Genomic DNA, 70969 nt, shown 5'->3' on the forward strand with positions numbered 1-70969 from the left:
TTTGCTAAAATCTTTCTGTCCACGCCAAGTAGTGTCAGGGGACGCCAGTTTTTTAATTCCTTTTTGTCCCCTTTTTTGAACAACAGGGAGATTGTGCCTTCTCTCAGGGATGGTGGTAATTTACCCGCGAGGAGGCTCTCATTGTACATTTTCAATAGGGGGACCTGCAATTCTGTCCAAAAGGTTATGTAAAATTATTTTGGCAACCCATCGGCACCGGGGGCCTTGTTTTTCTTCATGCTCTCAATTGCTCTGGTCAATTCATTTACAGTTAATCTACTTTCCAGCATAGCTTCATGGTCATTAATCTTTTTGTTTACTTTTGATAGAAGATTAGCCAAAGCTGCTTCGTCTAGATCTTCACCTTTATAGAGGTCTGAGTAAAAGCTGTGTACACTGGCGAGTATGTTATCTATATCAGTCTGCTCTTTCCCATTTTTATCTTTTATTGCGTCCATAACATTTCGCGGCCGGGCTAGTTTTCGAAAGAAGTATCTTGTACATTTTTCGTTGTTTTCCATATGATGTACTCTGCTACGTGTAAGTAGTCCACAGCTTGCCTCTGTAGTAAGATGTGACATGTCTCTCTTAAGCCTCGCTATCTCTTCTGCTACATCTAAACCTGCATAGGCCATTGTGTAAAGTCGTTGTAGTTTTGCTTGTTGGATTTTGAATTTATAGCGTTTTTTCCTTGCTTCTTTTTTACCTTCCTCAATGAAAAAGCTCTTAGTACGCACTTTAAAATCTTCCCACCAGTCCCCCACAGAGTCAAAAACAATCTCAAGAGAGGACCACATATAGATTTTTTCCTTAAATCTCCTTACAATACTGGGATTTTCCAGAAGGGATGTATTCATCTTAAATGAGCCTCTACCTCTTATAACCTTTTCCTTAAAACCAAATAAACAGTCAATTTTGGCGTGATCAGAGAAGAATACTGGTTTGACAGATGCATTAATGACCTGTAATCCCTTTGAGGTCAGAAGAAAGTCTATTCTTGAGTGTGTTTTACCATTTGACCAAGTGTAGCCTGGCAAATCAGCGTTTTTGGCACGATATGTATCTGTAAGTCTAAAGTCCTTAATTAGGTTTTTTAGGGCTTCTGAGCTGGAGTCCAGCTTTACAAGGGATGTTGTTAAACGATCATTTTTTGCCAACAGGCAGTTAAAATCTCCACCCAATATGATCTCCCTTCCACATAAAAGGAGTGGCTGGATTGCTTTTAGTGTTTCTAGGCGTTCTTGAAGATCAACAGGGCAATACACATTGATGATTCTCAGATTGGCATCACCCCACCCAACATCTACACAGAGAATTCTACCATCTGATATGCGTTGTACCCTCTGAATGTCAAAATGATTCCCTTTAAATAAGATTGCAACCCCAGAAGACCGGTTTTTGTTATCGCCCGACCACACTGATTGTCCATGGCTCCATCTGTCCTCAAACATCTTGTAATTGTCCCTATAATTTATATTACCTTCCTGGAGTAGGCAGATGTCATGATTTTCTGAATGTAGAAACGTGAAGGCTGATTGACATTTTACAGGATCATTTAGGCCTCTTGTGTTGAGAGATGCAATGGAAATGGGGGGCATACGGAGCAAATGGGAGAAAGCAGGGCGGCATGGTTTTCAAAGTGTCACCATTGGGGCGTTTTCTTTGATCTCTTTTTCTTGGATTTTATAGCCCTTTCCTTATCCAGATAGATATTTTTTATGGATGTAGCCGAAGGGGCGGCAACTACATCCTCGGGCTCAAGTAAGGGATTTGAGGTTGGGGAGGGAGAGTCCCCGTAGGGGGGGGAGGGTTCATCTGACTGTGGTGACTCCTGCGGGCGTTTCTGTGATGGTGAATCCCTTGCTTCTTTTGTCTGGTTGATGGCAATAGGTAGGACCAAAGGGACACTTGCCTGTGCTTTATCAGGGGGGTCCTCCCTGAGTACTTCCTCCCCCTGGGGTTGAGGAATGGTGAGGTTTGTCATTATGGAATCTAGTGTATTCTCGGCATCTTGAAGGGTCCCTGGGTTCCTCCCGTTTCTGGTACCTGGGTCGTGGTTGGGCAGTGGATCTGCCTTCTGGACTGTAGCGTGGACCATAGGGAGGGGGATGTAGGTCGTGCCTATGATGTCTTCCACTGTGTTATCGCTCCAGTCGATGATCGATTCACCTCCTATTGTCTCCTCTTGGTCTTGAATGGGCTCTTGTATTGGCTGCTGAGAGACATTGTTTGATGGTTCTTGGTTGGTGTCTGAGCGGGAAGTCTGACTGAGTTCTAGTTCCTCATTTGCGTGTTCCTCCTCTCTGGCTTCAGGGGTTTCAAAAAGTGAAAGTTTCACCCGGTTGGAGTAAGCATGCGGGCAGTCTTTGAAGCGATGGTTTTCGGAGGAGCAGAGGTTGCACTTGACAGGGGTTGGGCAATTTGCTGATGAGTGGTCTGTTGCTTTGCAGATCCTGCAGATATTCCGGCTACAGTCTGCTGCAAGGTGGTCTAGACTGCCACACTTCCTGCATTCTTTTGGCTGCCCATAGTAGAAGACAGAACCCCTGAAGGCTCCCAACTGTATGGTGTTGGGAATGTGTCTCAGCACCCCATCCTGTCGTTGGAGACGGACCTGGAAACGTCTAGACCCGGTTTTTATTCCATCAATGTCCATCACCTCTATTGCATTTTGTACTTCACCGTATCTTGTCATCCAAGTCCAGACATCCTGGTTCCTGACTTTTTCTGAAAATATCATCACATAAACAGTTTTCAGGTCCCTTTCGGCAAGTGGTGTCATGCTGATCTTATCAAAGCCTGATCCTGACGTTTTCTTCTTTTCAAATCTTTCCAGGCAGTTTTGGAAGTGTTGGCTGGTTGTGAAGATGACCTCAAATATCTTTTTCCCAGGGTAAGCAAAGATGTATTCCAGATGGTTTGATGAAATATCAAGCTCTTTCTGCAGGATGTGTCGGCTGAACTGCAAGCGGTCCATCTGTAGATCTTCCAGAAGGTCAAAACGAACAGCGTTCCGGCGATTGGTCTGGTTTGAAGCCATGGTGAACCCACTGGTCTTGGGTTACCACAGATACTTTATTGCGCCCCTTACACCGCACGACAGCAACAAAGCCAAAGGAGACCCACCACCTTGGTGATCATGGTATCTCCCCTGCCAGGTAAGTATGAGTTGGACGGGTCAGAGGCAGGGCAGTTTTGCAACGACAAAGGACACGGCGTGGCGGTTCCTGCCTCTGAGCCGGCCAAAGCAGCCCATCAACCACATTTAACCCTTAAAGACAGATAAGGCTTGAAATAGACATAGGTTCCAATCGGGGGCACAAAGTGCAGCACAGCAGCAGGGGTCTTTTTTGGACTCAATGCCAAAGAAGCCAAAGGCGAGAGCCACGAACCATGCTAGCGCAGCTTCTGTCTGCAGTTTTCGGCCCATGTAAACCCAGTGTTTTGCTCCCTTTGAGCTCTATGTGTTCTGCTACCATAATACAAAGTTGACCTTGCTCAGAGACCTGGGAATATCCCCCAGATGCAGGGAGATATTGTGTTACTTCGATAGCACATATAATAAAATTGGTACGATACAGAGAAGATTAGCATGGCCCCTGCGCAAGGATGACACGCAAATTCGTGAAGCGTTCCTCATTGCCAATTTGTAATGATTTTTCCAACATAAATCCCGATTCCTATCAAGCAGAGGTGGAAGAAGTACTCAGAACTTCCAGTTAAGTAAAAGTGAGGTTGCTTCTCTTGTGAAACCTGTCCATTTCATCCACATTTGACTCGTGAAATGTACAGCAGAGTCACTGCTGTAAGCAGGGTCCCACACTCACAGGCAGAGATCCAGGGTGATGCACATGGCTTTCTTACCTGGGAATGAGTGTGTGTGAAAGCTGGGTAAAAGTGATGTGAATACAGGGGTGGAGAGAGCAGCAGCAGCAGGCTGTGACCCAGACAGCTCCTTCCAGCATCTCGCTCTCTCCCACCCAGAGGACAGGCTGCTTCGCAGCACTATGTAACCCAGGTATGTAACAGCATGAAACCTGTCCATTTCATCCACATTTGACTCGTGAAATGTACAGCAGAGTCACTGCTGTAAGCAGGGTCCCACACTCACAGGCAGAGATCCAGGGTGATGCACATGGCTTTCTTACCCGGGAATGAGTGTGTGTGTGAAAGCTGGGTAAAAGTGATGTGAATACAGGGGGGGGAGAGAGCAGCAGCAGCAGGCTGTGACCCAGAGAGCTCCTTCCAGCAGCTGGCTCAATCCCACCCAGAGGACAGGCTGCTGCTTACAGAGTCACTGGTCCCACACTCACAGGCAGAGATCCAGGGTGATGCACATGGCTTTCTTACCCGGGAATGAGTGTGTGTGTGAAAGCTGGGTAAAAGTGATGTGAATACAGGGGGGGAGAGAGCCGCAGCAGCAGGCTGTGACCCAGAGAGCTCCTTCCAGCAGCTGGCTCAATCCCACCCAGAGGACAGGCTGCTGCTTACAGAGTCACTGGTCCCACACTCACAGGCAGAGATCCAGGGTGATGTACATGGGTCAGAAAAAGTCTAAGTTAACTTTTGGAAGAACCATATAAAAGGGTGAAAATGGATAAAAATGTACCCCAAAATAGTGACTCTTAAGGCGGATATAGTCCCCTGACAACTCCCGTTACATTCCTCCAGAGTCAGAAAAAGTCTAAGTTAACTTTTGGAAGAACCAGAAAAAAGGGGTGAAAATGGATAAATTGTACCCCAAAATAGTGTCTCTTAAGGCGGGTAAAAGGTATGTGAATATGGGGTGACGTATATGGACACTTGAGCACCAGCAAGACCCCCACCTCCATAACCTTGTGCACCAGACGAACCTGTGTACCCACACTTAAGCACTCCCCCACGGACTAAACCAAGAGGGAACACCGGTCAGAAGTTCGTGCCCCTGGTAACACTGAATAACAAAAGAATATGGGGGCATGCCATTAAAACTGCTATGCATTGAGGATTTTAGTCCGAGATGAGTGCTTATCTGCGGGTATCTTGTGTCAGCTTCGTGGACCTCAATTTAGCAGGAGATGTCCATGATATTGACAAACATATTTATATACAGAATGATGATTATTTTACCCTCAGACACATGCATAGAGAACCCCCAAGTGTTGCATGTGTGTAGGCATAGTTGGTCAAATGTGTCTTGCCGGTGGCAGGGAATTTGCATTGGTAGTTGACATCACATTTCCATTGTGCGGACCTCAGTACATTTGAAGGACAAGTCCCATGTTAACTCTGTCCATAAGACAGACATTTTCCTTACAGTGATTTGATGTCGAGCATCTCACCGAGTTCTCAAATCAATGGGAGTCGGCACGGAGAACATCCCTCTTTACTTGTACACTCCAAAGACCTGTGTGTTTGCTGTTGCAGAGTCCAAGTGGTGTAGGCATTATACTTTATTTTCAGACAACAATAGAACTGTCTATTGCATTGGCCGGGAATCGGACCCGGGTCTCCCACGTGGCAGGTGAGAATTCTACCACTGAACCACCAATGCTGAATTATAATGCCAAACCACCATACGGCAGTTGAGGCGAAAAGTTCAGCCAACAAAGACTGTTTTTCAAGCAACCACGCCTCTATATTTCATTATAAGATCTATATCCGTAAAGACATTCTAGTGTTCCTCCCTTAAATGGATTTGATGTTTAGCATCAAACTAGTGTTTTCTAATGCCGCGGAGTCAGCACGTATAACATGCCACACAACTCAAGCGTATTACTAAAGAGATAGGTTCCAATCGGGGGCACAAAGTGCAGCACAAAGTGCAGCACAGCAGCAGGGGTCTTTTTTGGACTCAATTCCAAAGAAGCCACAGGTGAGAGCCACGAACCATGCTAGCGCAGCTGGGGGAAAGGGTGTGGCCTGGGATGTGGAAGTGCCAAGTGAGGGTCACCGCGAGGGCTTGGACTGGGACAACTATGGTGGTGTCTGTTCTCGAGGACAGCCTCCACAATTACTCTGGTTTCTCTTCAAAGCGTATAAGTCTTTCGCCTTTTACTAAAGACTTCCGTGGAGAGGAACACCTACGAGTTCAACCTATTTTTGGTAGGCTTGGCCATTTGGCTGAGCATTCTGAGTTTGAGAAAGACAAGAACAGTCGTTAGCACCTGGGCGATCCAAGCTACTCAGCGCCTCGGTTACGCCAGGTCAAAAGAGCCGCACCAAGACCTGCGGCGACTGCGCAACGAGTCCGTCTCCCGCAGCAAACGTTAAGGGTCATCGCTTCTCGGCCTTTTGGCTAAGATCAAGTGTAGTATCTGTTCTTATCAGTTTAATATCTGATACGTCCCCTATACGGGGACTATATATTAAATGGATTTTTAGCACTGGGAGCTGAAAGAGGGACTTGCCCCGTTCACTCCACGCATCGACCCGGTATTGCAGCGCCTCCGGGAACGGTGCACCCATCTCCTGCCTTGTGGAAAAACAAACAAAGACGCATCTCTAAACCAAAACAGATGGTTTCAATTGAGGGCAGAAACTGCAGCACATCAGCAGCGGATCTTTTTTTGACTCAATGCCAAAGGTGACACATTGAACTTGCCTTGGCTCTGGAGCGTGGCACGCAGAGTGAGGCTCACTGCAAGGGACAGAGATATTTCGAGCCCAAAGCAAGGACACGCTCTGGGGAGGACATTGGCACCAGAAAGTCTTTCCTGGAGCAAAGAAGCCGCCACACATGCAAGCTGTAGCCAGGTTGTCTTTGACCTTTTCTTCAACACTATAATCAGGGGAGAGCGCGAACGCAGTCCCCCACTACCACAAATTATGCAGTCGAGATTCCCACATTTGGGGAATTCGCAGCGGTCAGCATAGCCGGGGTGCAATGGCCGAGCCTCGCCCTGGGTGAACCACCTTGGTGATCATGGTATCTCCCCTGCCAGGTAAGTATGAGTTGGACGGGTCAGAGGCAGGGCAGTTTTGCAACGACAAAGGACACGGCGTGGCGGTTCCTGCCTCTGAGCCGGCCAAAGCAGCCCATCAACCACATTTAACCCTTAAAGACAGATAAGGCTTGAAATAGACATAGGTTCCAATCGGGGGCACAAAGTGCAGCACAGCAGCAGGGGTCTTTTTTGGACTCAATGCCAAAGAAGCCAAAGGCGAGAGCCACGAACCATGCTAGCGCAGCTTCTGTCTGCAGTTTTCGGCCCATGTAAACCCAGTGTTTTGCTCCCTTTGAGCTCTATGTGTTCTGCTACCATAATACAAAGTTGACCTTGCTCAGAGACCTGGGAATATCCCCCAGATGCAGGGAGATATTGTGTTACTTCGATAGCACATATAATAAAATTGGTACGATACAGAGAAGATTAGCATGGCCCCTGCGCAAGGATGACACGCAAATTCGTGAAGCGTTCCTCATTGCCAATTTGTAATGATTTTTCCAACATAAATCCCGATTCCTATCAAGCAGAGGTGGAAGAAGTACTCAGAACTTCCAGTTAAGTAAAAGTGAGGTTGCTTCTCTTGTGAAACCTGACCATTTCATCCACATTTGACTCGTGAAATGTACAGCAGAGTCACTGCTGTAAGCAGGGTCCCACACTCACAGGCAGAGATCCAGGGTGATGCACATGGCTTTCTTACCTGGGAATGAGTGTGTGTGAAAGCTGGGTAAAAGTGATGTGAATACAGGGGTGGAGAGAGCAGCAGCAGCAGGCTGTGACCCAGACAGCTCCTTCCAGCACCTCGCTCTCTCCCACCCAGAGGACAGGCTGCTTCACAGCACTATGTAACCCAGGTATGTAACAGCATGAAACCTGTCCATTTCATCCACATTTGACTCGTGAAATGTACAGCAGAGTCACTGCTGTAAGCAGGGTCCCACACTCACAGGCAGAGATCCAGGGTGATGCACATGGCTTTCTTACCCGGGAATGAGTGTGTGTGAAAGCTGGGTAAAAGTGATGTGAATACAGGGGGGGGAGAGAGCAGCAGCAGCAGGCTGTGACCCAGAGAGCTCCTTCCAGCAGCTGGCTCAATCCCACCCAGAGGACAGGCTGCTGCTTACAGAGTCACTGGTCCCACACTCACAGGCAGAGATCCAGGGTGATGCACATGGCTTTCTTACCCGGGAATGAGTGTGCGTGTGAAAGCTGGGTAAAAGTGATGTGAATACAGGGGGGGAGAGAGCCGCAGCAGCAGGCTGTGACCCAGAGAGCTCCTTCCAGCAGCTGGCTCAATCCCACCCAGAGGACAGGCTGCTGCTTACAGAGTCACTGGTCCCACACTCACAGGCAGAGATCCAGGGTGATGTACATGGGTCAGAAAAAGTCTAAGTTAACTTTTGGAAGAACCATATAAAAGGGTGAAAATGGATAAAAATGTACCCCAAAATAGTGACTCTTAAGGCGGATATAGTCCCCTGACAACTCCCGTTACATTCCTCCAGAGTCAGAAAAAGTCTAAGTTAACTTTTGGAAGAACCAGAAAAAAGGGGTGAAAATGGATAAATTGTACCCCAAAATAGTGTCTCTTAAGGCGGGTAAAAGGTATGTGAATATGGGGTGACGTATATGGACACTTGAGCACCAGCAAGACCCCCACCTCCATAACCTTGTGCACCAGACGAACCTGTGTACCCACACTTAAGCACTCCCCCACGGACTAAACCAAGAGGGAACACCGGTCAGAAGTTCGTGCCCCTGGTAACACTGAATAACAAAAGAATATGGGGGCATGCCATTAAAACTGCTATGCATTGAGGATTTTAGTCCGAGATGAGTGCTTATCTGCGGGTATCTTGTGTCAGCTTCGTGGACCTCAATTTAGCAGGAGATGTCCATGATATTGACAAACATATTTATATACAGAATGATGATTATTTTACCCTCAGACACATGCATAGAGAACCCCCAAGTGTTGCATGTGTGTAGGCATAGTTGGTCAAATGTGTCTTGCCGGTGGCAGGGAATTTGCATTGGTAGTTGACATCACATTTCCATTGTGCGGACCTCAGTACATTTGAAGGACAAGTCCCATGTTAACTCTGTCCATAAGACAGACATTTTCCTTACAGTGATTTGATGTCGAGCATCTCACCGAGTTCTCAAATCAATGGGAGTCGGCACGGAGAACATCCCTCTTTACTTGTACACTCCAAAGACCTGTGTGTTTGCTGTTGCAGAGTCCAAGTGGTGTAGGCATTATACTTTATTTTCAGACAACAAAGAACTGTCTATTGCATTGGCCGGGAATCGGACCCGGGTCTCCCACGTGGCAGGTGAGAATTCTACCACTGAACCACCAATGCTGAATTATAATGCCAAACCACCATACGGCAGTTGAGGCGAAAAGTTCAGCCAACAAAGACTGTTTTTCAAGCAACCACGCCTCTATATTTCATTATAAGATCTATATCCGTAAAGACATTCTAGTGTTCCTCCCTTAAATGGATTTGATGTTTAGCATCAAACTAGTGTTTTCTAATGCCGCGGAGTCAGCACGTATAACATGCCACACAACTCAAGCGTATTACTAAAGAGATAGGTTCCAATCGGGGGCACAAAGTGCAGCACAAAGTGCAGCACAGCAGCAGGGGTCTTTTTTGGACTCAATTCCAAAGAAGCCACAGGTGAGAGCCACGAACCATGCTAGCGCAGCTGGGGGAAAGGGTGTGGCCTGGGATGTGGAAGTGCCAAGTGAGGGTCACCGCGAGGGCTTGGACTGGGACAACTATGGTGGTGTCTGTTCTCGAGGACAGCCTCCACAATTACTCTGGTTTCTCTTCAAAGCGTATAAGTCTTTCGCCTTTTACTAAAGACTTCCGTGGAGAGGAACACCTACGAGTTCAACCTATTTTTGGTAGGCTTGGCCATTTGGCTGAGCATTCTGAGTTTGAGAAAGACAAGAACAGTCGTTAGCACCTGGGCGATCCAAGCTACTCAGCGCCTCGGTTACGCCAGGTCAAAAGAGCCGCACCAAGACCTGCGGCGACTGCGCAACGAGTCCGTCTCCCGCAGCAAACGTTAAGGCTCATCGCTTCTCGGCCTTTTGGCTAAGATCAAGTGGAGTATCTGTTCTTATCATTTTTTCCAGGAAGGACATTTGGAAGCACGAGGAGAAAGGAGCGATGGCCGGGAGGGCCAACTATGGTCAGCCGATCCCAAGAGTCGGGCTGAGATTCACACTGCGTTTTCAGGCAGTTGATGCGGCGGAAGATGTCGTGTCGAGGACGTGGTTCTGCAGGAAAGTCATCATGGAGCAGCTAAATCTGAAGGTCGATGCCATCTACTGCCTACAATGGAACCAGCAGGAGAAGGCTTTTGACCTCACCCTGAAGGACGAGCAGGTATACACGAAAGTTGCAAAGGACTGTGTTGCTGCTGCTATGCTAAAGCCGCTAGCCTGCTACAAGGTTTTAAATTTGGACAGACCAAATTTCAGGACAATCACGGTCCACATGTTTAATCCCTTTGTGACTGACAATGCGCTGGCTGATTTTTTGAGGCTGTATGGGGAAGTGCTAACTACAGCAAGGCATGTCAAGGACACCATGGGGATCTGGACAGGTCGAAGGCAGTTCCAGGTGCTACTTAAATCTGAACCAGAGAGTTTTGGCGGCCTCATGCACCCGCCTGCCTCTTTCAGCCTTGGAGCAGATCGAGGGTACCTATTCTACCCGCGCCAGCCAGCTTTCTGCAGGCGATGCAGGCAATCAGGCCATGTGGATGGAGGGTGCAGCGGCGACAGCTGCCGGTTTTGTGGCCAAAGGGGACATGAGGCCAAAGACTGTACAGTGCCAAAGGCCTGCCATGGCTGCGGTGGGAAGGACCATCTATACCGAAGCTGTCCCGAGCGCAGGAGGACGTTTGCGGAGGTAGCCGGGGACAAAAACCGGAAGGGAAATTAGTTCGAGGACCTTCTGGAAGGGCTTTTCCAGTGCCAGAAGGCTATGTTTCCAGAGAGCACGGGGGAGACCGTGACAGTGGAGCAGGGACCAGGCGGCGGCTCGGGGTCTGACAGCGTGGACAAAGGCCCCGCGGGGAATACAGACTCAACTGTAGCAGCCGATGTGGGTGTCAAGACTGGGGCACGTAAAATAGCGGAGGCTTTCGGAACAGAGGCTTCAGCAGACAATGGGGACTGCTCGCAGGTCGGAGACAACAAAAGGTCAAAGACTGAGGGATCGAGGAGGAAGGTGCAGGCCAAAGAGGTGGTGGCGGCGGTGGGTAAACGAGATGGGCAGCAGAAGAGGGAGGGACCAGTGAAGGACAGCGACCAGGGGAGGGGCAAAGTGGACGAAGGCCATGGTTTGGGTGGAGGGACGATGGAGGAGGACCCAGGGGTTGTAGGGGCTGTGCTCCCATCAGGGTTGCCACTGGTCCGGGAGCTACCTGCTGAACCACTGCTGCAACCGCCTCACTTGGGGGATGACACACAAGGAGGCACGTTGTGTCCCTCCACCTCTTCAAGTATGCTTCCCGTGTTATGGGCCGACCAGATGGACAGTGACGACCCCTATGCAACGTGAACATTGAGTGGGTAATTATTCCATTGCTAATGACAAGTTTTTTTGATGTTCTCACTTTGAATGTGAGAGGAATGAGGAACACTGTTAAAAGAAGGACTGTTTTTGATTTGTTTAGGCACTTTGCATGTAGCCATAGTTTTTTTGCAAGAGGTCCATCTGAGAGACATGGGGGATGTGGGAATGTTTTCAAGGGAGTGGACGAAAGGGGACTCGATTTGGAGTGTAGGGGGGGTTCACTCCACGGGGGTTGGGATTTTGTTTTGTTTTAAGGAAATAAGGGTGGAGGATGTTTTTGTTATTGACCAGGGCAGGGCAATAGGGGCAGACATCGTATGGGGAATAAGGAAGCTGCGGGTCATTGTGGTATATGGACCACAGTCGCCAGCAGAGCGGGCTAATCTGTTTAAATCAGTGGAGCCTTTCCTTATTACCAATAGACAGGTAATTATAGGGGGGGATTTTAACGTTGAGCTGGGGAGGGGAGGAGATGCCAGCGACCAGTATATTTCACAACTCATGGTTAGATGTGGGTTGGTAGATGGGGGTAAGGGGGTCAAGCCACACATAGACAGCCCAACGTGGCGTAACTCAAGAGGGGTGGCAAAACGTTTGGACTATTTGTTTTTTTCCAGGTCTTTAAACCTGATCAAAGGTAGGACCATCCCTGTTTTCTTTTCTGACCACGATGGCCTGCTGTTTCGAGTAGATTTGGATGCACAAACTTTTGGGCCTGGTTACTGGCGCCTAAATGTCAGTGTTTTGGAGGGAAAAGCTTTTCAACCAACAGTTCCCTTTGTTTTTTAAGGGAGTGTTGGGCCTCAAACCGCTGTGTCAGAGGATACTAGAGTGGTGGGAGGTAGCCAAGGACAGAATTAAGACCTTCTGTTTAGGTTATTGCAAAAGGAAGGCAAGACAGTCAAAGAGGGAGGTGTCTCATCTGCAGCGACTCCTAGAGCGTGAGTACGCAAAGGGGAACTGTGGTTCCACTATAAATCAAGATGCATGCGATTCTTTGAAGGCAAGGCTCAGACATGTCTCTGAAGGCAAGGCCCGGGCTTTCCTGGCGAGATCACGGTCGGAGTTCATTGAGCAGTCAGAAACATGTTCTGCTGCTTTTTTCAGCTCGGTACGGGAAAAAAAAGCAAGGCAGGTGGTGACAGGGTTTAGGGACAGGCAGGGTATTGTTGTGACAGAAAAGGGCCAGGTGGTGAGGGTTGCCACAGATCATTTCAGGGACAGTTTCAAGGAGAAAGATGTGGGAAGAGGGGATGATTTCCTGGAACTGCTTGAGCGCCAGGTTCCAGGGGACATAGTGCAGGCTTTAGAGCTCCCACTAACGGTTAGCGAATTGGAGGGTGCGCTCAACAGAATGAACAAGGGTAAGGTGCCAGGAATTGATGGCTTACCTGTAGAATTGTATGCAAAGTTCTGGAGCATACTAGGGCCAGTATTGTTGGAGGTTCTGACAGAGGTGCTGCAGGCAGGAGAAATGAGCGGGACTTTAGCCACCGGGGTGATCTCCCTCCTGTATAAGAAGGGAGATCGCACTGAAATAGGCAACTGGCGACCTTTGACCATGCTATGTGTGGACTATAAACTTCTGGCAAAAGTTCTCACTGATAGGCTAGGCGAAGCAATGCCCCATTTGGTTCATGTTGACCAGACATGTGCAGTGCCAGGGCGCTCAACAAGATGGAACCTGCAGCTCCTAAGGGATGCGATAGCATGGGCAGAGGACAGAAACCTGCCACTCATGCTGGTTGCTCTTGACCAAACCAAGGCGTTCGACAGGGTGCAGTGGAAATTTATGTTCAGCATATTGGAGAGGCTAGGTTTTGGTAAAGTCTTTATAAGGTGGTTGCGCACATTATACATGGACGTGGGGAGTAGGGTAGTAGTGAACGGATACCTAGGCGATGTTTTCCGGTTACAATCAGGTGTGAGACAAGGGTGCCCTCTCTCACCACTGCTATATGTGCTCTATATGGAGCCTTTGGCGGCAGCCATCAGGGCCGACACAGGGGTCAGAGGTTTTCTAGTGCCTGGCAGTGGAGGGTTACGGGTGAAACTGTCCCAGTATGCAGATGACACCACTTTGCTGCTGGATAGGGATGAGTGCCTTATTCGTTCGCTGCAAATCATGGAGGACTTCGGCAGGGCATCCGGTTCCAAGCTTAATTGTGCAAAGTCCTCTGTGAAGTTTTTTGGGAAATGGAGAGAAAGGATGGATGTGCCAGGGGGTCTTGCTTTCTGCCCAGGGCCTATAAAAGTTCTGGGGGTCAGTTTTGAGTCTACTAAAAGTGCTTCCCTGAGTTGGGCAAGACGGCTTGAGGTCGTAGAGAGGAAAGTGTCACTCTGGAAGAGTAGGCAGTTGACCTTCATAGGGAAGGTATTAGTGCTGAAGGTAGATATATTGCCATCCCTCGTATATCTCGCATACATATATCCGTTGCCGGTCAGCATGAGGAGGCCTCTCATGCGCCTCTTGTTTGGCTTCATATGGGGTGGGAGATATGAGTATGTGGCAAGAGGCCGCATGCTGGCTGGGGTCGAAGCAGGGGGGAGAGATGTACCGCATTTAACTCTGAAGATGGACTGCATTTTTGTTTCAACCTTATGTAGGGAAGTATCAGGCCCAGTAGTACATCCTTCTGGTTTTTTTATCCGCCTTTTCTTTTCTTATCAAGCAAGAGAGCTTATGGCCTGGAGCAACTTGGGGCCCAGGGCGGAACAGCAGCCATGGCACTACCGCCATGCAGCAAAGTGGCTTCGGGCTCACCCGGAGGCTGCCGGGCCAGAGGTGAAACTCAATCACAGAACCCTATATAAAGAAGCCAGAGAGAAAACTAATGTTGGTCCTGTTATTGGAATACCATCCAAAGTGTGGAGGAGGATCCAGCCGAAGGGACTGGACAATAGGCTAAAGGACCTTAACTGGCTGTGCCTGCTCAGGTGCTTACCAGTGCGGAAAATCCTGCACCGTCATGGACTGGCAAGGTCTCCGGTGTGCCCTAGGCCAGATTGTAAGGATGAAGAGACCATCAGACATGTCATGTGGGACTGTCCATTCGCACAGGGAGCATGGAAAAGAGTGGAAGGGTGGTTAGGACAGAGTTTTCCTGGGTTTAAAATTACATGGGATGGGATCGAAAGGGGCTCGGGTCCTGGTGAATTTTGGGCAAGTTTCCCCATTTGGCTAGTGGTAAGCCTGCTCAAGAGGAATCTTTGGCTGGCTAGGCAGGATGTTGCAAAGAACAAATGCTGCAGCAGCATAAGGGGGATAATAGGAAAAGTAAGGGCAGATATGAAGGGGAGAATGGAGAGGGACATTCTGAAATGGGGACAACACGCCGCTTTGGAAAGATGGAAGGGGGGTTTAGGGCTGGTGGGGTGAAGACCAGATCACCTAACTGTATTTGCATGTATGAAAAGTAAAAGTGTTATAAGTGTTGTATTGAATGTCAAGTGTTTACCTGTTTGTAAACTGTGTATATGAATGAAGTAAATTGAAGATTTGTTATAATAAAAAAAAAATAATAAAAAAAAAATCTGTTCTTATCAGTTTAATATCTGATACGTCCCCTATACGGGGACTATATATTAAATGGATTTTTAGCACTGGGAGCTGAAAGAGGGACTTGCCCCGTTCACTCCACGCATCGACCCGGTATTGCAGCGCCTCCGGGAACGGTGCACCCATCTCCTGCCTTGTGGAAAAACAAACAAAGACGCATCTCTAAACCAAAACAGATGGTTTCAATTGAGGGCAGAAACTGCAGCACATCAGCAGCGGATCTTTTTTTGACTCAATGCCAAAGGTGACACATTGAACTTGCCTTGGCTCTGGAGCGTGGCACGCAGAGTGAGGCTCACTGCAAGGGACAGAGATATTTCGAGCCCAAAGCAAGGACACGCTCTGGGGAGGACATTGGCACCAGAAAGTCTTTCCTGGAGCAAAGAAGCCGCCACACATGCAAGCTGTAGCCAGGTTGTCTTTGACCTTTTCTTCAACACTATAATCAGGGGAGAGCGCGAACGCAGTCCCCCACTACCACAAATTATGCAGTCGAGATTCCCACATTTGGGGAATTCGCAGCGGTCAGCATAGCCGGGGTGCAATGGCCGAGCCTCGCCCTGGGTGAACCACCTTGGTGATCATGGTATCTCCCCTGCCAGGTAAGTATGAGTTGGACGGGTCAGAGGCAGGGCAGTTTTGCAACGACAAAGGACACGGCGTGGCGGTTCCTGCCTCTGAGCCGGCCAAAGCAGCCCATCAACCACATTTAACCCTTAAAGACAGATAAGGCTTGAAATAGACATAGGTTCCAATCGGGGGCACAAAGTGCAGCACAGCAGCAGGGGTCTTTTTTGGACTCAATGCCAAAGAAGCCAAAGGCGAGAGCCACGAACCATGCTAGCGCAGCTTCTGTCTGCAGTTTTCGGCCCATGTAAACCCAGTGTTTTGCTCCCTTTGAGCTCTATGTGTTCTGCTACCATAATACAAAGTTGACCTTGCTCAGAGACCTGGGAATATCCCCCAGATGCAGGGAGATATTGTGTTACTTCGATAGCACATATAATAAAATTGGTACGATACAGAGAAGATTAGCATGGCCCCTGCGCAAGGATGACACGCAAATTCGTGAAGCGTTCCTCATTGCCAATTTGTAATGATTTTTCCAACATAAATCCCGATTCCTATCAAGCAGAGGTGGAAGAAGTACTCAGAACTTCCAGTTAAGTAAAAGTGAGGTTGCTTCTCTTGTGAAACCTGTCCATTTCATCCACATTTGACTCGTGAAATGTACAGCAGAGTCACTGCTGTAAGCAGGGTCCCACACTCACAGGCAGAGATCCAGGGTGATGCACATGGCTTTCTTACCTGGGAATGAGTGTGTGTGAAAGCTGGGTAAAAGTGATGTGAATACAGGGGTGGAGAGAGCAGCAGCAGCAGGCTGTGACCCAGACAGCTCCTTCCAGCACCTCGCTCTCTCCCACCCAGAGGACAGGCTGCTTCGCAGCACTATGTAACCCAGGTATGTAACAGCATGAAACCTGTCCATTTCATCCATATTTGACTCGTGAAATGTACAGCAGAGTCACTGCTGTAAGCAGGGTCCCACACTCACAGGCAGAGATCCAGGGTGATGCACATGGCTTTCTTACCCGGGAATGAGTGTGTGTGAAAGCTGGGTAAAAGTGATGTGAATACAGGGGGGGGAGAGAGCAGCAGCAGCAGGCTGTGACCCAGAGAGCTCCTTCCAGCAGCTGGCTCAATCCCACCCAGAGGACAGGCTGCTGCTTACAGAGTCACTGGTCCCACACTCACAGGCAGAGATCCAGGGTGATGCACATGGCTTTCTTACCCGGGAATGAGTGTGTGTGTGTGAAAGCTGGGTAAAAGTGATGTGAATACAGGGGGGGAGAGAGCCGCAGCAGCAGGCTGTGACCCAGAGAGCTCCTTCCAGCAGCTGGCTCAATCCCACCCAGAGGACAGGCTGCTGCTTACAGAGTCACTGGTCCCACACTCACAGGCAGAGATCCAGGGTGATGTACATGGGTCAGAAAAAGTCTAAGTTAACTTTTGGAAGAACCATATGTAGAGGAAACTTCTGTGTAGCATGCAATGGAGTCACCGACTCAGGAAGGAGACACGGGAAGAGTCGGAGCTTTGATGTCAAACCACTGTGATTTATTTGGAGTTGGTACCAGAGTATTCACATCACAAATCCAAGAGTCAGAGGTTCTGACTCCACGGTAGAGTTGCCACGTCAATTCTGGAGAGCCTCTCTCTTGCCAGCCCATCTAACTGGTTTCGCAGAGAGTAAACAACATATTTGAGGAGATAGCCTAAACAGTGTGGGAACACAGAGCTACTTGCCTCGGACACTTATGACCTCGAAGATTTTACCTTGGAGTCCACAAATACAGAGAAGGAAGTGTCCCAGTGTACCCACAACACAGACCATCTGTATCCCAGTATTGACCGGTCACAGAATGGGAACAATAACATTATTGGCTAAGCCGCCTGTGTCCTTAAAGAAGGTAAACAGACATCGAGGTTTGTCCTGTATGTTACTAATTGGCGTCTTATGATAATTATTTCCACAACAGTCCTCTCTTTTTATCATTTATGATAACCTAAAAACATTAGTCTAATAATAATTTGGTCAATAATTAACTCAATAGGCGTCTCCAGGTTCGAGTGTGGTCTCACCTTACATCAATTATATCACAAAGTGGAATAAGATTGAAACATTCAATCACAATGATTGATACAGCCAATCATAATAGGAAAAATCATCTCTCATCAGTGTTTGATCATCTTTTGTCAAAAGCATAATAATGAACACACATAAAACACAGGTGCACAATGGCTAAATATTAGTTTTCAACTAATATCTTTTATCATTTACCATTAGTTAATTTCATTCATCAAACTATAAAATCAAAACCAGCTTGCCGCTTTAAAGATTTACTTGAAGGCAATCACTAGTCAAAAGCATAATAAAACTCAGGATCGTAAGAGACCCTGCTAAAATTCACAGTTAGAGTATAGAATTCACACTGGTGATTTGATCAATCTGTGATCTGCAAAATTGCAGTGTCCTCAATTTTAGGATTATCTTAAGAGTCAGGCACTTAATTTTAGTAATATCAATACATTCAAAATCTGAAAAGGAAAAGTCAGACATGTATTGTGTAGTGTAACAACCTGAAAAGGAAAAAATCAACTTTAATCAGTTTTAATTAATTGGCCATTCATTGTAAGGGGGAACCCATGGTTCGGGTGCCACGGTAGAGACCCACGGGTCGGGAAGCTCGACGTCGTACATCATCACGGTGTCATCAATGGTGTCGTACCCCACCAGTGTCTGTGGGGCCTGGAGGGCGGTTTTGACAACCTTTTGCATGACCAGCTTAACAACAGTGACTAGGCACACTATCAGGATTAGTACAGCTAAGATAAACAGTGAAATGGTAATGGCAAGTTTACCCAATCCCGCTCCCCATGACCCAAATATTCCAGATAAATCCCCAAATGCAAACCCATGAGTTTCGTGCAATTATTTTATTCCCCTAGCAGTATCATGAGCCATATCCATGACCTCAGGTGTAGCATCAGAGATGAAAGAACAACACTCAGAGCCAATCACCTTGCACGTGCCCCCCTGTGCTGCTAGCAGAAGATCCAGTGCCATGCGATTCTGTAATGCCACTGTTCTAACTTCCTGCAGTTCTTTGTGTTCAGCCAACATGGCTCTGTTGGATACATTGAGGTGGTTTTCCACTATTTTGGAGAGAGCTATGATTTCCTGCTGGGAAACATAAATGCCGTACCAGGGCAGGACAGCGCTAGCCAGCTGCTGACCTGTTGTGATGGTCCTACGATTTCTGTGTAGGGAGGGGAGTATTGCTGCAATCTCATCAATCTCTACTTTACGGATCAAAGGGATTAGATAGGCTAGATAACAGGTGCCATCAAAAGTGTCATAAGGCATGCAACTGTAGGCTCTGTCTCCACAGACCAAGTAAACTCTCTCTGGGAGGGGAGTACTGGTTAGTTTGACCTTTATTACGGTGTTACAGTCGCTGTGGCCCACATCGTGAGAGGGTAGAAACCCTCCTCCGTTCTGAAAGCAGATAGACACATTCTTCCACTCATGCACCACAACTGGGGGAATATAAACTGAACAGTCACGTGTAGGGGACTTACCTAGGGGTAATGGCAGCGAGCAGTCATGTATTTTAACTTTAATCGAGTCCACTGTTCGGGACCCAAACCAGGGTACCACTGTTACTAAGGCTTCAACCAACAAAGATGGTGTGTGTGGTTGAGGTGAACATGTTGGTCCCGTATAGTTAATTGAACAATTAGTCTGGACTAGAGCTAATTGGAATCTGTATTCAAAAACTAGGTTTAAGTACTTCTTCACATATATAATTTTTAGGACCATTACTCGCTTGAAACCGTCTGGTAGGTAATCCTTATTTATTGTGTCAACAATGAGCGAGATTAAGCCCTTGTACCTTAAAGGTTGCTTGGAGTCTATGGGGTAAGAAGGGATGTAACAATCATCGGTCTCATCGCTAATTCGGGATGCTATATCATTCCAGCTAACTAAACTGTAGTCAGGTTTTGTGAAAGGAATTGGGCTGAACATGGGAGAGTGCATGGACTCTGGCATATTTTGGCACAGCCAACAGTTGCTAACATTGCGTTCATGTGCATAATCTATCATTAGATGTATTGCAGAATTAGAATGGGTTTTAGTTTGTTTAGGTGGAGTGATATGGGCACTCTTTAAATAATCTACATCACTTCCTGGTGACTTAATTACAGCTGGACCTGGTTCCATATTTGAGCATCTAGTGACCCCTGTACTGGGATCTCTGTAATTGGGTGTCCATGTGGTACACATAGGATCATTCTTTAACTGTTCTTTAGTGAAACACCACATTTCTGGGGGTACATTTGCAATGGTGTTGAGTGTTATTCTTACCATCCGCTGCGAGACCTGGAACCGCTGGTACCCCGTCTCTGGATAGACGTTCCACGCCCATAAGCCTTTGCTTGAAAACACAGGAAACACAACAACACAGTCATGTGAGTTACAGTGTGTAGTCGGACATTCAAAGGAAATATTCTGTAATCCTGTTTTGGGAATGTCAAGAGCAGGGAGAGGGAGTAGCCTTATCTCGGGGCCCACTTTCCTCTTTTTTCTCCCTCTTTTTCTAAATGTTTGTGTGATGGTGGGAAACAACCTGATTTTGTTGCTAGGCAATGGTGTGCCCGTTGATGTGGTTTGGCCTTCAGGGTCTGGGCCCCGAATAGCCAAACTGCCTGCGCCCTTGGATAAGAGCACCTTATATTCACCTTCTGAGGGGCGGGAGCCCTCGCCACCTGTCATCGGGATTGGTTCCGCCTCCTCTGGCGGGGTTTCCTTGGCCAGGTATAGTAGACCCAGACCAAGGAGTATGAGGACATTCATCACACGCCAGCACCCTGACCCTCCCCTCTGATCGGCGGAGGAGACAGGCGGCATCGAGAAGCGTGGATCCACTCTGTCCTGCCTTGAACCTTTAGGGCTGTTCTGGTCACTATTAACACCTGGAAAGGACCTTTCCACCTGGGAGACAGAGCATCTTTTTCAAGAGACTTGATTAGCACATTATCACCAATCTCAAAAGGGTGGGTTGGCTCCTCTCCAGGTTGAGGGAGCCTGTCAGCCACCTGTCTGTGAAACTTTCTCAACATGTCAGTCAAATATTTTACATAGTTAGTCATGTAATCATCTGTCCATAACAGAGTAAGCTTATGGGGTGTCACTGGGGGACTGGACCCTGTGGACATTACCCTTCCCATCAATACTTCGTGGGGGCTAAGCCCTGTCGTGGCATTCGGTGTGTTTCTGATGGAACACAGGACTAGTGGTAGTGCATCTACCCATTTCAATCCTGTGGTCAACATTGTCTTGGTGAGTTTCTCCTTTATGGTCAAGTTCATTCTCTCAACCTGGCCTGAGCTCTGTGGGTGATAGGGAACGTGCAACTGCCATCTGAACCCTAACACTGTAGCTAGACTCTGGGTTATCTTAGAGACGAATGCTGGACCTCTGTCACTGTTAATCCCTGCTGGAACACCAAATCTAGGGATAACATCTTTGAGAAGACACTTTACAACTGTTCTAGCGTCTTCTTTTCTGGTTGGGTAAGCCTCTACCCATTTGGAGAACTGGCACACTATTACCAAGAGATACTTGCAACCTTGGCATGGTGGCATGTGTGAGAAGTCGATTTGCATATTTACAAAGGGCCCCGACAGGGGTACCAAGTGTTCGTGTTGGACTGGGCCACTTTTCTTTCTTGTCTGCTGGCATGTCATGCATCTATCTACTAGGGCCTGTGTCGCTAGTGTGATGCCTGGGGCAAACCATTGTGATTGGATAATCCCATTCATCCCTCCTTTTCCTACATGTGTAGAGCCATGAGCAACATGTGCCAAAACATGGAGGAACGAGCGGGGGCAGACCATTCTGCCATCTGGGTGGAGCCACAAGCGGGACTCTGCGTCAAGTGTACAACTTCTGCGCAGCCATAAGTCTTTCTCCCTAGCATCAGCGCGGGCTTGCATGTCCGCGACATCATTAAAGGAAGGCAAACAAATGGGTTCTGCAGGTTGTGTGGAGGGACATTGGAGCACCATGGAGGAAGAGGAAATGGCCGCTTGTTTAGCCGCGGTGTCGGCTAACGCATTTCCGCGTGCAATAGGATCATCAGAATTTGTGTGAGCAGCACATTTAACTACTGCTAGCTGTGCAGGGAGCAAGATAGCGTCTAACAGTTGAGCCACTAACGCATGATGTTGAATAGGCTTACCAGCCGATGTTAAGAAACCGCGCATTTTCCACAGGACTCCAAAATCGTGGCATACCCCGAAAGCATACCTGGAGTCTGTGAAAATGGTCGCAACTTTATCTTTAGCCAAAATGCACGCTCTAAGTAGAGCATACAACTCTGCCGCCTGAGCCGACGTGCCATTGGGCAACGCTCGGCTTTCTAAGACTTCCCAGTCGTTCACAACAGCATAGCCAGCTAAGCGTAATGTGTCAGACGGTCTGCAGGCAGACCCGTCTGTGTACAGAATCATATCTGAATTTGGGATTGGAGTTTGCAACATATCAGTTCTGGGCGAAGAAGACAGATCAATGGTTGTGATGCAGTCATGTGTTAGATCAAAGTCTGGTATTGGGACCAGTGTGGCTGGGTTCAGAGGAGGGGAGCGCCTGAGAGTGATGTGCGGGCTTGAAAGAATGACCGCCTCATAACCAGAGCGCCTTGCTGCTGTCATATGCTGAGTAGCAGAGGTGTTCAGAATATGCAAAACTGCATGTGGGACATGTACTACACAGTCACTGGCCAGTACAATGGGAGAGGATTGCTTGATAAACATTGCAACTGCGGCCACTGCTCGCAGGCATGAAGGCATACCAAGTACCACAGGGGAAAGTCGAGACGAATAATACGCCACAGGCCGAAAATTAGAGCCATGCTTCTGTACCAAGATGCCCGTTGCAAAGCCCCCCCTTTCATGGACGTGTAGATGAAAAGGTTGATGGTAATCAGGGAGACCCAGGGCCGGAGCCGATGTGAGGGCCTGCTTTAAGTCCTGAAAAGCTGTGTGCATGTCCTCAGACCAGTGAACAATGTTCGGGGCGGCCTGCAGAGTGGCAGCACGCAGGACGGAGTCCATAGCAGCGTACTCGTATATCCAATGTCTGCAGTAGTTTGCCATGCCCAAGAAGGAAAGCATCTCCTTCTTTGTGCGCGGTGGTGGCACTTTGTTCAAAAGGCAGACTCTCGCAGGTGAGAGGAGGCGGTGTCCATCTCTCAGAATGTGACCCAAATACGTGACCTCAGTCTGGCAGTATTGCAACTTGGCCAGGGATGCTCTGTGTCCGCATTCAGAAAGTCTTTTCATGAGCAAAATGGAGTCGATGCGACAGGCGTCTTTGTTAGGGGATGCTATCAACAGGTCATCAGCATACTGAAGGAGGGTGCTACCCCCTGTAAGGACCAAAGTGTCCAGGTCTCTTTTAACAGCTGCGGCGTACACAGTGGGTGATTCAACAAACCCCTGTAATGCCCAAAATGGCTTTTTGGGGTAAGTTGTACTGTCTGATCGCTGGCAATCTGGCATTGGCTTTAAGTGTCACTCTGTGAGGGGGTGCAGACTTTACAAACCCCACATGGTTCTTGTGTTTCGCCCATAAGGTGGCTGGGACCTCTGAGAAATCTGAAGGGGGGCCATACTCTGTGGGGAGGGGTGGTTGAAAGTGAGAAAATGTGCTTTGGGGGAGACACATGGGCTTAGGGAGACGTAGCATGTAATGTTCCTCCCCTAGGTTGATCAGATTAGGTGTGTGTGTGCGTGGCAGAGAAGCTGTTGCAACTTCTAGCCGGGCCTGGCAGTGGGCTGCCATGACCCCCACCTCCTCAGGACTACTGCCTGTAGTGACAGCTAGTGTGACGTGTGGGGCAGTTTCTACAACATAAAAGCCCTGTTGTAAGGGTGTGAGCCTAATAGGCAATGCGCACCCCTGTGGACCTATAAATAGAAACTGTTCACATTCCAACCGAGCTGAGCTATTGCAATAACTCCTCACTGACAGTGCATACTCATTTGATGGGTTAAATGCAGCTGTGCAGTGACAATGTAACACAGGCCTCATAGATGACATCATAGAGGCACATGCTGGGGAAATGCTAGCAATGTTTTGAATTCCCTCTGTGGAAAAAATGGAAAGCATTTGGAAATCTGGAAATGTCCAACAATAAAGATTGTTTAGAGATGATTGTATGAATTGAACAGCCTGATATACTCTGCTGTCTGGTATTGTCAAATACAGTCCGTCTGGTGTGCAATGTATGGTTGCTTGTAGCTTACACAGTAGGTCTCTGCCCATCAGGTTAATTGGGCTGCCCTCTGAGATAATGAAAGAGTGTTGCACCTGTGATCCATCAACGGAAATATTAGTTCTCTCTGAAATAGGCTCTGCTATTGGAACGCCGGAAACGCCTACAGTGGTAACAAAACTGTTAGTTCCTTTACACACCTTCTCTTTTGTTCGTACAGCTGATAATGTTGCACCACTGTCAACCAAAATGTCAACAGTTGTGCCATTAACCTCAACCGGCATCATTGGATCTTCGCGGGGGTTAGTGGAGAGGCGAATAGTTGCTGCTTGAATGTGGATTTTTTGTGTTATTGACCCTATTCCTCCATGGCCTCCCTATTGTTCATTATAGCCACCCTGTGCTGCTGCATACTGCCCCTGCTGGGCCTGCCTGTCATAGGGTGGAAAGTGGCTGCTGGACATAGGTGGGGGAGGCGGCAGTGTGGGCTGCAGGGGTGGGGGCAGAGCAGGCAAATTGTGTGTGTGCTGCTGTGCCCCCCACCTCTTAGGACATTTCCCTGCCCAGTGCTCAGTGCTGCCGCATACGTGGCAGTGCATTGGTTTTTTTTTGGTTTTTGTTTTGCTGCTGCCTGTTCTTGTTTTGATAACCTTGTGACTGTCATTGGTTCTGATATTGTGGTGTGCTGTTTTGTCCCTGAGTCTGCTGGTAGTTACTCTGACCTTGATAAGCCTGTGTGCTTCCCTGTTGCAGCACCTGTGCCGTTCGGGGAATCAGAAAAATCTGGCTTCTGTGTAGGGCCCGCATGGTGGCAATAGTAACTTTCCAGGTTTTCATCTGCCAATCGGGGGTGGCTAACATGTAAGCTTGAGCTGTCTCCGGGATAAGGTTATGCAATAAGCTCTGTACTGCAAACAAATCATTGATCTCTCTTTTAATGCCTGCATTGTTGTCCCACACCGTTATGAATCTCTGGATAAAGTCTTGCACTGTTTCTGTAGGGCTCTGGATGCAAGCCATCACTTGGGAAAAGTCAGTGTGAGTTTTAGCACAAGCTTTGATAGCCCTAGCTCCGTCAGTTTCTAACCACTGAGTGAGGGACTGTGTTACAGGCCAATCTCCTGCGTTTGTGCACACTGGAAATTTAAACTCATCTTTGCATGTTGGCCATTCGGCTTTGTATGTGAGGACGATCAGCTGTTTAACATCATGCACCAAACAGTTATAGACCATACACACATTAGTCAGCCATGACAGATATTCATCTGGGCTTTTAGTGGGGTTGGGCGCGTGTCTTGTGACATCGATAACCTCTGAGGGAGTCCATGGTTTAAATACCGGGACTTCTCCTATCAGGGTTTTCGGGGCATTGTGTGTTTCACTGGCGGCTGCGGCTTGTTGTGCTTCCTGCGCTGTATTATGTACCTCTTGCTCTTGCGCAGCCTGTGACGCCTTTCTTGTGATCATTTTTCCCCTGAGTGCCGCTATCTCCTTAGCTGTGAATTGGCGCGGTGTGTGCTCTAAACTGAGCGGAGGAGGAGGGGGAGGAGAAGGAGGAGGGGGAGGAGGAGAAGAAGAAGAAGAAGGGGGAGGGGGGCTTTGCTCTGGAACTGTCCCTGTCTCTGCTGAAGACTGGCCACCTGAATAACCAGAAGTATCACCTCCGCCCCTGTAATCTGCCATTTCCTGTAAACCTGCGTTTCGCTGTGTGTGCGTCATGTATTTCTTGCTCCCTTTCCCTCTTCACTTCTATCTGTCTGATGTTTATGATAGCTGCAACTGCCTCCAACAAGTCGTTATCTGAGTTTCTGGCAATATGATTTATTTCTTTTGTCTCTGTGGTGGGGATTACTTTGGGGCAGAGAGTTACAGTGTGCTCCTTGATAATGCTCTGTGTTAGTTGGACCCCTGCGTCTGTCAAGATGCTAATCACTTGGGACGGGAGGGGCTCTTTCCCTTGGCGCCTAACCCAGTCTGACATTATAGCTTTAGCTACGGCCGCTACATCGTTGCCATGTCTCTCTTTTATTCTGGACATGATATCTGCTCTGACGTCAAAAGCGGTTTGTAAACTGAGTAAGTGACAACCTGCAACACATTTGGAAACATTATCAAGCAGTCTTCTGAGTTCACTAGAGCCCCATTCACATCCACCTTCACTTTCACTCCTTTTTCCCACAGACATCCACGCTTTCACGCTTTTTTTCATGTACCCTTTGTCCCAAGCTGGGTTAGGATCATCATCAATAATCTGAGAAGCCTGTCGCAGCACACTCATATCAAAAGTGCCTGTGTATGGCCAGTCAAACGGGATTCTCCCTCTCTGGTTGTTCTGTTGTGAAAATTCGCACATCAATGCCGTAAAAGGCATCACATGATTCCAGCCTACAGCTCTGCCGACCATCCCAGACGGCATATTTGGGGAAAACATGTGTGTGTAGTTCTGTTTGTCTGTTGCGAATTTTGGTAGGTGTGATGTTTGTTTATCGTATGTTTGAGTTTTAGTTTTAACCACCGGCTCAGGTGTGGACAGATGATTACCCATGTTTGTGGTTAGTATTTGAAGATCAACACTGCAATTTGGACAAACAAACATGAGCTCACTAATAAACGCCAGGGCGACAGCAAAGCTCTTCAACTCAATATTAGTCCGGTTTTAAGAGAGATCTTAGAGGGGGTGAGGAATTATCTCCGGTGGACGTCTGCTCACGTCTACCCTTGTATACAAGTGATTTATCGGTGCTTGAAAGCCGTCCAAGAGCGATAACTAAGCTTATCCTCTTGTGACAACCACTAGGCTATCTGTTTCTAGTGGCGCTGTGCCCCCCCGATCGGAGCCCACAGACTTTTTCCCTGCCCTTTCTCTCCAAACAACAGCTCAGTTGACTGTAGTCCGTACGACCAGCCTATATCTACTCGCCATCGAGTTCACCTCAAGGTGAAACACAGTTTGCCTATGCTTGCTTGCCACTACACACCTCTGATCAATTAGCCTATAATTGTATGTATGCACTCCTGACCGCCACCTGCTCCAGAGAGCCGTAGCGTATCGGGTGATGCACGCACTTCGCGCTGGCCCGTCTAACCATGAGAAAAACGGTCCTAAACAACGAGTGCTTTTAGACCGTCCCGTTTGAAGGACGGCGGTGCCGTGAGTTAAAACCTAGACAAGAACTGTGATTTTCTTCCTCTCAGCCTGCACTGCTCCAGCCCCACACACACACGGTGAGGTTTTTACACACACACACGCAAGGCTGCAGCTGGAGCCGTGTTTCTACAGAGAGGTGATAGCAGTAAATATCTCTGGCTGCTTATTTTCAACTGCTATGTTCGGCCGCTAAGACCCTCAAAATCCGGCGATTTGTCCAGTACAAATCTTTTGCATTGCTTTCTATTCACACAGAAGCTCCACCTCACTGATGCCCTTTCTTTAAGGTCTCTTTAAACATGAGCTGTGCATGCTTGTATGGCACTTCCGTCCCTAATCAGCATACACAGAGGAAGCCAGCCAGGACTGAGTCCCCAGACACTGATTCCCTAGGTTTAACTATCCCCAAATGTTCATTAACCAAAAGGAAACGCAGCCGATCAGTTTCACAGGTAATTTTAGGATACCGTCAATCACAGATTCTGGTAAGGCAATGTCCAAATGTGGATTTGAAATTACACTTACCAGTTCTGAAGATCTGTTGGCATCCTGCCGACAACGCCAATTTGTAGAGGAAACTTCTGTGTAGCATGCAATGGAGTCACCGACTCAGGAAGGAGACACGGGAAGAGTCGGAGCTTTGATGTCAAACCACTGTGATTTATTTGGAGTTGGTACCAGAGTATTCACATCACAAATCCAAGAGTCAGAGGTTCTGACTCCACGGTAGAGTTGCCACGTCAATTCTGGAGAGCCTCTCTCTTGCCAGCCCATCTAACTGGTTTCGCAGAGAGTAAACAACATATTTGAGGAGATAGCCTAAATAGTGTGGGAACACAGAGCTACTTGCCTCGGACACTTATGACCTCGAAGATTTTACCTTGGAGTCCACAAATACAGAGAAGGAAGTGTCCCAGTGTACCCACAACACAGACCATCTGTATCCCAGTATTGACCGGTCACAGAATGGGAACAATAACATTATTGGCTAAGCCGCCTGTGTCCTTAAAGAAGGTAAACAGACATCGAGGTTTGTCCTGTATGTTACTAATTGGCGTCTTATGATAATTATTTCCACAACACCATATAAAAGGGTGAAAATGGATAAAAATGTACCCCAAAATAGTGACTCTTAAGGCGGATATAGTCCCCTGACAACTCCCGTTACATTCCTCCAGAGTCAGAAAAAGTCTAAGTTAACTTTTGGAAGAACCAGAAAAAAGGGGTGAAAATGGATAAATTGTACCCCAAAATAGTGTCTCTTAAGGCGGGTAAAAGGTATGTGAATATGGGGTGACGTATATGGACACTTGAGCACCAGCAAGACCCCCACCTCCATAACCTTGTGCACCAGACGAACCTGTGTACCCACACTTAAGCACTCCCCCACGGACTAAACCAAGAGGGAACACCGGTCAGAAGTTCGTGCCCCTGGTAACACTGAATAACAAAATAATATGGGGGCATGCCATTAAAACAGCTATGCATTGAGGATTTTAGTCCGAGATGAGTGCTTATCTGCGGGTATCTTGTGTCAGCTTCGTGGACCTCAATTTAGCAGGAGATGTCCATGATATTGACAAACATATTTATATACAGAATGATGATTATTTTACCCTCAGACACATGCATAGAGAACCCCCAAGTGTTGCATGTGTGTAGGCATAGTTGGTCAAATGTGTCTTGCCGGTGGCAGGGAATTTGCATTGGTAGTTGACATCACATTTCCATTGTGCGGACCTCAGTACATTTGAAGGACAAGTCCCATGTTAACTCTGTCCATAAGACAGACATTTTCCTTACAGTGATTTGATGTCGAGCATCTCACCGAGTTCTCAAATCAATGGGAGTCGGCACGGAGAACATCCCTCTTTACTTGTACACTCCAAAGACCTGTGTGTTTGCTGTTGCAGAGTCCAAGTGGTGTAGGCATTATACTTTATTTTCAGACAACAAAGAACTGTCTATTGCATTGGCCGGGAATCGGACCCGGGTCTCCCACGTGGCAGGTGAGAATTCTACCACTGAACCACCAATGCTGAATTATAATGCCAAACCACCATACGGCAGTTGAGGCGAAAAGTTCAGCCAACAAAGACTGTTTTTCAAGCAACCACGCCTCTATATTTCATTATAAGATCTATATCCGTAAAGACATTCTAGTGTTCCTCCCTTAAATGGATTTGATGTTTAGCATCAAACTAGTGTTTTCTAATGCCGCGGAGTCAGCACGTATAACATGCCACACAACTCAAGCGTATTACTAAAGAGATAGGTTCCAATCGGGGGCACAAAGTGCAGCACAGCAGCAGGGGTCTTTTTTGGACTCAATTCCAAAGAAGCCACAGGTGAGAGCCACGAACCATGCAGCTGGGGGAAAAGGTGTGGCCTGGGATGTGGAAGTGCCAAGTGAGGGTCACCGCGAGGGCTTGGACTGGGACAACTATGGTGGTGTCTGTTCTCGAGGACAGCCTCCACAATTACTCTGGTTTCTCTTCAAAGCGTATAAGTCTTTCGCCTTTTACTAAAGACTTCCGTGGAGAGGAACACCTACGAGTTCAACCTATTTTTGGTAGGCTTGGCCATTTGGCTGAGCATTCTGAGTTTGAGAAAGACAAGAACAGTCGTTAGCACCTGGGCGATCCAAGCTACTCAGCGCCTCGGTTACGCCAGGTCAAAAGAGCCGCACCAAGACCTGCGGCGACTGCGCAACGAGTCCGTCTCCCGCAGCAAACGTTAAGGCTCATCGCTTCTCGGCCTTTTGGCTAAGATCAAGTGGAGTATCTGGTCTTATCATTTTTTCCAGGAAGGACATTTGGAAGCACGAGGAGAAAGGAGCGATGGCCGGGAGGGCCAACTATGGTCAGCCGATCCCAAGAGTCGGGCTGAGATTCACACTGCGTTTTCAGGCAGTTGATGCGGCGGAAGATGTCGTGTCGAGGACGTGGTTCTGCAGGAAAGTCATCATGGAGCAGCTAAATCTGAAGGTCGATGCCATCTACTGCCTACAATGGAACCAGCAGGAGAAGGCTTTTGACGTCACCCTGAAGGACGAGCAGGTATACACGAAAGTTGCAAAGGACTGTGTTGCTGCTGCTATGCTAAAGCCGCTAGCCTGCTACAAGGTTTTAAATTTGGACAGACCAAATTTCAGGACAATCACGGTCCACATGTTTAATCCCTTTGTGACTGACAATGCGCTGGCTGATTTTTTGAGGCTGTATGGGGAAGTGCTAACTACAGCAAGGCATGTCAAGGACACCATGGGGATCTGGACAGGTCGAAGGCAGTTCCAGGTGCTACTTAAATCTGAACCAGAGAGTTTTGGCGGCCTCATGCACCCGCCTGCCTCTTTCAGCCTTGGAGCAGATCGAGGGTACCTATTCTACCCGCGCCAGCCAGCTTTCTGCAGGCGATGCAGGCAATCAGGCCATGTGGATGGAGGGTGCAGCGGCGACAGCTGCCGGTTTTGTGGCCAAAGGGGACATGAGGCCAAAGACTGTACAGTGCCAAAGGCCTGCCATGGCTGCGGTGGGAAGGACCATCTATACCGAAGCTGTCCCGAGCGCAGGAGGACGTTTGCGGAGGTAGCCGGGGACAAAAACCGGAAGGGAAATGAGTTCGAGGACCTTCTGGAAGGGCTTTTCCAGTGCCAGAAGGCTATGTTTCCAGAGAGCACGGGGGAGACCGTGACAGTGGAGCAGGGACCAGGCGGCGGCTCGGGGTCTGACAGCGTGGACAAAGGCCCCGCGGGGAATACAGACTCAACTGTAGCAGCCGATGTGGGTGTCAAGACTGGGGCACGTAAAATAGCGGAGGCTTTCGGAACAGAGGCTTCGCAGACAATGGGGACTGCTCGCAGGTCGGAGACAACAAAAGGTCAAAGACTGAGGGATCGAGGAGGAAGGTGCAGGCCAAAGAGGTGGTGGCGGCGGTGGGTAAACGAGATGGGCAGCAGAAGAGGGAGGGACCAGTGAAGGACAGCGACCAGGGGAGGGGCAAAGTGGACGAAGGCCATGGTTTGGGTGGAGGGACGATGGAGGAGGACCCAGGGGTTGTAGGGGCTGTGCTCCCATCAGGGTTGCCACTGGTCCGGGAGCTACCTGCTGAACCACTGCTGCAACCGCCTCACTTGGGGGATGACACACAAGGAGGCACGTTGTGTCCCTCCACCTCTTCAAGTATGCTTCCCGTGTTATGGGCCGACCAGATGGACAGTGACGACCCCTATGCAACGTGAACATTGAGTGGGTAATTATTCCATTGCTAATGACAAGTTTTTTTGATGTTCTCACTTTGAATGTGAGAGGAATGAGGAACACTGTTAAAAGAAGGACTGTTTTTGATTTTTTAGGCACTTTGCATGTAGCCATAGTTTTTTTGCAAGAGGTCCATCTGAGAGACATGGGGGATGTGGGAATGTTTTCAAGGGAGTGGACGAAAGGGGACTCGATTTGGAGTGTAGGGGGGGTTCACTCCACGGGGGTTGGGATTTTGTTTTGTTTTAAGGAAATAAGGGTGGAGGATGTTTTTGTTATTGACCAGGGCAGGGCAATAGGGGCAGACATCGTATGGGGAATAAGGAAGCTGCGGGTCATTGTGGTATATGGACCACAGTCGCCAGCAGAGCGGGCTAATCTGTTTAAATCAGTGGAGCCTTTCCTTATTACCAATAGACAGGTAATTATAGGGGGGATTAACGTTGAGCTGGGGAGGGAGGAGATGCCAGCGACCAGTATATTTCACAACTCATGGTTAGATGTGGGTTGGTAGATGGGGGTAAGGGGGTCAAGCCACACATAGACAGCCCAACGTGGCGTAACTCAAGAGGGGTGGCAAAACGTTTGGACTATTTGTTTTTTTCCAGGTCTTTAAACCTGATCAAAGGTAGGACCATCCCTGTTTTCTTTTCTGACCACGATGGCCTGCTGTTTCGAGTAGATTTGGATGCACAAACTTTTGGGCCTGGTTACTGGCGCCTAAATGTCAGTGTTTTGGAGGGAAAGCTTTTCAACCAACAGTTCCCTTTGTTTTTTAAGGGAGTGTTGGGCCTCAAACCGCTGTGTCAGGGGATACTAGAGTGGTGGGAGGTAGCCAAGGACAGAATTAAGACCTTCTGTTTAGGTTATTGCAAAAGGAAGGCAAGACAGTCAAAGAGGGAGGTGTCTCATCTGCAGCGACTCCTAGAGCGTGAGTACGCAAAGGGGAACTGTGGTTCCACTATAAATCAAGATGCATGCGATTCTTTGAAGGCAAGGCTCAGACATGTCTCTGAAGGCAAGGCCCGGGCTTTCCTGGCGAGATCACGGTCGGAGTTCATTGAGCAGTCAGAAACATGTTCTGCTGCTTTTTTCAGCTCGGTACGGGAAAAAAAAGCAAGGCAGGTGGTGACAGGGTTTAGGGACATGCAGGGTATTGTTGTGACAGAAAAGGGCCAGGTGGTGAGGGTTGCCACAGATCATTTCAGGGACAGTTTCAAGGAGAAAGATGTGGGAAGAGGGGATGATTTCCTGGAACTGCTTGAGCGCCAGGTTCCAGGGGACATAGTGCAGGCTTTAGAGCTCCCACTAACGGTTAGCGAATTGGAGGGTGCGCTCAACAGAATGAACAAGGGTAAGGTGCCAGGAATTGATGGCTTACCTGTAGAATTGTATGCAAAGTTCTGGAGCATACTAGGGCCAGTATTGTTGGAGGTTCTGACAGAAGTGCTGCAGGCAGGAGAAATGAGCGGGACTTTAGCCACCGGGGTTATCTCCCTCCTGTATAAGAAGGGAGATCGCACTGAAATAGGCAACTGGCGACCTTTGACCATGCTATGTGTGGACTATAAACTTCTGGCAAAAGTTCTCACTGATAGGCTAGGCGAAGCAATGCCCCATTTGGTTCATGTTGACCAGACATGTGCAGTGCCAGGGCGCTCAACAAGATGGAACCTGCAGCTCCTAAGGGATGCGATAGCATGGGCAGAGGACAGAAACCTGCCACTCATGCTGGTTGCTCTTGACCAAACCAAGGCGTTCGACAGGGTGCAGTGGAAATTTATGTTCAGCATATTGGAGAGGCTAGGTTTTGGTAAAGTCTTTATAAGGTGGTTGCGCACATTATACATGGACGTGGGGAGTAGGGTAGTAGTGAACGGATACCTAGGCGATGTTTTCCGGTTACAATCAGGTGTGAGACAAGGGTGCCCTCTCTCACCACTGCTATATGTGCTCTATATGGAGCCTTTGGCGGCAGCCATCAGGGCCGACACAGGGGTCAGAGGTTTTCTAGTGCCTGGCAGTGGAGGGTTACGGGTGAAACTGTCCCAGTATGCAGATGACACCACTTTGCTGCTGGATAGGGATGAGTGCCTTATTCGTTCGCTGCAAATCATGGAGGATTTCGGCAGGGCATCCGGTTCCAAGCTTAATTGTGCAAAGTTCTCTGTGAAGTTTTTTGGGAAATGGAGAGAAAGGATGGATGTGCCAGGGGGTCTTGCTTTCTGCCCAGGGCCTATAAAAGTTCTGGGGGTCAGTTTTGAGTCTACTAAAAGTGCTTCCCTGAGTTGGGCAAGACGGCTTGAGGTCGTAGAGAGGAAAGTGTCACTCTGGAAGAGTAGGCAGTTGACCTTCATAGGGAAGGTATTAGTGCTGAAGGTAGATATATTGCCATCCCTCGTATATCTCGCATACATATATCCGTTGCCGGTCAGCATGAGGAGGCCTCTCATGCGCCTCTTGTTTGGCTTCATATGGGGTGGGAGATATGAGTATGTGGCAAGAGGCCGCATGCTGGCTGGGGTCGAAGCAGGGGGGAGAGATGTACCGCATTTAACTCTGAAGATGGACTGCATTTTTGTTTCAACCTTATGTAGGGAAGTATCAGGCCCAGTAGTACATCCTTCTGGTTTTTTTATCCGCCTTTTCTTTTCTTATCAAGCAAGAGAGCTTATGGCCTGGAGCAACTTGGGGCCCAGGGCGGAACAGCAGCCATGGCACTACCGCCATGCAGCAAAGTGGCTTCGGGCTCACCCGGAGGCTGCCGGGCCAGAGGTGAAACTCAATCACAGAACCCTATATAAAGAAGCCAGAGAGAAAACTAATGTTGGTCCTGTTATTGGAATACCATCCAAAGTGTGGAGGAGGATCCAGCCGAAGGGACTGGACAATAGGCTAAAGGACCTTAACTGGCTGTGCCTGCTCAGGTGCTTACCAGTGCGGAAAATCCTGCACCGTCATGGACTGGCAAGGTCTCCGGTGTGCCCTAGGCCAGATTGTAAGGATGAAGAGACCATCAGACATGTCATGTGGGACTGTCCATTCGCACAGGGAGCATGGAAAATAGTGGAAGGGTGGTTAGGACAGAGTTTTCCTGGGTTTAAAATTACATGGGATGGGATCGAAAGGGGCTCGGGTCCTGGTGAATTTTGGGCAAGTTTCCCCATTTGGCTAGTGGTAAGCCTGCTCAAGAGGAATCTTTGGCTGGCTAGGCAGGATGTTGCAAAGAACAAATGCTGCAGCAGCATAAGGGGGATAATAGGAAAAGTAAGGGCAGATATGAAGGGGAGAATGGAGAGGGACATTCTGAAATGGGGACAACACGCCGCTTTGGAAAGATGGAAGGGGGGTTTAGGGCTGGTGGGGTGAAGACCAGATCACCTAACTGTATTTGCATGTATGAAAAGTAAAAGTGTTATAAGTGTTGTATTGAATGTCAAGTGTTTACCTGTTTGTAAACTGTGTATATGAATGAAGTAAATTGAAGATTTGTTATAATAAAAAAAAAAATAATAAAAAAAAAATCTGTTCTTATCAGTTTAATATCTGATACGTCCCCTATACGGGGACTATATATTAAATGGATTTTTAGCACTGGGAGCTGAAAGAGGGGCTTGCCCCGTTCACTCCACGCATCGACCCGGTATTGCAGCGCCTCCGGGAACGGTGCACCCATCTCCTGCCTTGTGGAAAAACAAACAAAGACGCATCTCGAAACCAAAACAGATGGTTTCAATTGAGGGCAGAAACTGCAGCACATCAGCAGCGGATCTTTTTTTGACTCAATGCCAAAGGTGACACATTGAACTTGCCTTGGCTCTGGAGCGTGGCACGCAGAGTGAGGCTCACTGCAAGGGACAGAGATATTTCGAGCCCAAAGCAAGGACACGCTCTGGGGAGGACATTGGCACCAGAAAGTCTTTCCTGGAGCAAAGAAGCCGCCACACATGCAAGCTGTAGCCAGGTTGTCTTTGACCTTTTCTTCAACACTATAATCAGGGGAGAGCGCGAACGCAGTCCCCCACTACCACAAATTATGCAGTCGAGATTCCCACATTTGGGGAATTCGCAGCGGTCAGCATAGCCGGGGTGCAATGGCCGAGCCTCGCCCTGGGTGAACCACCTTGGTGATCATGGTATCTCCCCTGCCAGGTAAGTATGAGTTGGACGGGTCAGAGGCAGGGCAGTTTTGCAACGACAAAGGACACGGCGTGGCGGTTCCTGCCTCTGAGCCGACCAAAGCAGCCCATCAACCACATTTAACCCTTAAAGACAGATAAGGCTTGAAATAGACATAGGTTCCAATCGGGGGCACAAAGTGCAGCACAGCAGCAGGGGTCTTTTTTGGACTCAATGCCAAAGAAGCCAAAGGCGAGAGCCACGAACCATGCTAGCGCAGCTTCTGTCTGCAGTTTTCGGCACATGTAAACCCAGTGTTTTGCTCCCTTTGAGCTCTATGTGTTCTGCTACCATAATACAAAGTTGACCTTGCTCAGAGACCTGGGAATATCCCCCAGATGCAGGGAGATATTGTGTTACTTCGATAGCACATATAATAAAATTGGTACGATACAGAGAAGATTAGCATGGCCCCTGCGCAAAAGACCCCTTTGGATCTTCTGGGTTGAGAAAAGCTCAATTGAGGGTCCGGGGCCTGTCAGCCAATCAGATCAGAGCACCTGAGATCAATTCAAACCACCCAGATCCCCCCCACGGCAAATACTCTCTGACGCTGGCTGCATCTGCTGGCTGCATGCTTGATATGACAGTAACACACCACAACACAGACTATAACACCCCTTGCTGCTAAATACAAACCAACTTTGTGCAATATGTGCAATAAATATATGCCATTAATAACTGTGTCATTTATACCTGGCTGCTAAATCAATATATATGCCATTAATAACTGTGTCATTTATACCTGGCTGCTAAATCAATATATATGCCATTAATAACTGTGTCATTTATACCTGGCTGCTCAATCAATATATATGCCATTAATAACTGTGTCATTTATACCTGGCTGCTAAATCAATATATATGCCATTAATAACTGTGTCATTTATACCTGGCTGCTCAACCCTTGTTACTGTTACATCTTGTATTTTGTAAATTGTGTAAGTTGCTGCGGTTAAATACCGTCAAACTATGTGCAATATATACGTTATATACATATGACATCTTTAATAACTGTAATATATACCGGGCTGCTAAACCCTAAGAACTGCTACAGGATTTGATTTGCTTTTGATCTGTATTTTTGAAAATTATGTAATTTTTTTTAGCATATTGTTCATTATATTATAACTTAGTACTTTTTTAGCATATTGTTGTGTTGTTTGTTTATTATATTATAACTTAGTACTTTTTTAAAGCATGTAAGATATTCAACACTAAGCTGTCTGTGGCTCTTTCCTACTAAAGGTATTCTGATTCTGATTCATTTATGTACTATGTGTATTTCCAATGCAGTGTTTTTATATGTATTGTTCAAACTATTTAAAATAAAGTTTTCTAAAAAGGCAAAAGGACATCTCCTTCATTCATTGTCAAAAGCAAGGAATAAGCAGTCAGAGATATTGAAGTTTAAAAATACCTTTTTATTTATTTACAAATTAAAATTCGGAATTCAGGGTTGCGGCCTTCTTCTTCTTCCTGTTGACTCTCTGTCGGTCCCTCAGCATTTCCTTTTCTGTTCTCCCTCCCCTCAACTCAGTGAGCCACTGCTCCACTGTGCGGTTCTGGGGGTCAGAAACCTGGCAGAAACTCTGCCTCGTCGGGCGGTGCATGCTATGCCCCGTGGCCCGGGTCGTTCTCTGGCTGCATAGCGTGCAGGTCCGCTCACGCCTGGGAGGGAACACACCGGCTGCAGCAGAGGCCATCTTTATCTGCAACCTCCACCCTGTGGTCTTCGGGACGTTGACCTTCAGCCACTGATCCAGGGTCATTCCTGAAGTGGCTCGACAGAAGGTCAAGCCTAGGAGGGAGAGGTGCTCAATCACTGAGATGTCCTTTGAGCAGCCAGGACACATGCGTGGGGGATCTACAACACACACACACACACACACACACAGACACACACACACACACACACACACACACACACACACACACACACACACACACACACACACACACACACACACACACACACACACACACACACACACACAGGTTTAATGAAAGTGCAGTCAACATCAAACAATATAAAAATATATAAAATAATGTAATCAGCACCTTCATGCTCTGATTTTGAGATAGTTGTGTTAACAGAGTGTGTCTACATGTGTTCTGGTGATTTCCTAACCTTCTCTCTTCTTCTTGTTCTTGATTTTCTTCTTCTTCTTCTTCTTCTTCTTTTTCTTCTTCTTCTTGTTCTTCTTCTGTAGAAGAGTTTTCTGAGCAGCCCGTTCTGCATGAGGAGCAAAAAGGAAGACATGGTTTTAAGTTAACAGTACATTATCACCACCTTCATACACTGAAAGTGAGATGTTTTTCTCAGAGAAATTAGGGACATTTTGTTTAGATCGTAAACAAATAAATAAAAGAAACGTAATAACCGTGTTTACTTTTTGAAAGCACTGGGGGCCAGAACAGGTGCACGAGAGAGAAACACAGATAGTACACAGGATGAAATAAAGAGGGATGATAAGAATAACAAGTTAATAACAGAATATGAAATGAGAAAAAACATGTAGTAACAGTCTGAATAGAAATAAGGAAAATAACACGAGTAAAAGCTGGTTCTGATTGAAAGATAATGCCAACACTTTTCCATCAGCTCAACATTAACCTCAGAGGTCTGACTTTAAATGAATGATACTTATTATATAATAATAATAATATTCGCCCTATGGTAGCCTTCATATACATGTTAACTTTAGTACACTACCACATAGTAAATACAAATTACCATGAGCATTAACTTCATGAACATTTACGTTAGTGCAAAGTAAAAAAGCATAACGTGTTTTGCACCTAGCAAAGTGCAGGAGAAGTGCATGTTGTTGCCGTAGTTCTACTGTTAAGACTGTAAATGGCGGATTGGCAACTTTTAATCACGAATTGTGCATACAGATGTTAACTTCATAAACGTTAGCACATAGCAATAAACATTAAATGACAAGTATTTACGGATTTAAAAGGCCGGAAAGCTCCGGTGTGTTTCTGCTTTAGCGGCAACTTGTTACCAATGCTAATATGCGCGAACGTTAAAAGACAACACATTGGCATTCATCTATATTACATTATAACGGACTGTCTTGATAAGAGTAATAGCAGAGGACAACAACCACATTGGCATTCATCTGTTATATTACATTATAACGGACCGTCGTGTTAAGAGTAATAGCGGAGTTTATGTTACCTTTTCAAAAGCCTGTCAGTTATGATGGCTGTTCATTTACAGTGAAGAGAAGACGCTGCCCGCTCAATGAGACGTCATCCAATCAGTGGACGAGAACTAAGTGAGCCGACCAATGGGTGGACACAAGATGTAAACGATAATGCCATAGAAATGAACGGGAGGGGCGGGACTCTAAATGAGACTTTTTGAGCCTGAGCAGGCCCGATTATCCTCGCCCCCTAGGCGCAAGGATGACACGCAAATTCGTGAAGCGTTCCTCATTGCCAATTTGTAATGATTTTTCCAACATAAATCCCGATTCCTATCAAGCAGAGGTGGAAGAAGTACTCAGAACTTCCAGTTAAGTAAAAGTGAGGTTGCTTCTCTTGTGAAACCTGTCCATTTCATCCACATTTGACTCGTGAAATGTACAGCAGAGTCACTGCTGTAAGCAGGGTCCCACACTCACAGGCAGAGATCCAGGGTGATGCACATGGCTTTCTTACCCGGGAATGAGTGTGTGAAAGCTGGGTAAAAGTTATGTGAATACAGGGGCGGAGAGAGCAGCAGCAGCAGGCTGTGACCCAGACAGCTCCTTCCAGCACCTCGCTCTCTCCCACCCAGAGGACAGGCTGCTGCTTACAGAGTCACTGGTCCCACACTTACAGGCAGAGATCCAGGGTGATGTACATGGGTCAGAAAAAGTCTAAGTTAACTTTTGGAAGAACCAGAAAAAAGGGGTGAAAATGGATAAATTGTACCCCAAAATAGTGTCTCTTAAGGCGGATATAGTCCCCTGACAACTCCCGTTACATTCCTCCAGAGTCAGAAAAAGTCTAAGTTAACTTTTGGAAGAACCAGAAAAAAGGGGTGAAAATGGATAAATTGTACCCCAAAATAGTGTCTCTTAAGGCGGATATAGTCCCCTGACAACTCCCGTTACATTCCTCCAGAGTCAGAAAAAGTCTAAGTTAACTTTTGGAAGAACCATATAAAAGGGTGAAAATGGATAAAATGTACCCCAAAATAGTGTCTCTTAAGGCGGATATAGACCCCTGACAACTCCCGTTACATTCCTCCAGAGTCAGAAAAAGTCTAAGTTAACTTTTGGAAGAACCAGAAAAAAGGGGTGAAAATGGATAAATTGTACCCCAAAATAGTGTCTCTTAAGGCGGATATAGTCCCCTGACAACTCCCGTTACATTCCTCCAGAGTCAGAAAAAGTCTAAGTTAACTTTTGGAAGAACCAGAAAAAAGGGGTGAAAATGGATAAATTGTACCCCAAAATAGTGTCTCTTAAGGCGGATATAGTCCCCTGACAACTCCCGTTACATTCCTCCAGAGTCAGAAAAAGTCTAAGTTAACTTTTGGAAGAACCATATAAAAGGGTGAAAATGGATAAAATGTACCCCAAAATAGTGTCTCTTAAGGCGGATATAGACCCCTGACAACTCCCGTTACATTCCTCCAGAGTCAGAAAAAATCTAAGTTAACTTTTGGAAGAACCAGAAAAAAGGGGTGAAAATGGATAAATTGTACCCCAAAATAGTGTCTCTTAAGGCGGATATAGTCCCCTGACAACTCCCGTTACATTCCTCCAGAGTCAGAAAAAGTCTAAGTTAACTTTTGGAAGAACCAGAAAAAAGGGGTGAAAATGGATAAATTGTACCACAAAAAAACATATATTCTCCTTTTACATACATACATTTTCACTCTCACACAGGTATATATTTACACTCACACATTCATACATTTTGCTCTCATATTATCATATTTCAATGCACACATTCATATATTGTCACTCACACATTCATGCATTTTGTTCTCATATTCATATAATGTAATGCTCATATTTATACATTTTGCTATCATGCGAAATCTACTAAAACAAAGTACGTCATGGTAGTGGTCAGCTGTTAAACACAAAAGTGTATCTTAAGGGCTGTAAATATAATAAGGCTGTTGTCAATTTTAGACACAGGCTTATTATATTTACAGCCCTTAATAACATTCATTTTCTGGACTCAATGTGTGTCTTGGCCGTTTTCTTTGTTCCAAGCAAACGAGTGCTTTTTGTTTTGAAATCACTTCCGTGAGTTTCGCGGGCCTCCCCCCTCGCTCCACTGACCATTAGACCATTTAGTAAGGTAACAAGCAAAAGGGCAAAAACGCCTCTCAGACGCTCTTCCGTTAACTTTTTTAATAAAGAAAAACAAATGGTCCGTAGATACACGGACTCATATAGCCTATGTATGTATACTGTAAGGAGAATGTATGTGCGTGAGAGGACCAGTATGAATTACGGGATAGAAATATGCAAACACAAACCTACAGACTGGGGGATGGGAGATCACAGGAGTGGGGGGGGGGGAGAGCTGTGGAATGTGACCCTTGGGAGAATTCCTCCACACATTCCGATGGCCAATTTGTTTTAAACAAAGAGTTCGCAACACAGGACAGCATGGGCAACATGGGGGGTGGGGGCTGGTGAACGGTCTGGTCAATGTTTGTAAACACAATCCCCAGGATGTGTCCTAATCAGGAGCCGGGTAAATGAGAGACTGAGGAGCCCCTGAAAAACAGATCCCAAAATAGCTCGTCCTCGTTTCCGCAGCAGATAGGCCTACAGTATGGTGTCTGTTATGTCAGTTATTTTAAATAAAACGTTGAAAACTGAACTTGAAAATGGTTTCCTCTTTTTATTTTATTTATCATTTTCGGGACGGGGAGACGTGTGTGATTAAAAATTAATTTGCAGAAATGTAAAGTGATCTAACTAAGTTCTATTCATATTCTTGACGGGAAGAGCAGTGTAAATGCAGTGTATATGCATTTGAAAAACAATATAAATCACACAGTTATTATACAATAGGCTATAAAAGCACCATCGATAACCATTACCTTTATCCAATTCAAACTTTGGACGGGAAAAAAGGAAGGTGTACATGGTTGGGCTATACTGTAGGCCCAGGGGCGGCGGGTGCTGTAGGCTGTAAATATTGTGTAACTGCATCCTGGTAAAATAAAAATATAATGTCTTTGACATTAGCGCTGCTATGCAGCCACCTGTGCCCTGTACCACGAAGCCAGTTCAACATACCCTGGATATGCTTGAGTTATCTTAACTAACCCTAACAAACGCGATCTCGCTAAGCGGTCCTACGGCGCTGGTTATCAACTCGGTAAATCAAGCCAGGGTTTCTCTCTCCAGCTGAGAACGCGTTCACGTGAAAGGGGCGGGGTTAGCTACATTTGACCAATCACAAACAGGGACAAGTGTACTGACAGCGCAACATCATACTTCATTAATGAAAAGTAAACTAATATTAGACAAATATGAACTTTAAACATCCATGATGACTTAAACATATAATCCAGGATACAAGCCACATAGTTGCACCTGCAAGGAGAATACAGAACAACTCGTTAAAAAATAAACTACCGAGTGTTTGAAAGCTTACAACAGTTTTATGATACTGCCCCATCTAAAACACGAGGGGATCTGACTTTATTACATTTGAGTTGAGTGTTTCGTCAACTTAATGTGTTGCTTAAAATAATACGTCTGCATACAGTATATGTGACAATGTAACTAAGTGTTGCACGGCCAGATACGGCTCGAGAAGCTGACTCAGATAAGGACATATTGTGATATCGATGTGAGATCGATGATCTGATTGATGATGTGATGTCAGTGTGATATGAATGATAAGTGCGACACGTCGGCGTCTTCTCTGCATACGGCAGTTTAAACTGCATTTCCTTTTTCCTGTAATATGACTTGATAGATTTAAACTCCGCACACTGAGCTCTGATCGGTCAGCAGGCGGTGCTTTCACTAAGTTGATCTCTTTTCTATAGATGCCGGAGGTGGGCAGCGTAAGATGAAAAAAAAAGTTATTTAGCCTTCCAAAACCTGAGCCTCACGCGCCGCCTATGTGTAGGCCTACTGTATACATACAAAGGCCATTCAAGCTAGAGTTTTTCTGGAAATGTTCACATCAGGCACCTTCAAGTTAAACAATACTAAACAATTAACACAGTAAATTATGTGGATTAAACCACATTTATTTCGTTAAAAAGAAACGAAATATGATTTTGTATGAATGATTAAATGTAGGGTGAATTGCCCTAATGTGGGACATTTTTGCATTTCAGACTTCGGGAATATATTGCGATATGAAGCCGATACAATCAATCAAAATCCAGTAGGCTACCATTCTGAAATCCCCAGTAATATTAGACACTAATAATACAGTAAACTATTAACACTGTACATATTATTGTTTGCCCGTGGGATTAGGATGATCGGTAGTGAGACCCGTGCTGCATTTTCCTCCGGTCGGATGTGATATAAAAACAAAGCGATTATTTTTGTTGTTGTAAACTCACGTGGATTACATTTAGTGCATTAATTTCAACTCGCGAACATATGATACATTAAATGATCGTGAGGATGATGATTGAAAATCGTTTGTTTGAGCCTGGATGCATTTCCTGATCTAAAAACATAGCGATGGTTTTGTACTTACGCCAACGTGAATTAAACATTATTTTGTTAAATAAAAACATGGTGATGTTTAGTAAATGATTAAATGTCTCTTATTTAGCACAGAATATGATCCTATCCGTGATATATGGATCTTAACAAATATCCGCTATATCAGATACCTGTAGATCAGCTGTCCTGCGGGGGGGTTTTCCTTTTCAGCAGGGGCCCACCGCGTGCCGATCACGGACCCGCACGGGTAGGCGTCTGAAATGGAGCGCTCCATCTGTAAGAGTGAAAATGTATGTATGTAAAAGGAGAATATATGTGTGTAAGAGTGAAAATGTATGTATGTAAAAGGAGAATATATGTGTGTAAGAGTGAAAATGTATGTATGTAAATGGGGAATATATGTGTGTAAGAGTGAAAATATGCTGCATTTTGAATGTCCGATAGTCCACCATTTCCACCGTAAATATCAAACATTTAATAAAAGTGAAAAACAATGAACAAGACTTAACGTATTCATCATAATTAATTATATTTATTTCGTTTGGATGTAGGATTTTTGACTTTGTTTAGAGCAGTGATCTTCTACTATATGAACATTTTGGACCCAAAATCACAAAAAAAAACGTAAAAACAGATTTTGAAAATGATATTATTTTTCATATGTAACACAAACATACACAACGAAACCATTTAAAAGCTGGAAATATATACATGGGATGTCACTATGATAATGTGAAAGTTTGATTGAGGTAGCATGGGATTTCATTCTGATAAGGCAAAAGTGTTATTATAAATATAATACAAATATATATATACACATTATGTACAAAAATCAGTTTTTTCTGTCTTTATCTGTGCCACGCTTCAAAGCGGTTTCTGTCAATACAACACAGAGGGCAACATCACAGGTTCCTCCTCCTCCATGTCAAAAAACAAGCTTAAAGCTTGACTCACGTTCAGAGTTCTCTTCATCATAGTTGAATCTTCAAAACTCTAAATCTATCTAACTATATCTAAATTCTCAATGTTTGTCTGTCACTTTACTTCAATCCAGTCTCCCGCCGCCTGTCTTCGTATATCTTCGTCTCTCTCATTTCCCGCCGTCTTTCTTCGGTTCCCGCCGTCCCTCTTCGTCTCTTTTCGTCTCGTTTCGTATCACTCCGTTTACCTGATTACCTCACCCCCTCCCTGGTAAATACATCCTGTTGAGCAGAATCTACAGTTTCCAGTATTTTCCGTTTCGTAAAATTATCAAATACGGCGAAGATATTAAAATATGTGCTTCCATTATTCATACTTCTGAAATATATCTGTATTAACTTTATATCATCGTATGTCCGTGTTTATTTTTGTCTGTTTATTGGGTCTTTTTGCATGAAACAAAGACTGGCATATAGTTTCAAGCCAGTACTTTCGACAGAAATACACATATACATCCTGTTGAGCAGGATCTACAGTTTCCAGTATTTTCCGTTTCGTAAAATGATCAAATGCGGCGAATATATTCAAATATGTGCTTCCATTTTTCATACTTTTGAAATGTATTAACTTTATATCATCGTCTCTCCGTGTTTACTGGGTCTTTTTGCATGAAACAAAGACTGGGATATACAGAAACACCCAGCAATGTTGTCCGGACTGTTGTTATTATGCGGCACAGGTCATGTGATCTGATCACGCCGGCGTGACGGTTGACTCCAAAGGGTTAATATTAAATACATATAAGTATTTTTACAACTTGTATTTAGAAATACTCTGTTGTAATTATTGATGCATAAATGTGTTCATCCATTCAATGTGGCATCTACTATAATGGGGTTAATGTATGATATTACTTAATAATACAATACATTATAATACATGATATGATAATTATATTTTAGTTTTATTCATTTCTTATTTCATAGTTTCTCATTATTATTATTTGTATCGCTCATCTTATTTTTGATTGTATTAATCTGTGTGAATCTGTGCTGTCCTGTTTTTCACTCTCATCCTGTTGCTGTTTGAACTACTGAATTTCCCCACGGGATTAATAAAGGTCCATCTTATCTTATCTTAATCTATAAATTGATTTACTTCAATCTACTGTACTGTGTAAAAACACCCCAACAATATTACAAGAAATATACTGCATAAAGCAAACTATATACTTTATTTGATCTAAAATATTGATGTTTTTTCATTATAGTAGCTTGTGAAAACCATACAGTAACAAATAAGTGATTAAATGCTACAGTATTCAGCAAACACAACTGCAGAGCTGCAAAAATTGCAAACAGGCTAAGTTCATCAACACCCAGTTGTCTTTGTGTATTTTGTGAATGAAGCGCCATCTCATGGTTAAATCCTGTAATTGAACAAATGGGGAAATTGGGCAACGCCCTCTAGCCATTTGGGAACACCCCCAGCCACTGGCATCCGCTGGGCTTTTGACTGGGACACACCCACCTGAGTCTGATCTGATCTGATCTCTACTTTAAAGAGTCCTCTCCTGCTGATATTCAGGTGTATATCAGTATGTAGTGTCTCTACTTTAAAGAGTCCTCTCCTGCTGATATGCAGGTGTATATATCAGTATGTAGTGTCTCTACTTTAAAGAGTCCTCTACTGCTGATGTTCAGGTGTATATCAGTATGTAGTGTTCTTCTTTTGTTGAGGATTCCTCACTCAATTGATTAGGTATCACTCGGAGAGGACGCCTGGCGTTGCTCTGTTCGCCGCTTCTCCGTCTGCGTTTTAACTTATTTGTAGCCTTAATTTAGTTTTATTCTCTTTTCTGTACTCTCTTAAAACTGTGTTTTAACACTTTGTCTCGTTTAGCTTCGTTGTTTTTATCCCTTTTTTTTGTTTGTTTGTTTTTAACCTGTGGCTGAAGTCTCCATACCTGCTACGCTGTAGCTAGCCACCTACGGTCATCGCCTCCGCGGATTTTCTGTCCAGTTCTTCAACCTCTGAGACACTGTTGGATTCCCCTGCCTCCACCAAGCATCTCCTGGGGACTTCCCGGACAGTCCAGCCTCGCTGTCCCGGGTTGAATAGCCTCTGCCTGGTCCGCTGCTTCTTAGCCAGCTAGCCAGCTAGCCCGCACCCGGCTCCCGGCTGGGCCGCCTGGTCTTCATTGGCATGGAAATAAAACACAACATATCCTCGAAACTCCTCACCTACAACTGTCATGAATTTCCTGGACATTCTGTGGCCAAAAAAGGACATGATTTAATATCTCGCCCGCGTTACATCCACAGAAGCTCACGGCGAAAGTTTGTGTACTTTGGGAGCACCGGCTGCATCCCGTCGCTTGTGACTGAGGGACGCACTGGCGCATCTCGGGTGCGTCATCGGAACGCTGCCGCTCATGGGACTTGTAGTGCAATGTCACCATCTGCTTCGCGCTGTGGACAATCGTCCATAAACGATCGTTTACTCCATCCTCTTCAAAAACATGTGGTAGCCTCTGCCTCTACAACCCCTGTACACATTGTACTTTTTAATACACAGTCTCTCTCTAAGAAATCTGCTCTGATGCATGATTTTATCGACGACAATGGCTCAGACTTGATATTTTTAACTGAAACCTGGGATAAAGAGGGAGTTTTCTTCCACCTAAATGAAGCATCCCCTCCTGGATACAACTACATTGAAAAAGCCTGTGCCCATGGTAACGGGCTTGCTGGCATTGCTGTTCTGCACAAAAAAACTATTATTCTCCAACCACTGACTATTCCCCATACTCAGTCCTTTGAGTGCCTTGCTTTTAAATGTTTTCCACCCAAATCCCTGACAGTTATACTAGTTGTACTAGTCTACCGTCCTCCAAAATCCAACTCAACCTTCATCGCAGAATTTTTTAACTTCATCACCTCAGTATGTCCCACTCTCTCCAACATTGTGATACTTGGCGATTTTAATATACACGTGGACTCCCCCAAATGCTCCATGGCTGCCGACTTCCTGTCCTACCTCGACTCACTAAATCTGACACAACATGTACATGGGTCCACCCACAATCATGGTCACACACTTGACCTCATCATCACCGGAAACATACCTGCATCAGACCTAAACATCTCTGATCTTGGAGTGTCTGACCATAAGGCTATCTCCCTAACGCTGACAATCCCATCCTCCAACCAGCCACCCCCCACTGAGAGAGTCATGAAGTACCGAAACATCAATCATTTGGACACTCCACTTTTTCTCAAAACCATAACAGCAAACCTTTCAACTGACCTCCGTTCGCTTTGCCCAGACGACATGATTGAGCTCTACAACGACACCATGACCACCACGCTCAACATCCTGGCTCCGGAAAAAAAGAGGAAAGCCACTTTCCAACGGTCCTCTCCCTGGTTCACGGACGCCCTCCGCCGCATGAAAACCTGCGGTCGACAGCTGGAGAGACTATGGAGGAAGCAGGCTCTCGCCGTCCACCTACTGGCCTTCAGAGAACACCAAAGTGCCTATGCTACTGCTCTAAAAAACGCCCGCTCTGCATACTACTCGTCAATAATAGACAACGGCAAAAGCAATCCTAGAACCTTATTCTCCACTATCAACCGCCTTCTCAACTCCACCAACACAGGCCCCCCAGCTGCCTCTCCAGAACTCTGCAATGACTTCTCTGCTTTCTTTAAAAACAAGATTGCAGATATCAGAGCAACCATTACAGCCTCAACAGTAGCTCGGACCCCACCCACCTGCTCTCCCTTCATCAACGGAATCACCCTCTGCAGCTTCAACGAGGTGACGTCATCTGCACTGCTAGCCATCATAGGCAAATCAAAGCCTACCAGCTGCTCCCTCGACCCCATACCCACCCCGCTGCTAAAAGCCTGTTCGCCAACCCTGGTTAATTTCCTGACAACACTCATCAACAAGTCACTACAGACTGGTGAGGTGCCTGTCCATTTCAAAACAGCAGTTGTCACCCCACTTTTAAAAAAAACAAATATCGACCGAGAACTCCTCTCCAACTACAGACCTATCTCCAACCTCCCGTTCCTTGCCAAAGTGCTTGACATTACATTACATTACATCGCATTTAGCTGACGCTTTTATCCAAAGCGACTTACAATAAGTACATTCGACCAGGAAGACACAACCTTGAAGAAAACAGAATCATATAAGTACATCAGGTTTCATAGAGCCAAACATTTCAAGTGCTACTCAACTGGCTTTAGGTAAGCCAGTCCTTTATTAGTATAAAAGTGCTTCGTTAATAGTTCTAACGCTTGAGAAGGTCGTGGCCGCACAGCTCCAGTCTCATCTGTCTGACAATGCCATGTATGAGACCTTCCAATCAGGTTTCCGCCCTGCACACAGTACAGAAACAGCCCTAATAAAAGTAGCCAACGACCTACTGATGGCAGCCGACTCTGGGTCACCCAGCATCCTGGTCCTTCTTGACCTGAGTGCGGCTTTCGACACAGTGGACCATACCATCCTCCTCCACCGCCTCGAGACCTACACCAGGGTGACGGACACGGCTCTGAAGTGGTTCTCAAGCTACCTCATCAACCGGAAGTACCACGTGTCTCTGGGGGGTTCCAGGTCTGACGACACCGCAGTGACATGCGGGGTCCCACAGGGCTCAGTGCTGGGGCTGATCCTGTTTTTAATCTATCTATTACCTCTGGGTCATATCATCAGACAACATAACATCAACTTCCACTGCTATGCCGACGACACTCAGGTCTACATCAAAACACAACCCAATACCACCACTATCCAAACACTAAACACCTGCCTGGAAGACATCCGCTCCTGGATGACCACCAACTACCTTCAGCTCAACAGCAGCAAGACGGAGGCAATCCTGATAGGCACCACTGACCAGCTTGCCAAGGTCGCCAACATCAGCCCCTCCCTTGATGGTCAGCTCATTCCTCTCTCCTCCGTTGTCACCAACCTCGGTGTAAGGTTTGACCCCACTCTGTCTTTCCAAGCCCACATCAAACACATCACCAAGACCTCCTTCTTTCACCTGAAAAACATTTCCCGACTGAAGCCCTCACTCTCAACTGATGACATCAAAAAACTGGTTCATGCACTCGTCTTCTCAAGACTAGACTATTGCAATGCACTCCTCTCCGGTCTCCCAGCCAAATCCATCAACCGCTTGCAACTTGTCCAGAACAGCACAGCCAGAGTTCTCACCGGTACAAAAAGGTCCACACATATAACCCCCATACTTGCAAAACTACACTGGCTCCCAGTCCACTACAGGATCCAGTTTAAGGTTCTGCTCCTCACGTACAAAGCCCGGAATGGACAAAGCCCAAAATACCTCTGTGACCTCATCCATACCCAGACATCTACCCGCTCTCTCTGCTCCAGCCACGCTCCTCTTCTTCACATCCCCCGCACACGTCTCCGAACAATGGGAGACCGAGCCTTCTGCTCATTCGCCCCGCGCCTCTGGAACTCCCTCCCAGATCAGCTGAGATCTGCCCCTTCCACCGAGGTCTTCAAAACCAGCCTTAAGACCCTCTTCTTTCGGCAGGCCTTCCAATAAACTTTGAGCATGGTACACCTGGAGTATTGCCATTTTTATCGCTATCTCCGACTTTTACTTTTGTACGCTATTTTATTTTTAATTTTTTGATTTCTTATTATTATTACAATTATTTGTTTAATCTCTCAAAGTGTATCAATATCCCTTGTTGTGAAGCACTTCGAGATTTGTCTTGGCAGATGAGAAGCGCTATATAAATTAAATGTATTTAAATGTATTTTAGTGTAGGGCTGTGCATCTTCACTGGTCTCACGATTCGATTACGATTATCCTGTCAACGATTCGATTCAATTCGATATCCCGATGCATCACGATTCATACCAATGCGTTGCATCCTCAATTTTCTATATTACTGCACATGGCTTATTTTTCATCGATGCATACATGCAGTAAATACATATGAACTCTCTTTTTATTATTTAGAAAGTGCTTCAGAAATCAATAACATAAATGTCTTGACATTAATTTATAAACCAAAATAAATGAATTGTATAGGTCTAGCCTCCCTATATCTGTGTGTGAAATTGTTCCATCCTCAAAAACAAAAAACGAATGCTTCTGCAGTCTAGCTGCAGCTTCTAGCAACGGTCTTCTGTTAAAAAAAGGACACTGAAGGTCCTGAATGTGGCATCACACACAGGACTTGAGTCTGAACACAGCAGACAACAGGAGTATTTACAATAGCATATACAAACAAAAATACTGCATGTGGGTGCACACTTACATTCTCTGTCTTACTGTTACATAAATCCCATGAATGTATGAGATTAAGTTAGCTTCATTATATCTCAGTGATTAAGTGAATAATAAAGTTTCTATCGGGTCACTATCAGCCTGTCACTCATTATTTTCAGGGAGGGCGGGGTTTGGAGGAACGGAGAGGAGACGGTGATCGCGGAAGCTTTTTTCCTCCTGCCTTCACAAACTTTACATGCGTATCGTCTGAAAATTGCTAGAGGACATTCATACTTTGCAATCCAAGACTTAATTAAATCCACCTAAAACCTGACATGATTGTAACGCGATTATTTTTGAAAAACATAAATCACTGTGCCGCAACGACACGGAGTGATTCAGAGCGGGTCCTTCTGCTGTTGGTTCTGGACTGGTGGTGTTGTGTTGGTGGATAACGCAGACTGCTCCGTGTTTGGTGTTGCTGTGCCGCTGTGCCGCTGTCACGTCTGTTCCCTGATCTCTGCGTCACCGACCGATTTGATATTAAAGTGACAGAAAAAAAAACGTTATAGTAAAGCCGCAGCCGGAAAATCAGGAAGCAATGTTACTACGCTATAACCGATTATCTTCCGTCACTGCATCGATACCGAATCGTCCACGTCCGCATCGCAATGCATCGTAGAAACGATTATTTTCAACACCCCTAATGTAGTGTCTCTACTTTAAAGAGTCCTCTCCTGCTGATATTCAGGTGTATATCAGTATGTAGTGTCTCTACTTTAAAGAGTCCTCTCCTGCTGATGTTCAGGTGTATATCAGTATGTAGTGTCTCTACTTTAAAGAGTCCTCTACTGCTGATGTTCAGGTGTATATCAGTATGTAGTGTCTCTACTTTAAAGAGTCCTCTACTGCTGATGTTCAGGTGTATATCAGTATGTAGTGTCTCTACTTTAAAGAGTCCTCTCCTGCTGATGTTCAGGTGTATATCAGTATGTAGTGTCTCTACTTTAAAGAGTCCTCTCCTGCTGATGTTCAGGTGTATATCAGTATGTAGTGTCTCTACTGTGACATGTCTCCGTGCTTTAATGTACACTTACATACACCAAACTTTCAGGTTATATTCCTATCAATATTCTGAAGGCTTTTGAAGGGTTTTTTCATATATCATTCATAGCCTGAATTATATAACATTTTATACCTAAAAACAAAACACAAACAAGAATTTTGAACCTGGCTTTATCCAATGTTCAGAAAAGTGTTCTTGAAATGTGTTAAAATATGCGCATATTTAATCATTTGTATATTTAAACAAACTATTTCAGAAAACTTGTAATACAAAAAACAATTGCCTTATTGCAAGTAATTAACTGGAGAAATGTCTAGCTGATATCTTTAAGTTAAAAAAAATACCCTATTCACCTGTAGTGTCTCGCCTTAACTGACAAATCCTACTCATTTAATCTTTGACTTATTTGGAGACGTGAAGGATACTTACCGTACTTTTGAGCCGCTGGCTTTCATCGATACATCTGGCCACTCCCCAACAACTTGGAAATCTGAAATTCAAAGTTGGAGAATTAGTCACACAATGATCTTCATGCCAACAATAATGAATCCTGTATACTGTCATTACAAATCAAAATGTTTATATTGCACTGTTTTAACATGTATGACTTATCCTATTCCATGAATCACCCTATTATATCAATCCTACTTTAACATTTACTTTGTTTTTTGATTAAACACACACCTTTCAATAAGAAGGAAAACAATATGATATTTATAAATTCTAAGATTTCTTAAATTCAATTATCAAACACATTGATGTTAAAAGCACCTCATGTCCCAAAAGCCTGTATTCTTTACAGGAGTAAACGTATTAACACTTAAGGTAAAGTCTTGCATTCAGAGTTCAAGATACAAAGTTCTCCAAGTAAAATTGAATACAAATTCAAATGTATAATCTATTTGACAAATAAGAGATCGCACACTTAGACTTCCTGTGTCGTCATGGCAACGTGTGCAGATCAGTCCTAGGTTGCGGTTGAATAGTCCAAAAATCAGCTCCTATCGTCTATCCCTCGACCTCTGTGTGAAACGTCACAGGGTTAAGGGATAGTGGATAGGAGAATTCAAAAAGGACTTAGGAGAAGTGTGCAACTCGATTTTGACAGGAAAGCAACTGGAGACTTCTAGAATTGTGTGAGTAACATTCTGTTTTTAGACTTCTCTGTTTCAGTGTGTGTACTCTGTATCAATGCTCTGTAGTTGATCTGACTGAAATTGTGATTTTAAATCTCAAAACTGCTACAGTATCTGTCAGGCAGAAACTTGGGACAAGTAATTTGACTGAAACCTTAAAACTGAACTAACTGACTGCTAGGGTTAACTTTGATTTAAACATTTGTAGAATACTAAGAGCTTTATCGAGTAGGTGTAACTGTATTAAGGGTTAAACTCATAACTTTATAACTTAGGGTTTAATGTAATTGTAAAACCATTGGGCCACTTAAAATACAATAACAAGTCAGGAGGGAGCCAGTCTAGATTTCCTTTTGAGGGCCACCAGGGTTGCGTTCCGATAATCCAAAAATCAGCTCCTAAATTCTAACCCTATCTCCTATTCCTTGACCTCTGAGTGAAACGTCACGGGGTTAAGGGATAGTGGATAGGAGAATTCAAAAGGACTTAGGAGAAGAGACTGTGGTACTTTAGAGAATCCGAATGCACTTCCACTCTCCGACGTGTTTATGATGCGCCAGCGGACGTCATGAATGTGCGTCTGCTGCTGTGGGGAAACTATGGAAACTACAGTTTTCTATACAGCGGACTACAACATGGATGTTTAATAAGAACGAGGGACTACTGTAAACTCATCTAGAGACTCTGCACCGTGCTCTGATGCTGTTGCTTTATGCTTTATGAACGTGGACAACAGAGAAACATATTCTTCATGACCAAAGTTGGAATTGAAATAAAAAAGGAAAGTGAAACTTATGCTCATCCCCCTCTCCCTCCGGTCCACATTAATACAAATGATCCCAATACGTATGATTGTATGAAAAGATCTTAAAATCAATACAAATGTATTTATTATAAACGTTAGTCCTTAACATCTATCACTGTGTGTATCACCATTCAAACATCTTTTAGAAGTTGAACAAACCCCACACAGCTCAGTAAAGACTGTGAGATGTTGACTTTATTTGATCATTTCAGTAAAAACTAACCTTCATATTTCTCTTTTTGATTATAATACTGATGAACGTTCAAAACAAAGCACTTTGGCAACTTACCACATACGTTTTAAAAAGCTTAATAAGCACCGTAACTTTCATGATATCATTTCTCGGTTGTTTCCGTGAACGGCCGACTGTTGTGATGGCAAATGCTGCGGCTGCAATGCATTGTGGGGCAGCATTTTCTCCTCTCCTTTCGGTTAGGGAGGTCCAGTGGTTCCTAAGCTAAAGGAGGTTATAAAGGAAGCTTGAAACCTCCTTTCCTTTCATTTGGAGAATTGGAACGGCACTTATCATGGCTGCCAGTGACGTACTTCCGGGTCATTTCACTCAGTTAGGAAGGTTCCTAAGCTAAATGGACTATTGGAATGCAACCCAGCTGCAGAGTTCACTAATTAAAGGGACGTGGCCCCACAGCTGTGAGAACTCAGCAATCAGGTGTCCATTTTAGGTAGCACTTTCCTGGAGCGTCAGACAGGCTAAGACTGACAAAGCCATTGGAGTCCTGCGGGAGGCTCTAAGACTGACAAAGACATTGGAGTCCTGCGGGAGTCACGAGGGAGGCAAAGAGGAGGCAAATCCTACTTTGATTGAGCTAAAGTATCCCTGGTGTTTTATTTGATTTGGTTGTTTAGCCCCTCATGCTATAATCATGTGTATTTTCTCCATTCCTGTTTATGTGTCTTCTCGCAATTATCACTGTCCCCGTGTATCTCGTAATCGATATAACCGGCCTGCTCTCGTCTATCCCACATGCTCCACTGAGATCCAACATCTAGTTTCAGGCGGCCTGTGGAACTGCCAGTCAGCTGTTCCTAAGGCTGACTTCATCTCTGGCTACGCTTCCCTGCAGTCTCTGGATTTCCTTGCTCTCACTGAGACGTGGATTACTCCATCCAACACATCCACCCCAGCAGCTCTCTCCACAGCATATTCCTTCTCCCATACACCCAGACCCACTGGCAGAGGAGGTGGCACTGGTCTCCTGCTCTCTCCCAAATGGAGCTTTTCCCTCTTCAAGCTACCTAACTTCACTCCTTCCACCTTTGAATTCCATGCCGTCACAGTAACCCATCCTATACAGTTAACCATTGTTGTTCTCTACCGTCCACCAGGCGCCTTGGGGGACTTCTTGGAGGAATTAGATAATCTCCTCTCACACATCCCTGAAACTGGCCCTCCCGCTGTACTTCTCGGAGACTTCAACCTCCAGACGGGGAAGATAGACGAACTAACATCTCTGTTAACCGCCTTTGCTTTCTCACTGTCTCCTTCCCCACCAACTCATAAAGCTGGCAATGTCCTTGATCTCATATTCTCAAGGAACTGCACTACTTCTAACCTCTCTGTAAACCCGCTCCACACATCCGATCACTTCTTCATTTCATTCTCTCTACCCCTTTCCAAACATAACAAACTAATCTCTTCTCATCCTGCACCTGTCCGCCGTAACCTTCGCTCCCTCTCCCCCTCTACCTTTGCCTCGTCGGTGCTCTCAGCCCTCCCTTCCTCGGACTCGTTCCAACTACTACCTCCAAACTCTGCTGCAGAAACTCTCCTCTCTACTTTCTCATCCTCTCTGGACTCTCTGTCCTCTCACATCTCGGCAGGCTCGTCAGTCCCCTCCTGCTCCCTGGCTAAATGATGCACTGCGTGCTAATAGAACCGTCCTTCGGGCAGCAGATCGGAAATGGTGGAAATCCAAACACCGTGACGACCTCCTAACCTATCAGGCTCTCCTCTTTCTCTGCTTCGATCTCTCAGGTAAAAAGCACTTTCTTTCAAGATAAGATCCAATCTTCCTATTCTAATCCCAAAAAACTATTTCCATCTTCTCCTCCCTCATGGACCCCCCCAAAGCCCCTTCCCCCTCCTCCCTTCTGTCAAGCGACTTTGTTAACCACTTTGAAAAAAAGGTTGATGATATTCGCTCTTCTTTTTCTGACTCACCTCTTCTCACCGCTGGGTCACCAGACCTTCCTTCCACCAACACACTTACCTCCTTTTCCCCTCTCTCTCCAAGTGAGGTTCTTACCCTCATTACCTCTGCCCGCCCTACCACCTGTCCTCTGGACCCTATCCCTTCAAACCTCCTTCAGACTATCGCTCCTGATATTCTACCGTTTCTCACCCATTTCATCAACACTTCTCTAACTTCTGGTCACTTTCCAAACAGTCTCAAGGAGGCAAGAGTAAACCCTCTCCTAAAGAAACCCACTCTCAACCCGTCTGATGTTATAAACTACAGGCCTGTCTCTCTCCTCCCGTTCCTGTCTAAATCACTTGAACGCGCTGTCTTTAGACAACTCTCCTGCTATCTCCATCAGAACAACCTTCTGGATCCGCACCAGTCTGGTTTCAAGGCAGGTCACTCCACAGAAACTGCCCTCCTTGCTGTCACTGAGGAACTGCACACTGCTAAAGCAGCCTCCCTCTCCTCTGTCATCATCCTTTTGGACCTGTCTGCTGCATTCGACACGGTGAATCATCAGATCCTCCTTCGCACTCTCCAAGAACTTGGAGTTTCAGGCTCTGCACTTTCCCTCCTCACCTCATACCTCAAAGACCGTACCTACAGGGTGACTTGGAGAGGGTCTGAGTCCGACCCTTGTCAATTAACTACAGGGGTCCCTCAGGGCTCTGTTCTTGGTCCCCTCCTCTTCTCCTTGTACACAAACTAGCTCGGATCAGTCATTAGCCCGCATGGTTTTTCATACCACTGCTACGCTGACGACACCCAATTAATTCTGTCCTTCCCCCGCTCAGAGACCCAGGTCGTCGCACGCATCTCTGCTTGTCTAGCTGACATCTCTCAGTGGATGTCTGATCATCACCTCAAGCCCAACCTTGACAAGACTGAGCTGCTCTTCCTCCCGGGAAAAGATTGTCCCACTCTTGACCTAACAATCAACATTGGCACCTCTGTTGTTTCCCCGACTCAGACTGCAAGGAATCTGGGTGTGACCCTAGATAACAACCTGTCCTTCACTGCAAACATCGCTGCTACAACCCGTTGCTGCAGATACACGCTTTACAACATCAGGAAGATACGTCCCCAGCTGACTCAGAAAGCGACTCAGGTTCTGGTCCAGACTCTCGTCATCTCACGCCTAGACTACTGCAACTCCCTCCTCGCTGGTCTACCTGCATGTGCCATCCGACCTCTGCAGCTCATCCAGAATGCAGCTGCTCGCCTGGTCTTCAACCTTCCTAAATTCTCCCACACCACGCCGTTCCTCCGCTCCCTTCACTGGCTTCCGGTAACTGCTAGAATCCACTTCAAGACACTGGTACTTGCTTACCATGCTGCGAATGGATCTGGCCCTTCCTACATCCAGGACATGGTTAAACCTACACCCCAGCACGTGCACTCCGCTCTGCATCAACCAAACGGCTCGCTGCACCCTCGCTGCGAAGGGGACACAAGTTCCCATCAGCAAAAACACGTGGGTTTGCTATCCTGTCTCCAAAATGGTGGAATGAGCTCCCCATTGACGGACAGCAGATAGCTTACACACCTTCCGGCGCAGACTGAAAACTCATCTCTTTCGACTCCACTTCGAGCGATATAACTATTAACAAAGCACTTATATACTAATAAAGGGCTGGCTTATCTAAAGCCAGTTGAGTAGCACTTGAAATGTTTTTGCTCTATGAAGCCTGATGTACTTATATGATTCTGTTTTCTTCAAGTTTGTATTTTGTTGGTCGAACGCACTTATTGTAAGTCGCTTTGGATAAAAGCGTCAGCTAAATGCAATGTAATGAGAAGAGACTGGTACTTTAGAGAATCCCACTGCACTTTTCACTCTCACTCTCATATACTCTTTGACTCTATTTTGGCCTAGTAGAACAATAAGCAGCAGACTTTTACTTTTTTATAATTTCTACTGGATCTTAGATCTAATACGGGTCAGGGATTGACTAACCGGCTCCCACTGCTCTGCTGTCTGTTAACGTTAAGAGTGGTGGGGGCGGGGAGGGAGCGGATCGACAGCTTGAGCAGCTGTCAACTCAACATTGTAAATAACCAACCAAAAACGATCGCTGGTTCATCTTGTTTTTGGCATGAGAATAGTTTGGGCAGCGTGAGATTGAGAGTGAAAGTGTGTGTCACACGTCAGATGCGTGAGTGTTGGCAACCCTGCTTAAGGTAACTACTCGGCACGGCTCAGGCTGACGCAACAGTACAGTGACAGATGGGAATTTTTTTCTCTCCAAATAAGCCTTACAATTGAACAAAAAAACCTCCATCAGGGCATTAAACTTGATGAAGTTATTTTTAATACTTAGAAGACCTTAACCGAATATGACCTTTTTGGCACTGTAGATGTCTAACTTTGCAACCAGGCTCTCAAATCTTTAAATCAAGCGCATTTTTAAGATAAAGAACCATGTCCACTTACCTTAAAAGTAAGTGGACACGAGGTAAAAGTTAAGCTAACATTACTAATTATAACCACATCAAGCAAAAATCATTAAATGCATAACGATTGAGACTTCTACAGACAAAGCTTGAAATGTCACCTCTTTTGTGACATATTCTAACACTTTTAAGTGCAAGGAAACATCATTAAAAAGTTACCGTTAAGCTAGCTGTTAGCTGTTAGCTAGCTGTTAGCTAGGCTGCACAGCTTTTAAAATATATCATCAAAGTATACAGTTGGTAGCAGGGAAATCAAAAATACACATCAACTTTTGTATTTCAGAGACCGTTTGTGTTTAATATATGTTAATATTTAGAAACTTACCATAACATTGCAGGATGGCACAGGAAAGGGGAAAAAATGCGGTTCTGTCATCTACATCTCACAGCCTCACAGGATCCAAATGACGCATGTCCCCGGTCTGACAGCGCATGTGCTGAGAAAGTACGGCAAGCACTTTGGGACCATAGCCGCGTTCACACCGTGTACTTTGCAGTACTTAGTGCACACTAATGCACACACTTATTATTAAACTTGTGTCATTGTGCACTCTCACGTCGCTCTAAAAGACGTGAATATGAAGGAAGTTCATGACAGAAGTTTAACTCAGGACATGCTGCTAGCCCAGGGGGCTTACTGTCATTAAACATCAACATCTGATTGGCTGATAAATCTGTCACTCATGCTTATTACCAATCAGGTGTGTTGACTTTCAACAAAAGGCTAGCAGTATCTGTTGTGCTGGCTCCCGCCAACTGAAATACCTGTGAAGTGGGTATGAAATTCTCGAATAGCTCCTGACATGTCAAAATAATATGTTTGACTCTATCAAGCTAAATTGATACAACTCAAATATATTGGCATCATGTAAAAACCACAGAGATGATTCAAAATATGGGCGTGGAACATACCGGAAATGTAGACGAAGTATATGTTGATTTTTTTTAACAATAATAAATGAAAACGCCATGTCCCTAGTCCCTATTCACAGTTTATTCATTACATTCAACTTTTCTTTAATCATCTGCATACAAATTGGGGTCACAGTGACCAGATGCATCTAAATAAAACAAGCGTTTCCTTCACAAGAGTCCCATACAATGATACAAATGAATTTCATACTTAATCATCTGACAGACATGAAACGTAACTATCCAACAAAAACGTAAATGTGGATATAAAAACCAGTCAGTTTGTGTCATTCTTAGACTAATCATGTCCCTAGTCCCTATTCACAGTTTATTACATGCAACTTTTCTTTAATCATCTGAATACAAATTGGGGTCACAGTGACCAGAGGCATCTAAAGACAATGAAGCTCAAATATGAGCATAATATAAAAAACAACATACAGTTAAAAAATACATGATTATGAGTCCTGAGAACAGGCCTTTTTCTTTAGGGCAGTGATTCTGTTCCTTACAAAGTTCTTTACCCCAGACCAATTTCGGTCCTTGAGCGCACGCGATTCTGCATTTATGCATCGAATGCAGTCGATCTTCTGTGGTACCTTGCACGTGTGGATGAAACGCATCATGTGTCTTTCGACCGCACGTAACTCTCCGTCTTCCCACTTGCGCTTAAAGTTACCTCCTGTTGACTGTGAAGAAAAAGAAAGGATTTCAATATCTCATTATTCAAAATATGTTTTTGTCATGTATTCAATACAGAGTTGAAAACCCTTTTCTTTGTTTTTCAATTCAATTTATTTTTACAAGGCATGAAATCCTAACATAAGTTATCTCAAGACCCATAAGCAGGTCTGGACGATATTCTATTGTTTAAAGAGACCCAACAAGAGATCTCCAAGAGCGACTACTGGTGGTACAGTGTCAAGAAAAAAACTCAGATGGAAAAGGGGAACACAACTTAAATAAAAAGTGTATTATGATATTTCCATGGCCAAGGCAAGTGCAAACAGTATTTGTGAACTTGAACTCTCCCAAATCAAAATCTAGTGTGCTCAAAAACTCAAACTTGTGATGTCATATATAATGTCTGGAGCTTGCCCATAGACAATGGAAAGGATAGTGTTTTCTCTTTATCTATTTGTATTAGAAGTGTGATTAGTAGGGTTCATGATTGTGAAACCGAAAATGTTTCAATCACACACTCAGACCTTCCCACAATTCATTTTCTATTATTCCACACTTTATACCCTATGACATCACAAGCTCAAGTTTTATCACTCTGGATTTGAGAGAGAGTTGTTCATGTTTACTGATATTTTTTTACTCTCTTATGCCTCATTTCCACTGCAGCTCGTAGCTCGGTTTGGTTTGGGTCGGCCCGCTTTTGTTGCGTTTCCACTAGGGGTATTTCCGGCTAACGGGTACTTTTTCAGTTTAACTGGCCTTCCAAAATCGAGGTTCTTTCCAGGCCAACAAACCGGGCTGATTATGCTAAACTAGTGATGTGAGTGGCTACAACTACAACACAATGAACATATTTTACCGTGATTTAATTGTAATACACGTTTCAAAATGATGCCGAAGTAAAAACATACTGATACCGGTTAGTAAAAACCATGAATTAATGCTTTGACAAGTCTGCAGACAGACGGCAGGCGAAACACCTTTTAAAATGCGTGTTGTCTCAATGGAGTGCGGCTAAGCTAACGTTATATATGCTCCGACCGTCCACAAACTCACAATAACGGCCTACAGACATAAATAAAGCAGCGACTGTATTCGCCATGACACAGACAGTCTGTGGTTTGTACATGTTTAACTTTTGTCTAGTTTCTGAACAGATATCTGTGAGCTGTGAGCTCTGAGTGCTAACAGCTAACGGCTGATGTTGTGCTTGTGGTTCGCATTGAAGATGACGTCACGGCTCCGCCTACACTGCGTTACTATAGTTACTGCCCCAGGTACTAAACTGTAGTGGAACTAAGCCATTAAAAAAGCCGGGCCGTCCCAGGCCAAACCAAACCGAGCTACGAGCTGCAGTGGAAATGTGGCATTAGTCAATCGGAATGTAACATTTTGAAAATGTGCGTAGTTCCCCTTTAGCGGGTAGAAACTCTGGGCAAAACCAGGCTCTGGATGGGTGACGATCTGCCTTGAACACATTTGAATTAATAGGCTTATCACTGCCCCTATAGATCTGACTATAATTAAAAGTATGTATTCCTTTAAATTAATTTCCTGTTACATGCTTTATTATTGCTTGTTTAAAGTATTTTTTGGCGCAGTGGGTTACAGCGTTGATCATCAAAACAAGGGGTGTTGTAGAACACCAGTTCAAATCCCGCCTCACACTGTGTCAAGCTGTATGTTCTTGGATAAGAAGACACTACACTCTACATCTGCACAGTACTCACTGTTACAGGTCTAATATGTGTAATATGTAATGTAAAGCTCTTTGAGCACTTGGAAAAGCACTCTAATAAATGTAATGAATGAATTATTATTATAACCACAATAACAATATATATTATATTCTATTATCATGTTTCTGAATAAGCTTATGGTGCCTCATGTTGACGTGAGACACGTCAAAGACACGTGCTTACAGTCCAGCAGCCTGTTTGTACTGTTTCTTTGCCAGCGATACTTTTATGTATGCTGTGGGTGATCATAAGATGTGAAAGTAAACCTGCTCACTGCTTTGCTCTACGCTCTGCTGACATTTGACCTCTCATGTTGGTGATTGGTCATATGCTGCACACCCTGCCCCTTTGATGTGAACACACTTTTTTGCCAGACTGAGAAACCATGGGTTGATTTACTAAGTTGATAACCAGCAGTGTAGGACCACCTAGCGAGATCGCCTTAGTGAAGCCAGATAATGAGAACATACCCTGGGTATGTTGAACTCTCCTCGTAGTACAGGCTTCAGGTTTATTAGGTTAGGTTTATAGTTACTGTTTATTAATGCTGTTTGACCCAGCAAGAGGAAACCCAAGAGCGACTAGTTGCATATAATAACTCTCTCTGATTAAAAAATCCTGAGTCATGCCAAAACAATATTATTCTACCTCCATTGTGAGGAGTACTGGATGAAGATGGTCTCTCTGGGGCTACATGGCCTTCTTCTTCTGTTGCCTCTGTGGTCGCCTCATGAGGCTCCCCCTCATCACTGGAGTCTTCCTGATCATTGGATTCCATTTTTTCTGAAGAGAAAATGTTAGGGATAGCAAAATAAATAATTAGATGTAAAGAAATGTATGAATGCATCATATGTATTCATTTATTTATATTCTGTTGGATAGAAACTTTGTTTATTGATTTTTTACATGCATTTACTTTCATTTTTAATCCAGCATTTGTTTATTATTTTATCATTTATTCCTCTATTTATTTCTGTATTTATTTTTGTTCCGTCCTCCATAGTTGCGCATAATAATTTGGTCTACGTTATTGTTATGTGTTTGTGCCCTGATCAGGCACTCCTAGTGTGATGTGTCATGTCTAGCTGTAGTTTCCTGTTATGGTTTTGTAGTCCTTATCGTTTCCCCTCCAGGTGTACCCATTTGTAATTAACCCAGGTGTGTCTTGTCTCGTCATTACCTCATGTATAAGTATTCTGCCTTCCCCTTTGTCTGGTGCTGATCCTGTCTGTGCAGTATGTGTTCTTGTCTGTCATTACTTTATATTTCCTTTGTTCAACCATGGTGGTAATTATTAATTAAATTATTTTTTGATTACTTCGGCTACCGTCTCCTTTATTATCTTGCCTTGACTCGACATTGAGCCTGCTAACAGTCAATGGTAACGTAATATGGGGGCTCGTGCCAAACTGATTTGAGCAGAAATGTGGTGGTGGCCGCTGAGCTTAGTCCACGCTTTGAATTATGGTTGACAGTGTCGTGTGTGTGGCCCATGTTTTATACCCTCTTGGTAAATAATTCTCCAATAAGGAGCGTTTTCATCCAGCTAGGGCAGCTGGACCATTTTCTATGGTTCCTTCCTTCGCCTGGTAGACATACCGTCTATGCTGGTCGGGGTAGTAGGAATACCCTGTCAGGCTCCTCCTAGGCCGGCGTATGTCAGCTAGTTAGTTATATAGGGGGTCTGATAGTGAGGGATGGAAACGTTTAAGGGATGGGCTTTAGGTTTTTTTTTTTTTAACACACGACAGTTGTTAATCTCTCGCAAATAATTTTGAGTGTGGATGCTTCAGAAGGTCATACCGGTGCTCTTCTCTATTTAGTGTATAGCGGTAGGGGAGAGGTGGCCAGAGTTATTAAGAACAGACTGTACAGACGTGTAGGGTGAAGCCGGTTTTGTTTTGTTTTGTGTATATGTTAATTGTTGGTCGTATATGCTGGTGGAAGCGGGGTTGGTTCTTTAGTTTCTTCCTCCCCCGGTGCGACGGTACTAGGGCAGGTATGCCTGTGAAGGTATGTGAGTTTGTGGCTAGGCCAACGGTCAACTTGTTGGGCTTGTGCACTAAGGAGGAATTATCGGGGATAGCAGAGCATTACGGTGTCAGGCTTGCCCCGAGCATGAAAAAGCAGCAGCAGCGGTTAGCGCTGGTGGAGGCTTTGACCGCCAAGGAGGTAGTCACATGTGACCCGGTTTCGGAGAACCAGGTTTTGCTGAGGAAGATGGAACTAGAGTTTAAATTCGAGCAGCTGAGACATGCAGAGCGGTTATGCGCTCGGGAAGCGGAGGAGGCAGAACGTGGGCGCGTGCATGAGCTTGAGCTTGGAAGGCTTGGGGTAGAGGCGCGGGCAGTGCATCTTGAAGCTAGGTTCGATGCTACTAGGCACCTACGTCTGGTCCCGCAATTTTCAGAGAAGGATGTTGACAAATATTTTTCTATGTTCGAAAATATAGCCACAACTCATGGCCTAATGACCAGTGGACATTACTTCTCCAGAGCGCACTCACCGGGAAAGCACAACACGTTTACGCGTCACTTTGCGTTATGGACATAAAGTTGGGTGTGGGGGTGTTATGCGTTTGTGCCCTGATCAGGCACTCCTAGTGTGATGTGTCATGTCTAGCTGTAGTTTCCTGTTATGGTTTTGTAGTCCTTATCGTTTCCCCTCCAGGTGTACCCATTTGTAATTAACCCAGGTGTGTCTTGTCTCGTCATTACCTCATGTATAAGTATTCTGCCTTCCCCTTTGTCTGGTGCTGATCCTGTCTGTGCAGTATGTGTTCTTGTCTGTCATTACTTTATATTTCCTTTGTTCAACCATGGTGGTAATTATTAATTAAATTCTTTTTTGATTACTTCGGCTACCGTCTCCTTTATTATGTTGCCTTGACTCGACATTGAGCCTGCTAACAGTCAATGGTAATGTAATACATGCACACGTATCTTATTCTAGTAGAGATTAGAGGACAAGGTCTAATGTTGTGAACAAAATCATCAAATCAAAGTTATTTGTTTTATTATATGTTATGTACCACATTTAATTTAATAATGAATCTTGAATTACTAATAACTTTAAAGAAGGCTTGTCTGCCCAAGGTTTAACACATTTGGGACAGCACAGCAGTGAGAATGTTATGTGAACCAATATGTTGTTTACACTAAACTCGAAGGAAGCTAGACTGGAACATTTTAAATAAATCAAAACACTTGCACATTAATTAAATACATTTGACATTTAGCTCGAGCTGGGTTCAATACTTTTCTTTATGGTATTTAAAATTTGGGCTCGAGTAGAACCCCTGGATTTGGCTTGCAACTCAAAATGATACTGAGTCTCTGTAGGACTTGGGAGTGTTATGATTCAAAGTGTGGGCCTGTGAAAGAGAGGCCCTTGGAAAACAGCATCTATTTTTTTAACTGTAATTACTTATTTTAAAGAGATTGCAACATTATACTTTTTAAAGAATTGCTCAATTAATTTAACATTTATTATGCACACAATAAAAACTTCAACAAATATATTGATCCTGGCTTAACCAGCGACCTTTACTCTGTTGTTCATAAGCTCGGTTTCAGAACACTTTAACAACTATTTTAATTTTAGTATTGTCTATGGAGACCAATTGGTTGATACGAGAAATAATTTGAAGCAGTTTAATAAAGAATGTTAAACTATTTTTAAAACTGTAATTGAACTTCAACTTATATTAATTCTCTGATTCCAGTGGCCAGTTGGGATAGACAATCAACACAGTTTCCATTTTGCAACAACAGTGCAAAAGTTTTCAACAACAATTAGTATTATGTCTGAGTCTAGTTCTGCTTATCTGCTTTGTTTCGGAATGTGTTCAATACATTACGTTTTTATTCATTATTACCATACAATATATAGATTTAAGAATAATTTAAACAAATAATACAACATTGACCTAAAAAAACAGATTTTGCAACCCTGATCTCTTCAGGCAGGTCTCTGAGGGTCTCGGGGCGCAGGACGGGCATAGGGTTTATACAAGGTCACTAACATATCTTAACATTCCAGCAATACCATTTAAGAATGGATTCTTAAAGCAATATAATCTTCTTTTCTTCTTACACCTAGCGCTCACCCTGAACAGTGTGCTTCTTGTTTACATTTTCCCCTGCACACTCAGAGGCAGGACATAAAAACACTCTTTTGCTATTTATTTTCATTTGGCAGCACATTTATACGACCAGAATTTTGCTTTGCATCTTTATATTATTTATTTTTCTCAGGTCATTTACTTTTGGTGAGATAACTAAAGTTTAGTTCATTTTACCCTGTCTATGGACTGATTCATTATTAGTTGTTACAAAACATACACAAGACGGCGGGACAAACCAATATAGACCCCCCATACAAACAATCAGACAAACAAAACATGAACTCGTAATAAACACCAGCGCGACAGCAAAGCTCATCCAGCTCAATTTAGTCCGGATTTAAGAGAGATCTTAGAAGGGGTGGGGAATTATCTCCAGTGGGGCGTCTTCTCACGCCTCACCCTTGTATACAAGTGATTTATCGGTGCCTGAAAGCCATCCAAGAGCGATAACTAGCTTATCCTCTTGCGACAACCACTAGGCTATTTGTTTCTAGTGGCGCAGTGCCCCCCCGATCGGAGCCCACAGACTTTTCCCCTGCCCTTTCTCTCCAAACAACAGCTCAGTTGACTGTAGTCCGTACGACCAGCCTATATATACTTGCTATCGAGTTCACCTCAAGGTGAAACACAGTTTGCCTATGCTTGCTTGCCACTACACATCTCTGATCAATTAGCCTATAATTTTATGTATGCACTCCTGACCGCCACCTGCTCCAGAGAACCGTGGCGCATCGGGTGATGCACGCACTTCGCGCTGGCCCGTCTTACTATGAGAAAGCGGTCCTAAACAAGGAGTGCTTTTAGACCATCCCATTTGAAGGACGGCGGTGCCGTGAGTTAAAGCCTAGACAAAAAAACTGTGATTTTCTCCCTCTCAGCTATACTGCCCCAGCTCCACAAACACGGGGGAGGTATTTGTACACACACTCCCAAGGCTGCAGCCGGAGCCGTTTTTACAGAGAGGTGATAACAGTATGGTATCTCTTGGCTGCTTATTTTCAACTGCTGTGCTGGCCACTAAGACCCTCAAAATCCGGCGATTTGTCCGGTACAAATCTTTTGCATTGCTTTCAATACACACAGAAGCTCCACCTCACTGATGCCCCTTCTTTAAGGTATCTCTAAACATGAGCTGTGTATGCCTGTATGGCACTTCCGTCCCGAGCAGCATACACAGAGGAAATCAGCCAGGACTGAGTCCCCAGACACTGATTCCCTGGGTTTAACTATCCCCAAATGTTCATTAACCAAAAGGAAACGCAGCTGCTCAGTTTCACAGGTAATTTTAGGATACCGTCAATCACAGAGTCTGGCAAGGCAATTCAAAATGTAGATTTGAAATCACACTTACCAGCTCTGAAAATGTCTTGGTATTCTGCCGACAACGCCAATTTGTAGAGGAAACTTCTGTGTAGCATGTGCAGTGGAGTCACCGACTCAGGAAGGTGACACGGTAGGAGTCGGAGCTTTGATGTCACACCACTGTGACTTATTTGGAGTTTCTGGCCAGAGTATTCACATCACAAGTCACGGCAGTCACGGTGAGACTGCACGGGTGGGTTGCCACGTAAATTCTGGAGAGCCTCTCTCTTGCCAGCCCATTTAACTGGTTCCACAGAGAGTCATCAACATGTTTTGATAAGATAGCTTTAGATAGTTTGGGCACACTAAGTTACCAGCTTCCGCCACTTATGGCCTTGGATATGTCATGCCCTGGAGTCCTCAGACAACAGAGAAGGAAGTGTCCCAGTGTACCCACAATACAGACCATCTGTGACCCAGTATTGACCAGTCACAGAATGGGAACAATAACATTATTGGCTGAAGCAGCCTGTGTCCTTAAAGGAGGTAAACAGATGTCAGGGTTGGTCCTGTACGTCATATCTAGGAGTCTAGGACAATTATTTCCCTAACAGTTGGTGAATACAGAATATCAAACAGTCGTCTGACATTGTGAAAGGAATGTCTGTTCTTTATAAACCCTGTTTGGTCTGCAGAGATGATAGGGACACTCTCCAGCCAACATTTTGGCCAGTATTTTGACATCAGCACAAAGCAGAGAGATAGGGCGATAATTACTACAAGACAATGGGTCTTTATCCTTTTTCAATATGAGAGAGATAGTAGCCTGACGCAGTGTGAGAGGAAGTGAGCCATTTTGCAGCGATTCGTTGAACATGTTAAGTAGAAGCGGTGAAAGTGTATCTGCAAATGTTTAAGAAAATTCAGCAGGGAAACCGTCAGTGCCAGGGCTTTTCCCATTCTGCATAAACATTAAAGCACTCCTAAATTCGTCTATTGTAAATGGTGCATCCAGATTAGATGCCACTTCAGAGTTGATAGAAGGGATATCAAAGGAACTAAAAAAGTGTTCGTACTGTGTTTCGTTGTCTGGGCACTCAGAGGAGTATAATGACGCATACAAATCCCTGAACTCAATCAATCAATCAATGTTTATTTATATAGCCCAATATCACAAATGTTACATTTGTCTCAGTGGACTTCACAGTTTGTACAAAATATCAGTATGACAATACGACACCCTCTGTCCTTAGACCCTCACATCGTACCAGGAAAAACTTACGAAGAAAACCCACAGTTTTAAAGGGAAAAATGGGAGAAACCTCAGGGAGAGCAACAGAGGAGGGATCCCTCTCCCAGGACGGACAGACGTGCAATAGATGCCGTGTGTAAATTGAAAAGATAATACATTTGCAACATAGGTAGTCCAAATGTTGGGAAATGCATGTGTGTATAATAGGAAGATGAATCCACAAGGATATTCATCCAGGACCTATGATCCAGGACTACAGTCACGATTCAAGATCCAGGGCTCGCGATGCAGGACACAGGACCGCAGGATCATCCATGACTCCGGATCCCAGCGTATATAGACACCAAAAATAAATAAATTTGGGGAAGATGGGTTAATCGGAACATGAGAGTACACAGGTATAGACAGAGAGAAGTAAGATGTCCCCCGACAAACTAAGCCTATATCAGCAAAACTAGGGGCTGAATCTAATCAGCCCTAACTATAAGCTTCATCAAAAAGGAAGGTCTTAAGCGCACTCTTAAAAACGGATAGGGTGTCTGCTGCCCGAACACAAACTGGCAGAGATGTGGACTCGAGTCACATGACTTGGACTCGAGTCAGACTTGAGTCACCAATTTGATGACTTGAGACTCGACTTGACAAAATCACAAAACACTTGTGACTCGACTTGGACTTGAACACCAATGACTCGGGACTTGACTTGGACTTGAGCCTTCTGACTTGAGGTGACTTGATCATTTAATTCAGAGGTCTCCAACACGCCGATCGCGAGCTGCCGCTAGAAGAGAAGACTCCCGTCGGGGAGAGCAGAATCTTCAGCCGCTCCTACTCTTGCTGAGAATCCTTGCAGGCAGGGGCGGGACTTTATTTAGCTGGGCCACCATGCGGCCAATCATATGCAAGGCAAGGCAAGGCAAGTTTCAACACAAGGCAATTCAAAGTGCTTTACAAAAAATGAAAGAGATTAAGAAAATGGCATTTAAAATCAGTCAATTAAACATTAAAAGAAAAAAAGTACATGGATAAAAGTTACAGTGCAGTCTAAGATATGAATAGTTCAATTAAAAGCAGCGACAAAAAGAAAAGTCTTCAGCCTGGATTTAAAAGTAGTCAGAGTTGTAGCGGACTTGCAGGTTTCTGGGAGTTTGTTCCAGATATTTGGAGGATAATAACTGAACGCTGCTTTACCATGTTTAGTTCTGACTCTGGGGACAGAAAGCTGACCAGTCCCTGAAGACCTGAGAGATCTGGATGGTTCATAATTTAGCAGGAGGTCAGAAATGTATTTTGGGCCTAAACCATTCAGTGCTTTATAAACCAGCAGCAGTATTTTGAAATCTATTCTTTGACACACAGGAATGCGAGGATCACTAGGATCATACCATTATGTGAAAGAAGGGTGGGGGGCACAGCAGGTGTAGTGGTACAGGCCAGCTGCACAGAGCGACGGGGAGACGGATTTAAATGCAAGTGCGTCGGAAAAAGTCAAGAAATTAGCGAAAACCGAAAAAAGAAGCAGCATCTGCTTTTCAATGATATTCAAGAAAGCAAAGCTGAGTGCAGTATTTGTAAAATGAAAATAACCTTTTTTGGTTACCTTTATTTTGGTAACTAACCACTCAGGATTTACTGTCAGAGGTGGGAGAAGTTCAGATCTTGTACTTGAGTACAAAAGTACCAGAGTGTAGGAATACTCGGTTACAATAAAAAGTCCTGCATTCAAAATGTTACAAGTAAAAGTACAAAAGTATTAGCATCAACATATAGTTAAAGTACCACCTGCAGAGGGATCTAGATGCAGGTATTCTCTTCCCCATAGAGACCGCCTGGTTGCACATTATCCCTTGCATAAAGATAGATTGTGGGTCCCTTACATCATGTTGTACACAGTGGAAATAAACATTCTGGTTACCTCAACATCAGGGATATTATACATTAAACTCCTTCTGAATCAAACCGTCACGGTAGCCTTACCTCATTGTTCCCTCTTAAAATAGAAAAAAACACGTTACTTTACCAGCAGAGAGAAAATGGATTATTCAATTATTAATGTGACTAATAAAGAGCAGTTTGATTATTAAGTATTATTCTGTTGATCGATGTCCTTACATTTGGTGAAAAACACATAATGACTTGTTTATGACTCGTTTTGTCAAAGTTTAGGACTTGGACTTGACTTGAACTTGCCCAACCTGACTTGAGACTCGACTTGGACTTGAGCGCAAAGACTTGAGACTTGACTCGGACTTGAGCGCAAAGACTTGAGACTTGACTCGGACTTGCAAAACAATGACTTGGTCCCACCTCTGCAAACTGGAAGCTGATTCCACAAATGTGGAGCTTGATAAGAAAATGCTATGGCTCCCATTGTACTTTTAGAGACTCTAGGAACAACCAACAACCCTGCATTATTGGAACGCAATGCCCTAGTAGGACAGTAGGGTATAATGAGTTCTTTAAGGTAAGATGGCGCCTGCCCATTAAGGGCTTTGTAGGTGAGAAGAAGAATTTTAAATGATATCCTGTGTTCGATAGGGAGCCAGTGTAAGGCAGCCAGAACAGGAGTAATGTGGTCCCTTTTCCTAACTCTGGTTAGTACACGAGCTGCAGCATTTTGAATCAGCTGAAGCGACTTGACTGACTTCTTGGTACACCCTGATAATAAAGAGTTACAATAATCCAGCCTTGAAGTAACAAATGCATGGACTAGTTTCTCTGCATCGTTTTGAGGCAAGATATGCCTGATTTTTGCAATGTTACGTAGATGGAAGTAGGCGGTCCTTGAAATTGATTTTATGTGGGCGTTAAAGGATAAATCCTGATCAAATATAACACCAAGATTCCTTACAGTCTCACTGGAGGCCAAATTAATGCCATCCATAGTTAGTATATCTTTAGATAATTTGTTT

The 70969-nt window shown here is 45.1% G+C and overlaps 1 protein-coding gene, 15 non-coding genes and 3 pseudogenes across 16 annotated transcripts; 12 read left to right on the plus strand and 7 right to left on the minus strand.

Moving 5' to 3' along the window:
• Positions 1-3538: 3538 nt before the first annotated feature.
• LOC117561338 lies at positions 3539-3644 on the plus strand. Its single transcript, XR_004571352.1, has one exon. It is a non-coding gene; the product is annotated as a U6 spliceosomal RNA (small nuclear RNA).
• Positions 3645-5462: 1818 nt separating this feature from the next.
• Positions 5463-5533, minus strand: trnag-gcc. The gene has a single exon. It is a non-coding gene; the product is annotated as a tRNA-Gly (tRNA).
• Positions 5534-5992: 459 nt separating this feature from the next.
• Positions 5993-6109, plus strand: LOC117561335. The gene has a single exon (XR_004571349.1). It is a non-coding gene; the product is annotated as a U5 spliceosomal RNA (small nuclear RNA).
• Positions 6110-6257: 148 nt separating this feature from the next.
• Positions 6258-6448, plus strand: LOC117561344. The gene has a single exon (XR_004571357.1). It is a non-coding gene; the product is annotated as a U2 spliceosomal RNA (small nuclear RNA).
• A 319-nt stretch (positions 6449-6767) lies between these two features.
• On the minus strand, positions 6768-6931 carry LOC117561330. Its single transcript, XR_004571347.1, has one exon. It is a non-coding gene; the product is annotated as a U1 spliceosomal RNA (small nuclear RNA).
• A 372-nt stretch (positions 6932-7303) lies between these two features.
• Positions 7304-7409, plus strand: LOC117561339. Its single transcript, XR_004571353.1, has one exon. It is a non-coding gene; the product is annotated as a U6 spliceosomal RNA (small nuclear RNA).
• Positions 7410-9224: 1815 nt separating this feature from the next.
• trnag-gcc lies at positions 9225-9295 on the minus strand. Its single transcript has one exon. It is a non-coding gene; the product is annotated as a tRNA-Gly (tRNA).
• Positions 9296-9754: 459 nt separating this feature from the next.
• Positions 9755-9871, plus strand: LOC117561336. The gene has a single exon (XR_004571350.1). It is a non-coding gene; the product is annotated as a U5 spliceosomal RNA (small nuclear RNA).
• Positions 9872-10019: 148 nt separating this feature from the next.
• On the plus strand, positions 10020-10101 carry LOC117561332 (annotated as a pseudogene).
• Positions 10102-15027: 4926 nt separating this feature from the next.
• Positions 15028-15216, plus strand: LOC117561331. The gene has a single exon (XR_004571348.1). It is a non-coding gene; the product is annotated as a U2 spliceosomal RNA (small nuclear RNA).
• A 319-nt stretch (positions 15217-15535) lies between these two features.
• Positions 15536-15699, minus strand: LOC117561342. Its single transcript, XR_004571355.1, has one exon. It is a non-coding gene; the product is annotated as a U1 spliceosomal RNA (small nuclear RNA).
• A 372-nt stretch (positions 15700-16071) lies between these two features.
• LOC117561340 lies at positions 16072-16177 on the plus strand. Its single transcript, XR_004571354.1, has one exon. It is a non-coding gene; the product is annotated as a U6 spliceosomal RNA (small nuclear RNA).
• Positions 16178-18091: 1914 nt separating this feature from the next.
• LOC117561329 lies at positions 18092-20924 on the minus strand. The gene is made up of 2 exons (XM_034238639.1): positions 20020-20924; positions 18092-19149 (listed from the first exon to the last, which is right to left on the minus strand). Exons 1-2 carry the CDS (start codon positions 20560-20562, stop codon positions 18583-18585), a joined length of 1110 nt encoding a protein of 369 aa, XP_034094530.1. The 5' UTR covers positions 20563-20924; the 3' UTR covers positions 18092-18582.
• Positions 20925-29048: 8124 nt separating this feature from the next.
• Positions 29049-29119, minus strand: trnag-gcc. The gene has a single exon. It is a non-coding gene; the product is annotated as a tRNA-Gly (tRNA).
• A 441-nt stretch (positions 29120-29560) lies between these two features.
• LOC117561337 lies at positions 29561-29677 on the plus strand. The gene has a single exon (XR_004571351.1). It is a non-coding gene; the product is annotated as a U5 spliceosomal RNA (small nuclear RNA).
• A 148-nt stretch (positions 29678-29825) lies between these two features.
• On the plus strand, positions 29826-29907 carry LOC117561333 (annotated as a pseudogene).
• A 4919-nt stretch (positions 29908-34826) lies between these two features.
• LOC117561345 lies at positions 34827-35016 on the plus strand. Its single transcript, XR_004571358.1, has one exon. It is a non-coding gene; the product is annotated as a U2 spliceosomal RNA (small nuclear RNA).
• A 319-nt stretch (positions 35017-35335) lies between these two features.
• Positions 35336-35499, minus strand: LOC117561343. The gene has a single exon (XR_004571356.1). It is a non-coding gene; the product is annotated as a U1 spliceosomal RNA (small nuclear RNA).
• A 372-nt stretch (positions 35500-35871) lies between these two features.
• Positions 35872-35940, plus strand: LOC117561341 (annotated as a pseudogene).
• The last annotated feature ends 35029 nt before the right edge of the window (positions 35941-70969 follow it).

The sequence above is a fragment of the Gymnodraco acuticeps genome, unplaced genomic scaffold (assembly GCF_902827175.1).
Source record: "Gymnodraco acuticeps unplaced genomic scaffold, fGymAcu1.1, whole genome shotgun sequence".
NCBI lineage: Eukaryota > Metazoa > Chordata > Actinopteri > Perciformes > Bathydraconidae > Gymnodraco > Gymnodraco acuticeps.

Coding starts and splice junctions, on each gene's coding strand:
- LOC117561329 (XM_034238639.1), bottom strand. CDS start 20,562: ATGCCGCCTGTCTCCTCCGCCGATCAGAGGGGAGGGTCAGGGTGCTGG. Junction 19,150..20,019: donor TCCAGGTCTCGCAGCGGATG/GTAAGAATAACA, acceptor ATCTGCTTTCAG/AACGGAGGAGGGTTTCTACC.